At 42.6% G+C, this 72,089-nt stretch overlaps 1 protein-coding gene across 1 annotated transcript; it reads right to left on the reverse strand.

The window, feature by feature from the left end:
• Nucleotides 1-2,224: 2,224 nt before the first annotated feature.
• On the reverse strand, nucleotides 2,225-39,106 carry LOC139215138 (contactin-4). The gene is made up of 21 exons (XM_070846004.1): nucleotides 39,035-39,106; nucleotides 36,681-36,802; nucleotides 36,170-36,345; nucleotides 34,932-35,027; nucleotides 31,164-31,367; nucleotides 30,544-30,646; nucleotides 30,188-30,372; nucleotides 27,370-27,512; nucleotides 26,473-26,602; nucleotides 26,033-26,183; nucleotides 20,667-20,794; nucleotides 19,917-20,089; nucleotides 18,108-18,225; nucleotides 15,329-15,487; nucleotides 13,594-13,743; nucleotides 12,900-12,970; nucleotides 12,312-12,546; nucleotides 12,072-12,187; nucleotides 5,679-5,859; nucleotides 3,289-3,401; nucleotides 2,225-2,437 (listed from the first exon to the last, which is right to left on the reverse strand). Exons 1-21 carry the CDS (start codon nucleotides 39,104-39,106, stop codon nucleotides 2,225-2,227), a joined length of 3,039 nt encoding a protein of 1,012 aa, XP_070702105.1.
• Nucleotides 39,107-72,089: the final 32,983 nt, after the last annotated feature.

Raw genomic sequence — 72,089 nt, forward strand, 5'->3', positions numbered from 1 at the left:
TAGTACAAATAATATTCTACATTCTATATTTGATTAGCCGCCCTTTGCAAAATAACTACAATCTGTGGGCTTTTAAGACAACAGATTTGAAGACTAACAACTTGATAAGGCAAAGCAGCTTTGTTACGCCTGTGAGGAACTCTTCTTAACAGGGTTTGCACCTGTTCAAATGAGCCATTTAAGCAACACGTCCAAGTGTTTCTCAGTACTGCTGTTTAAAAGGCATCCGGCGATAAAATAAGCCAGTGTTTCCTCATTAAACGTTTCCTCAGAAAACACTTAGGGCTGTCCGACCTCCTGCTGGTGTTAAAGCGTTAATCCTCCACATTGTCTGTCTGAATGCATCCGGTGACACCTGAGGTGACTGGCGCACACGTCAGGTGACACACGTGACCTCGTCTGTGTCACACAACATGAAACGTGGACTGTGGCGTTTGGAGGCAGCAGTCTGGGAAGGGGCTGAGCTAATAGTTACCTTTGATGCAAACTGAGATGTGTTGGTGGGTTGCGTAGTGTTAGGCACTGCACACACATGCATACAAAACATCTACAAAAATAACTGCCCAAATAGTCACGAGATACAAGGGTGTACATTCAGGTATACGTTTCATTTTGTATGAAACCAAAGTATGAACCGTCGTCTGTTGTCTGAATACTGGGCGGATGCATCACTTCCTGTGGATACGTGTACATCCTGCACAGACATTTAGCAAAATGTGCGTATTTGTTTTATTGCTGAGATGTAAATGAGAAACTCATCACAATTCTCATTTCTGTACAGAAACAATGGAACTAGAGCTGAAAGTTGAACCAGGGGAAAACTTGATATCCCAAAATGAATCTGACTCCACCACCAACAATCGGACAAGGCTGCGTCTGTTTTCATACGAAGGATTAACACTTTAGGTCCAAGTCACGAGCACAATGTCAATAGATATTAAATGAACTCCAGCAGAATTTGTGTGGAAATATGAGGAATACATGAAACTGTAACATTCATGGAGGTCACATAGTCGAGAAGAAATAACTTGGAAGTCGAGGCAAAATAAGTGGAAACAGACAGTTGGCTGTGGAAACTGGGACATGAACCTGTGCTCAGGTTCATTTCAAAGTGACAGATAAGGAATCCATCTCTCCATGTTTAACAAACGCATGCATCCTGGAGGATTGTAGTGGTCCTGAAAATAGGCAGATGGAAATGTGTTGTAACTGTGCTGCAGCCGATGAGTAACAGTCCAGCCACAGACGACCCGTCACATGCTCCCATCAGCTAGTTTTGGCTTGTAAACCCATGATTCAGAAACTCTCTAGTTAGCTGCTTATTCCACAAATCTGTCATGTAGCGGAGAATCATAGCACATCTCTATTCACTGTAATGTCCACAGCTAAATATAAAGGCAATAGAAGCTACAAAAGGAACATAGAAAATACAAAAAACAGCATCATAAAACAGCAAATCTTCACTGGAACTGGACACACACATCCTTTTGAGTTGAGACCTAGGAGGAAAGGATAAAATGAAGATTAACAATGGAAAGAGAGAGAGAGAGAGAGAACACACCTCTGCAAAGTAAATGGATCATTTCAAAATGTTTTAATCTGCTAAAAGTTTTAATGTGCATCAGGAAGCATCAAAGTACACTCACTGAACACCTAAATCCTCTGAGTATTCAGGCTCCTACATGGATGCACCGTGCAACAGTCACAGAATTATGGTTATTCAATAATGACGACAGGTCGTAAAGACGTCACAGTTCACATATACATCAAAACACATCTGATTCTGATGCTTCTTTCCAAATACTTTATGTACCAAAAGAAATTTGTATCATTGGTTGTGAGAAAACATAAACCAGTGTAGGTGGAAGCGTGGCGTATTTGGACAGAACTGAGGTAAAATACACAGGGCGGTCGATGAATGACCACATGGTGGCGCTATCCAAACCAAAAGTTCTCTTCGGTTCACGGCACAACTTTTTGCCCAAAGTCACTGAAAGCTGTGGTGTATTTTTTTGAGATAACCTGCCGACACACAGACAGACAAAGAGAGAGGACTGAAAACAACCTTGCTCGTTCCTCGAGTCGTGTGCTGCAGTCTTATACCGCAATTTCTGTGTGTATTCTGAAGACCTTGTTCAAGCTACGGTGAAGCTGATAAACAGTATCAGTCACACAGGGGATTAGTTACACACAGTGCACCCATCTCACTGCAGCTCTGCTTAATTCACACTCTAATCATCTGCATGCTGCAGAGTGTTTGAAACTTACTGGACATCTTTGGTATGCGGATGGGGCCGCTGCTGGTGCCATCGCCCCCTTCGCTCAGAGCTTTGATCTCAATGAGGTAGTCCTCTCCGGGGGGGATCTGCAGCTCCACACTGGTCGTATTGGTTTCCAGTACAGCCGTCCTGCCGTGCCAGCTCTGACGATACACAACCTGGGGGAGAGCGTGGATCCTGTGGTGAACTTTTCAGTCTTCAGCCATCAGTCAAAAAACTAAACCTTCATGACCTTTTGGCGTTGGGATGTACCCACTTCATTCTACAAGTTAAACCACTGCGTGAAAACCAAATCAAACCCCGAATCAGGAGGTGTGTGTGCAGCAGGCTGTGGTTGTGCAGTCCTTCTCTAGAGCAGGTTAGGAATTTCAAAGGCTTTGTGACATGCTGCTTTGGCCCGATGACTCGAAAACAGACGTTTACACATTTAGCCATGTAATTCTCTTGTCATCAAAAGGCACGACAATGTTTTACTTAACAGTTCAAAAGAAACACAGGGAGCCAAATTGTGAATTTACTTTAAAAACATGCAAAATGTGCCAAGAAATGTTCACTTTCAATTCACAGCACTGCCCAAAGACCATCCTGTCTACAGTCACAGCACGCTCCCTCTCAGCAGAGCTCCACAAAAGACTTATCATTAAATGAGCCTTGCAGCATATCTCTGGAGATAATATACATACTGTGTATATATGTGTGTGTTTTTGGAAAGCATTATCAAAAACAATATTTTCCCCACACCAGTATGCAAAGTGGATCAAATATGATTCATTGCTGTGCTGGTGGGAAGAGGCTGAATTTCTTCTGTGGCATGACGCCTTTCATTTTATCACCTGGAACAGATCTTTTAATTTTGAAAGGCCAGACAGGGCCAATCCATAATGTAACACTGGAGTGCTGAGGTCTATCTTTCCACTGCAATGAGAAAGCCATTTATTGGGATGACAGCTGCTGAGGCTCTATTTGTTTCCCAGTTCTGGGCTTTCTGCTATTACTCTGACAAACTCACCTTGTATCCTGTCACCTCAGACTCATTTTCCATCGCCTTGACATGTTCCCAATTTAGAAGGATCTTCGAGTTGGTCAGGTTCCACTCAATATTCCCTGGAGGCTGACTTGGAGCTGTAAGATATGTAATTATATAGACACAGTGTTCACAAATGAATGCACAAACCAATGTCATCAATAGGATTCTCTTAAGTAAGTCTGCAGTCTTCCTACTCGTCTGGTGCTGCAGCAGGCTGCATTTCCTGCTAGAAACTCTTCAACCTTGAGGAACAAACTAGAGAAAAACAGAGGTCAAGAAAAACAGAAAATGCACGCTCTGTGATTACCCTTTCATTTGTGTGTGTGAAAACACAGCTAATAAGGAATAAAATTAAAAGTTCACCCTGAGGCAGCACACAAGGTTTTACTGCATCACATTGGGAGGGGTTCTGACTGAGAGAGGACACACAATGAATGAACAAACCAATGACCAAGAAAAGAGGAATGATGTGGGTTTTTAGAGAGGACTGAGGCCCTCAGGTTTAGAATTGCACTGAATATAATAATACTTGATTTCTGACAAATCTGTTTTAAAGGTGTGTTCAGACCAAATGCAAAGTGAATTCTTGCCTCACGTTACTCCAACAAACAAACATGGCATGTTTTTTGGAGTATTTTGCAAATACTGCACATATGCTCTTAATGCAACAGGAGGAGGGGCTTCTCTCCACAGGTACCACATACCTGAGGATGTTTATTTTCCACCCTCAGCCATGACCAGTATAACCACTGCTGCTGCCTCGTTCCTGTCCCAGATACCTCAGAGCTGCTGTCATGTCTGGGTTCATTGCATCATGTGGAGGCGCACACAGTCTCAGAATGTGTCTGGATGACTGCTGCGTCTAGCACTACTTGACCAGGGCCCAGTTTAATGAACCATTATCTCGGATTGGTGCCAGTAAAGACGTGACGTTGTAAACCTCCAGGTGTCCACAGACAATGAGTTTGTCCTCGTTTTCTGATTCTGGGTGGCGCCAGGAGAATCTCGTCGCTGACAGGCTTTCGCGACACAACATCGCACTAATTATTCTGCTCAAATTGAAACACCTTTAAACTGCGAATGCAGCGATCACGAACTCAGATGCTTTCGCTGGCCTCTTAGAGGACGGTTTCTGAAGCAGGTTTTTGGTTGACTAGAGATATTGTGAATCTCCTTTAATGATTTCTGTTTCTTCAAACCCAGTCCTCTTTTCTTTTCACACAACAACAATGGACACATTCAACACATGAGAAGAATCCGAGTGCAGAGTTCAGATGGGAGTCTTCTGCTCCTGATACGTTCAAAGTTGTTCCTGAAGAAGAGGAATGTATTTTATTGTGTTCTCTCATTCATTACTACTTGAAAACATGTAGCGTTTCAAGACTCCAGTATGAGAGGTCACATGTAACCTTGTGTTTGCCAAGAACAATGGACACAAAGGAACGCAGCTGTGATGTATGGCTGTGTGAATGTAAGGTGGGAACAACGGTTGGAACTGTTGACCTCAAACCGTGTGAGTGTTGGCAAACAAAAGGAAGGACGGTAATGTTATCGACTCAAAATAAAAGCTTCAGAGGGTTTTTTGCAGTGGCCATACCGAGGCAAACTAGTTTATCTCCGGTGACTGACCTGGATATAACTAATATAAGTGTGTGTGATGTAGACAGAGAGATACGTAGCAGGACACAAACCGCCTAAAACGTGGTGCTTGCTTTTATTGTATGAAAGCCACAGTTTACAGTGGGATGAAGCACTTAAAAGAGTTGAAGTGTCAGTCATAGCTGAAAATCTGAAATAGTTTGGAGTGTAAGTTGAAGCGTAAGCAGTGGAGGAAGCTGAGGTGTCATTGGAAGTGTTAGAGCTGACATCTCAGTGTAATGATGCCCAAAGGCAGCGGGACTGTCAGCGTGTGTGGAAACACTGCAGCAGCTGAAAGCAGCTGAATTAGAAATGATACAAATTTATGTTATTAGTTTCTCATTATTTACAATCACACAATTTAACATTCATTCATTCATGTAGCCATCTAAAATATATTTTATGTTCATTTCATCTCCCTGCATTAATTTATTATACTTTATGCCTTCTCTACGCCGCCATGTATTTCATTCTTGCTGTGAATTTTTAATGTACTCCACTTAAAGTATTTTTTTTTTCTCTAAAACTTCTCAAGTTTGAGGATTTTTGGTCTAAAATGTTCAGAATCAGTAGAGTAGAAACTCATTCCCATTACAGAGGACATGAGCACAGTAGTACAGTGACTGCAGTGAGTACTGTGTTAAACCGACCTGACCCTTCTGTATGGTTTAAGAAATACGAGTGAAAGGAGTAAAATAAAAGTCTGTGCCTGTGTCCTGTGTGTGTGGACTCACGTGGTTTCTTGGTGGTGATGTTAAAAGCGGGGCTGCAGGGTCCAAGTCCAGCGCTGTTCTGGGCTCGGACTGAGATCAGATAGTCCGTGCTGCCCTTCAAGCCAGAGAGCAGAGCTGTGCTGTTGATAACCCTCACTCCCACTGCTTCACTCTGCCGAGATCCTTTCTCCCAAAAGAGCACCTGCACCAAAAGACACGAGGTTTACCACACACCCCCAGCCATACTGCCGCCCCTCTCCGTCTCCATTTTAAACAGTGATGGAAACAGAATAAAAAGTACATCTATTTTTCCTGCTGAAAGTGTCAACATGTGATTATAGAGAGATGCTTTTTCATTCTAGAGTGCATCTACGTTGAAAGTGTGGAAGAGTGGAGCCTGCCGACCTACAGCATATGGCAGCAGAACACACACACACACACACACACACACACAGATTTACTGTGGACATCCGGTTTATTTTGAAAGGAAGCCACTTCATTAAGTTGTAAGAAATGTGTGGCTATCCAGGTCTATACAATCAGCTCAGCTCCTGTAGGTCCTGAGGCACTGCAACCCATATTTCTAATTTTTAAACTACCGAGTGATTCTGTATCTGACAATCAGCTATACCAAAAGCAGCACTGGGAATGAGGCTACATGGATAAGGAGCTTGTCAGAATCTGTATTCATAGGGAGATCATTTATGACCCTAACACGAGACAGGAAAACCAGACAGGAAAATGTCAAACAGATGGTTTGAGAGTAGGTACTTATTCAACTGGCTGCACACGAGTTTTCAGGGATCTTGCTTGGGAAAGGCAGATTAGCGACAGGGCCTGGAGTTGCTGATAACAGATGCATCTGGGCTGGGGTTTTTTCACCAGCAGTGTAATTATAGCAGTTTTACCGGCACTTGGGAAAATTCCTAAAATACCTGAGTAGAAGAAGTTTACAATTTTTAACACCACCTCTGCTGAGAATCTAAACACAAGCTCAAAGAAGGATGAAAGAGGGGGATCTAAGGAGACTTAAGCTGTCTTGTTGCATCTTAAAGTCTTATGGAGACGGCGGCAGGAAGGTACATCATACCACCAGCGTTTTAACAATACCAGTGTTTGTGTGTGGGAAGCACAAATATTTAAATCTTATTTGAATGTTGCCAGCTTTGGTTTCAGTGTTGAACCTGCTAGAGAGACTTGTAGCGTGGAATGCGTGATTTAGCCGTCACTTTTCAGTTAATGGCTTCATTTTTTGGTCCTGTGCACAAATGGATAAAAAACAACAACAGACAACAACCGAATAAACAGAAACGAGCACAGCACAAACAGAAATTATCAGTGTTGCTGAATCCCTTCCCCAAACAACATTTGTCCAAGTGTAGCATAGCACCTGCAACTATGGCAGGCTGTCAGGGAGGGATGTCTTTCTTATCACATTTTCATAACCAAGTGTAAGGAATGGATCAAATACTACGTTTATCAGCACTAATATACAGGGCAGAATTAACAGGTTAACATGTTCAGTCCGGTGTGTGTAGTCTGGTGTGTGTAGTCTGCTGTGTGTAGTCTGCTGTGTGTAGTCCAGTGTGTGTAGTCTGCTGTGTGTAGTCTGCTGTGTGTAGTCCAGTGTGTGTAGTCCGGTGTGTGTAGTCCGGTGTGTGTAGTCCAGTGTGTGTAGTCCGGTGTGTGTAGTCTGCTGTGTGTAGTCCAGTGTGTGTAGTCTGCTGTGTGTAGTCCGGTGTGTGTAGTCTGCTGTGTGTAGTCCGGTGTGTGTAGTCTGCTGTGTGTAGTCCAGTGTGTGTAGTCCAGTGTGTGTAGTCCAGTGTGTGTAGTCTGCTGTGTGTAGTCTGCTGTGTGTAGTCCGGTGTGTGTAGTCCGGTGTGTGTAGTCCAGTGTGTGTAGTCTGCTGTGTGTAGTCCAGTGTGTGTAGTCTGCTGTGTGTAGTCTGCTGTGTGTAGTCTGCTGTGTGTAGTCTGGTGTGTGTAGTCTGCTGTGTGTAGTCCAGTGTGTGTAGTCTGCTGTATGTAGTCCAGTGTGTGTAGTCCAGTGTGTGTAGTCCGGTGTGTGTAGTCCGGTGTGTGCAGTCCGGTGTGTGTAGTCCGGTGTGTGCAGTCCGGTGTGTGTAGTCCGGTGTGTGTAGTCCAGTATGTGCAGTCCAGTGTGTGTAGTCTGCTGTGTGTAGTCTGCTGTGTGTAGTCTGGTGTGTGTAGTCTGCTGTATGTAGTCCAGTGTGTGTAGTCTGCTGTATGTAGTCCAGTGTGTGTAGTCCAGTGTGTGCAGTCCGGTGTGTGTAGTCCGGTGTGTGTAGTCCAGTGTGTGTAGTCCGGTGTGTGTAGTCCAGTGTGTGCAGTCCAGTGTGTGTAGTCTGCTGTGTGTAGTCTGCTGTGTGTAGTCTGGTGTGTGTAGTCTGCTGTATGTAGTCCAGTGTGTGTAGTCTGCTGTATGTAGTCCAGTGTGTGTAGTCCAGTGTGTGTAGTCTGCTGTATGTAGTCCAGTGTGTGTAGTCTGCTGTATGTAGTCCGGTGTGTGTAGTCCAGTGTGTGTAGTCCAGTGTGTGTAGTCCGGTGTGTGTAGTCCAGTGTGTGCAGTCCGGTGTGTGTAGTCCAGTGTGTGTAGTCCAGTGTGTGTAGTCCAGTGTGTGTAGTCCAGTGTGTGTAGTCCAGTGTGTGCAGTCCGGTGTGTGTAGTCCGGTGTGTGTAGTCCGGCGTGTGTAGTCCGGCGTGTGTAGTCCGGTGTGTGTAGTCCAGTGTGTGTAGTCCAGTGTGTGTAGTCCAGTGTGTGGGCCGGGCAGGACAGTTTTCGCTGGCGCCCCCTAACAGGTTGATCGTGCCGCGGTCAGAGATGTTTATAGTGGCGTGTAGTTTTGATGGTGATGCCGACAGCCTCAAAGGTTTGTGGTTCACAGTGTTTAGAGGTGGAGTCTTTGGGAGTTTCCCAGTCTGCTAACACTTGGAGCTGCACAGTAGCAGCAGGTGAAGCAGTGCTACGAAGCAGGAGGCTGGATGAAGTCGGGGAAAACTGAAGGGTGTGGTGATGAGCTGTTGTCCTCTCAGCCAGTCATATTAGCTCTCTTAGATCTTCCAAACAGCTGATCAAATCAAAGTGGCCAAATACCACTGGGGAGGGGCGTCCTCCTCAAGCTGCTGCAGTTCGGTAAGACGTCACGTGACAACACAACACCTCAAACCTGCAGCCAAACCTACATGATGTGGGGATGTGAACTTTCCCAATTTGCAATTGCAATGGTTTACATGTTTGAGTTTCTATCAGGGCACCTGGGGACACACCACTCCTCATCCTCTCTTCCGCAGCAGCAGAGTTGGTGCTGATTTGAATGTGTGATGAAGATGGACGTGTATTCACTGTCTAACACATCTGACAGACACGTCAGAGGACACCTTCCTAAAATCAAAGGCACCGCTACTGACACCTAAATGATATTCGTTGGCCACCATGCATGAAGAGCCCTTTGGGACCGATCTACCCTGCTGGGACAGATTGGTGGAGAAATACAAGAGCTTTCCAGGCTCTCTGCTCCACAGCTGGCTGCCCAGCCTGTGGGTGTGAGGATTTTATCAGCTCAGATTGCAGTTTGGTTTCTGTTTATCAGCCTGATTCTTTATTTGTTCCTTTATCGACCCTTTTAGAATAAAGTACACACAGATTTATAGAGCTAACTTTATCTATGTTGGGAAAAAACTAAACTCTTTTCTAAAAGGAGCCTAAGGTGCATCCATCAAAAGGACAAAGCCTAACATGTCAAAACATCTGTTTGATAAAACGCACCAACACAATGACACACTGTCTTTTTGATTGCTCAAGTCCCACGTGAGAACAAGAGACAGCATACAGAAGCTGGCTGTTAAAGGAGATCTGCAGTGTTTCTCCCCCTGGATCCTCTGTGTCCACATCCTGGTGTCTGAGTGACTGGTAGGTGCTAAAAGTGTTGGAACTGGTCCAGTAGATCACCTCAGCCAGCAGACACCAAACGGGCTGCAATGGCTGCAACGTGATCCTTTGGGACAACTGCACCTGATCACAGTAGGTCCACTAAAAGAGCTTGTTTGATCCACTGACAGGCTCAGAGTGTTATTCTAGTGTGTGACAGCATCATGGAAAGGATCCCTACAGAGAGAGACCTGGAAGATCCTTTTGGTTTAACCACAAACAGCACACACACCAGACTACATTGAGTCTGTTGACTTCCATTGACAAACAGTCATTTTATCTCGTAGAACACAAACATTTGTGTGTGTCAGTTCGGATCCAGACTAACCCTTTAAAACACCAAATTCACACAGTGACACAAACTGACATGACCAGACATGAAGCAGCCACTCCTGTGTTCTGTGAGGAAGTCTGGTGGCTTTGAAGAGAATGATTCTCCAGAAATAAATCATTTGCTACTAGTTCCAAAGAGGAATCACTTCTGGATAACCATCACTAAATGGCCTCTGATAGAATAAAGCTTTCTCACAACGTGTATGGACAGGACATTATGAATGGGCTCACTATGGCCACACAAGAGGGAGGGGGGGCATCCTCTTCTTACACTGAGGAGAAACCAAACGTGTTTGTTTCTGTATAAGTGTCAGAACATCTGATGATCATGCCTCTGTCTCTGCAGACTAGGTCCCTTCTAGCTGTCAAAGGTATCAGGAACACCTTTAGGATGTGTGGTGATCAACGCTTATGGGAAAACAAAACTATCTATGGTGAAAGAGATGACTGTGGTAGCCTGCATAGCTGGACACAAATAGGTCAAATCAGTCGCGGCATTCAACTGTGTTCCACTACGCCTGGGTAAGGTTTAAAGTTATTCACACAGGGCCAATTGAAGTTACTGACACTGAAGCATATTGTCGGGTGGGTATTACACTAACTGCCAAACTCCCGCAGATACACTGGCAATGTAACTTGAGGACTTTCAGTGCTTTCACACTTGCAACCTTTAGTCCAACCAAGTGGAAAACTTGTCAGTGACATGTCCCTGGTCAGTTTTTAGAACCTGGTCATTGATAGCATCATCAGCCTCATCACCACTTCACCCCCCCCCCACCCCCCAGTATAACTGCAGTGGAGCTGCCCTTCATGAGACATATCCTCCAGTTGAACGGTGTTATGAGATTACAACAAAACCAACATTAGTGCCTAATCTGATCTCAGCAGGTCATTGGTAGGCTTAGAATTACAAATAGACAAAGATACACCATCCTTCACCAACATGTTACATCATCAATCGGTATCTTTTAACTCCAGACTAAAATAAAGGAGCGCAACATCATATTTCATGTGTGATTTAATGTCAACCTCTTTGTATTGGCACTTACCAGTGGTGAAATTACTGAATACCTCACAAAATATGAAATAAGTCACCTTCTAAAGGCAGATTCAGCTCACACACAATGAAATATTTGTGTTTGTAATTAATTATTGAATATTTTGCAGTTGCCGCATTGCTCAGATTAGAAACCAAAGAGAAACAAACTTCACTGATTGTCTTGGTGCTGCAGCTGCCCTGTGCCGTGTGCTTGCTGGCATTGTGCCCATCCTCTGCAACTCCATCAAGAGGCAATTTAAGCTTAAATTAGATGAATTAAAATAAATGCCATAAAACCTCAGTGGATGTATTTTGAAAAAGTTTTAGACACTCCAGTCAGATGAAGCTGGTAAACTCTTCTTAAATTTGTGTTTTTCTGAGAACAAACATACAAATAATGATACATTTAATGTTTCTTAGCATTAAAAGCTGTAATAATACATAAATATTGTTAGGGAGTTAGTATGATTCTCCGTGTTCAGCACGAGTCTTCATGTAAACATTAGTCTGAGCTTACATAACATTAGCTTAAGCGCTCTGCCTAGCTCATCATCATCATTATCGTCATCATCACCCTCATGGTGCTTCAAACCTCTGTCTTATAATAAGGTGTGCACCAAACACCAGTAACGACCTCAAAGCCTGTGAGCAGAGCTCAGGCCACCTGGGCATACCCTACTATATGAAATATCTGGGGTTCAGGAGAATATGTTATTTTTATCTTGGTTTTCCACTGCCAAATCCCAGGAGAGTGTTTGTTGTAGAGGATAGTGATGTATGATGTTCACACTTTCTTTTTTTTATTTCTTTTTTTGAATAGCAGCTCTCAGACAGCCTTGGTATTGAGGTCTTTCGGAGGCTTGGACAGCTGCCAACAGACCTCTTCATCCTCTAGATTAGCCTGTGAAAAATCTGCCGCTCCAACACATGCAGTATTTTAATGTCAGAATATTTCCCCGTTGTCACCACTGGCAGTTCTATTCAAGCGAACGCCAGCTTATTGTTCTGTCAGTCATTCAGGGATTAGTGTCTACTCCTTGTTTGAATATTGCTTGTAGCACTATTATTTCAGCCTCTTTTTTTTTCCTTCCTACCTCATATGCAATGATCTTCTCGCTGCTGGACCCGGGGGGAATCGGTTCCCAGTACACCTCGATCTCAGTGGCTGACACAGCGCGGGCCCGTACTTTGGATGGCGCCTCAGAGGGCTCTAAATTATAAGATTATGAATTATGCATGCTTGCAAAGAGTGAGAGCATAAATTTTCATGAGTTAACGTGATCAACTTATGTCTGTCTGCAGTGTTTGCAGCGTGTCCAGGTGAACACACTCACCTTCCTCTGCAGAAAGCACGGTGACGGCGTGGCTCAGCGGCCCCTCTCCCATGTTGTTGTACACTCCCACTTTCACTTCAAACTGGGACAGGGCCGCGATGCTGTCATTTCTGTAAACATATCTCGATGCATCAGGTGAAGCCAGCACTGTCTGGATCCACGTGCTGCTGCCAAGTGGGCGGAAAGCCACGACATAGCCAAAGTCCTCTCCGCTCTGCTGTTCCTCTGGAACCGGCTGAGATAGGGACAGGAAGGTTACGCCTTTGACCCAAACAACTGTGAGCAGAAATTTAATTAGGGAGTTAAAAGTAAAGTAGAACTAGTGTTTTATGTCTGACAAAGTACGGAGCAAACACAGCAGCTTTCTGTGCTTTGAATCTCACTCAAAACAGGTGAGGTCGCCTTCTAATTTCTAGATTCACACATATGACATCTGCACTGGCTCTGCATCTCCACTTCGACTTACACGACGAGGGGAGGCAAATCAGAAAAGCTCTGCCTGTAAAAGTCATTGCAGCAAAGCCAGGCCACTGCAGACACAGTAACTCACTGAATACGTCAGCTCAGAAATGCCCGTCACCTTCTTACCTCCCACATGATGACAAGTTCTCCTCGAGCTCCTCCGCCACCACTCACATTGACTGGTGCAACCTTGGGAACTAAACGGGCGCAAAGGAAACAAAATCACGCACTGGTTTGGACGAGTGTGTCTCAGGCAGGTGCAAAGGATTCTGTTAAACAACACAGTCTCAAATGAGGTGATCAGAGCCACTCTGCAGAGCTTCATATTTACACAAAGCCGATTCATCACACAGCAGACAGACTGTTGACAGTGGCATTACCACTCGTGCACAGTGCCGTTATTAGCTGAGCACCGTATGTCAGCCCCATGTGTGAGGCACAACGAGAAACCTGTTCCCTTGTGATTCGAGCAGCGGGATGGAATTATTCAGCTAACCAGCTCAAAATAGACACTTTCATGTCGCTGCCTCATGGCATGTGTGGATAGGTCACATTTTCTGTTGATGCAGCCATTAATTAATCATGGCACAAGCTCCAGAGCACTGACACACGCATTTGCTGATACTCAAATGCTTAAAAGTGTTATTCAGTTTCCACTTATTTTGCATTCGACCGCGTAATCAAAGTGTTGGCATGAAAAGGAACAACAGATCTGAAATGAGTAACATCACAGGGAGCATTGAAGGAAACAGTTAAATTACATTTTCCAAGTGGGACTGATTAATTTGTTATGAAGAGAAACAACAAATTGAGAGGATACCTGCTGCTTTGGTTCGAATCTGTTTTGATGGCGTGCTGGGTTCTCCAACACCAACACTGTTGATTGCCACCACCCTGAATTCATAATCCACCCAGGGGTTCAAATCTTTCACTGTTGCATGCATCATCTGTCCAGGCACAGAATCAGGAACTAGGATTAAAGAATTTAGAATTGAGATGTGTTTTGTGGTTTTTTTATGCGCTGCTAAGGCACATTTCACATTTTGTCTCCAACAAATATAAAAACATTTCACAAACCACTGAAGTGCATCACAATGAAATGGTGACATTTGTAAATTGACATTTGTTTAATACAATTACAGCACGTTCAGCGTGTAAGCGGTCTGCCAGCTCTACATGTTGTTTAGTTACTGTGGATTCTGCACAGCCATGTCTGCATCTCACACTGTAATTTTACACATAAACACAATTAATAAAAAATTAATAAGCTGTCAGATGAGTTAACGTGTGTAACGTATGCTCTAAATCTGCATCTTTCACATAAAACGGTAATCTTAAATACACCAGCTCACAGACGGAGGAAATCACTTTAGGTATGTGGGAAAAGAGGCATTTCATGTAAGCAGCCTTTAATAATTATTCTGGTAAGCACTATAGTATTACATCTGAATGTGCTGTCATACTGACTTTATAAGTCAAAGCAAGTAAAAAATAATGAGGTGTCTGTCACAGAAAAAGAAAACACAAAAGCTCATAAAGGTGCTTTTAACGCTAATGTCATTCATTCTGCCTTTATCAGCCAAGTATAGAGATACATGTGTACTGTCACTCACCTGCTACATACATGAGGAGAAGCATGATATTACACAATAAACACAAGAGCGCCTCTAATCACAGTCTCACAGTTACAATGCCTCTTTGTGTCTAAAAACTGTTCAATTATACATTTCACAGAGGCAGGATTCCTCGTAGGACTTACGCAGTGGATTGCACTCATAAGTTTTAATTACTGGATCAGGTCTGTCATTCAGTCTCTACGCATGACCGTCAGGTATTTATTCAGCTGTAGTTTCTGTGTGAACCCAGAACTGCTGGTACAAACTACTGCTTATGTAGCCAATGGGAAGCCTGATAAACATAAACACCATTACATTACATTAGCTTGTTTTCAACATTTTCATTTGTCATGTCAAAGGTTTGGTCGTGGCAGGCACAAATCTCCTGACTGACTGGTCACAATTCTTTTAAAAAACGTCACCCCACTGATTTTACACATGCAGATCAGTTTAGTTGACACACAGATGACCACTGTCTGTGAAAACAACGACATTCTGCCGTCTCAAATTGGACTCAAAAGTGTAGCCGGCAAAGGACCTAACAAAAGAGACAATTTTAGGATCCAGTATCTTCAGAATATCTTGGCCTCAAGTGCTTTGATTAATAAACTGCAGATGAACTGGTTTCTGTTCTTTGACTGTGTAAAATAATTAATACCAACTGATGCATTTATTGGATTTATCAAACTCTCAAATATTGGGATTGGCCTCAGAAGTGCAGTGAGGGTTAGTTTGAGCGTGCTGCATATTACCTTCCTGTTTCCAGTTCAGTCAAATTCAGAACAAGTGAACAAATTTAACAATGGAATCTTTTTGCATATACTGTAGTTCATTTGTTTCTGTCAGACTAAACAGCTTAGAAAGTCTCCACAGACTCACTTGTTACAGTGGGACTCCTCAGTACATTCACAGAGAGTTAAACGTGTTTGCAGCTCTTACCTGTTCTCACAGTCTGCCAGCCTATGGAGAAGGGGGTCCTGGCCTGCACCATGAACATGGTAACAGGACTGTGGTTGTCCGGTCCAGATCCCCAGGACAGCTGCACAGTGGTGTCAGAAATATCAGTCACCACCAGGCCCTCCGGGGCACCGGGAGGTCCTGCAACACCCAGAAACAAAGACAGATCCCTGCGTCAGCCCCCACTGCACAACAGCAGACGGCACAGATGAAAAAACACTTGAGTTAGCATGGCTGAGTCAGACCCCACCACAGGCGGCAGGTGATTCATAACTCAGCTAACAACCTCAATTCAGGGCTAGTGGAGATGTAATTGGTTCTATTGGGAGCGCCGGTCTGATCAATACACTGAATAGTGCAGCTCACTAGGAACTCTAGGAGTATCTACTGTGTCAGTGTACTGATGTATTAGACCAGAGAGCTTTTACTTGTGACACGGTATCACTTCCCTGGTCATGAAAAGAGAAGTTCTACAAACTACAAACTATGAAAAGAAATCCTGGTCTGGAGAATGACGAGGTCTTATTGAGTGAGAGGAACATTTAGAAATCTGCCCTCACTCCTGCAGAAAGTGAAAGGTCCAGAGCCTGGTTTCCCAGACTAACTAACCAAGAGGAGAGAAATCCCTGTTTAACAGTAACATGAAAGATCATTAGAGATCTGGGATTTGGAAAAAACAGCTCTGGATTTTCAATTTAGCTCTCATTGAATTTAGGGAAAGCAGCAACATGAGATCAAACAAACAGGCTGGGGCTTGGATAGCAGACATGGGATTTCCTGCTAAGCCCACAAATCTGCAAAAGTAGCACTGAGCCCTCAGTGGGACTACCTGCTGCTGGAAGAAGATCACTGGGTATCAACAGTGCTTGGTTTCACATTATGCATATGGCAGCATACATGCTGTAGTGCACCGTGTCTTTATGAAGGAAAACAGCAGGTGTCTTTGTATGTATTTAAGTTTTTCCCACTTCCAGAACTTGTCCTTGTCATTACAACAGAAGTCACAATATTGTATCAGACGTTCAAATGTAACATTAAACTGTAGCTGTAAAGATCTCTAAGCTGTTACGAGCCTCTCTCTCTCTCTCTCTCTCTCTCTCTCTCTCTCTCTCTCTCTCGCTTTTCGTTTGCAGGTCCCTGGCTGGGCGGAGCGCGCAATCACCTAACCTAGCAGTGTTTCAGGTTATATACGACGGCCTGTGGAACCAGAGCCCTCTCTGTTTACCCATGCTCTTCTTTTTTTGTAATAAATGGTCTTTATTTACAGTAAAGCCTCTTGTGCACCTCCTCCTCTGTTGTGGCCTCAGAGCCAGCCGTGACAAAGATGACATCCTCAGTGGGAGCTACAGCTTTTTAGGGTTTGTAACAATGGATGGCTTTTCTTTAGAAATTCTCACTACTATTTGAATGGGAGACAAAATTAAACATTCAATTGAAATTCATCAATTTCGATCTCAAAAGTGGGCGAATAAGTACAATTTTTAATACATCGCTTGAGTCCTGATGCTCCTTCAAAATAATATTCAATACACCAAACCAGTGTTTGAATGCAAATTGTATGAATATCTGTAAATAAAAGAAAGAGAATGAACTGTTACGCAGACATTAGGAGGAGGGGGCACCAAGACAAACGTTTGGTGGTGCCAATAAACCGTTGCAGAAGAAGACATCACAACCAAATGATGTCATTCAAAGAGCTCCACATGGAAAACACCATGGACATCAGACATGTCTGTCAAGAGTAATAATAATAACTCAGACTTATGGAGCGCCTTTCAAGATGTTTTGCATAGAGAGCGTGTTATTCTCATGTGTGAATGTGAGGAAGGTTACAGGCTCCTCATCATCATCATCGCTCCACACAGATCTGATGTTTCATCTGGTTCACCTCTCCAGTGGATCTTTAAGTCACATATACATCATTTGTAATTCACTAAGTCTGTTTCCATCACACTTTGTCACATTTTGACTTCATCACTACACCAGGTTTTAAATTCTTTCTGATATTTCAAACTTTTTTTTCAATTTCCAGCCTTACCACTCGTCTCTTTCTCTGCTTGAATTAAAGATGTGAGTAAAAAATAGCAGATGAAAATGTATTATATATAAAATGCGGCTGTCTTGCAATAACATGGGCTTTTCACCCACATTGGAAGAAACCACTACTGAACAGCAGTGACAGACGTACTACCGAAGGTCAACTAATAGGTCTAATTAGAACCTCTTTGAGCCAGGATCACCGAATACTCATTAGTAACGACCGATCTGGAAAGAACGCTTTTAGTCCAAAATGATCAAAAGTGACATGGGACCCTTGAATTGAATTTCTCGCTGATGTTTAGTTTCAGCATCAAATACGCCCTTCATAGAATATGTTGTGTTGAATTTGTTGAAAACTTCCTCCACAAACTGTTTTTATCCATGCATGAAGCTGGTCTCCGATGTTTTTGGGCAGCCTTGAAGCTTTAACTTACCTGTATGTACTTTAGTGTAACAATCGTAGAGCCCAGCGGTCGAAAACAGAATAATTCTTTAATTTCAAAATGTTCATGATTGTCAGTCGAGCATCAATTATGAGCTGTGAATCTCTGAAAACTGACTTCTTGGTGATAAGATGATGACACACATATCTCACTGCTGTCAGATATGTGTGTCATCATCTTAAGAAGCACATACACTCCAAAATAAAAAAAAGAAGAGAAATCATCCATAGAGAGTTCTTCGAAATGACAAGCCTGTAAGAAAGGAGGAAGAGGCATACCTCTGACAATTAAGTCTGCTGCTGCTGAAACAGTGTCAACTTCAGTGTGTACCATACACACGTACTTCCCAGAATGCTTTAGCTGAATGTTCCTCACCATCAGGTCACCTGCAAATCCCTAATGACAAAGACACATTGGTAAAAAAAAAAAAGTCTTGGAAAAGAAGTAAAACAACAAAAGTAGGAGCAAAGTCGGAAAAAGAAATACGGAGAATCCTCAGAACTCGTGAAATTTGTTTCTCAGTCGTATGCAGTAAATCCTCTATGAAAGAATTCAGCAGAGAACCACTAGAAAAAAAACATGACATGACAGGCTAGCAAAACAAATTAATTCAGTTTTACATTGTACACAAAAACCTGTTCTTTTTCTTTGTGTCGCTGTTTGTTGTGCTTCTACTTCACCCTTAAGACGAATGGCTCTAATAAGAATATTCAGGAGTCAGAGCTGCTGTCGTCCACACACACACACACACACACACACACACACACACACACTATGACAAGATGATATTCAAATGTTTTTCTAAGTTAAACACAGAGATTCAGAAATCAGCTCCTTTGAGTAAAAAGCGAGGGCAAGTTAAAACAGCTGTTGAGATTATGTTCACTGTAGGAATGTCAGAGCTGTACAGCGACTTCAGTGGGCCGGGTGTGATCCACCAGACGGAGAATAAATGTTGTAATTACAAAAATGTAAGCTCCTTTGTTCAGGGAGAAACTGACTGATTTGCTTGTACAGTGATATCGTCCCTGTGCTGGAGAAATGTCTTCCCTGTTTACAGGTCTTGCTGGTTTCCTGGTCGCTGACACATGGGCTTAGAGGAAAACACACCCTAAAACAAGAATCCCTCGGGTGCTCTTAGGTTTTAATGCAACCAGTCTGACCTCTGCTGTAAGGAGTAGTTTGACTCTGTGGGAAATTCACTGATCATAAAGACTGGAATCTCACTAGCACCTCCAAACCTAATTAAAGAAATAGTTCAACATTTACACCTGTGCATTAAAGATGAAGCTACAGCCAGCAGCAGCTTACCTTAGAAGGAACACAGTAAACAGGGGGGCAGCTAGCCTGGCTCTATCCAACCTCTAAAGCTCACTAATTAACTTGATGTGTCTGGTTTGTTAAATCTGTGCAGAAACCAAAGTGTTTGATAACTCACTGCTGTATGTGGGGGCTCCTGGTGGAGGGGGGACCAAGTAACATGCTGGTAAATAACCCCTCCCCTGGCAAAGGGTTGTTTTTGTGAGAGTGGTATCGATGTTCTCATCTCTCCACCAGAAAGCAAATAAGCATATTTGCCAGAAGCTCAGACTGTTCCTTCAACAGGTCTTTAACATACCTTGTGTGTTAAAACATGTTAAACTGTGATGTAAAAGCAACATTTTATGGATTCGGGGGGGGGTTATGTACCTTTTGACAAATTTAACTCCCCCTAAAACTGCAGATTATTTGTAGTGATAAAACAAAAAAGGGATAGAATAATTGGTGAGTTTACGAGGTGTTGGTAGACATGAGTTTGGCCGTTTTCCCCTGCTGTCAGTCTTTATGCTAAGCTAGGCTAATTGCTAGAATTAGCTGGTTAAGCAGCGTTCTGGAAAATTTCATGCACTGAAACTTGAAGTATATTTTTCCATGTGAAGATCATAAGCAATCACAGGCTCAAAGTGGTAGAAAATCACAGATATTTAGGCTATGGGGGGATTCAATATCAGCTCCGGCTTGTGAGAAATGATAGAGGTCAAATCCTTGGCACTGATTTTCTTTGACTAAAATCCCCATGTACAAGTGTTCCTCCACTTTATACATACCCCTCCAATCATCTCAAAGTGCTCCTGCCTGTTGAAATCAATGGCTTTTCCATTAAAAAACCACTTGAAGATGGGGCTCACGGACGAATCACTGGACACCTCGCATGGCAACACGAGGCTCTGTCCCACGCTGGCGTCTAAACTTAAGGGTGGGACTAGAATCTTGGTCGGCTCTGATGGGGGTAAAGGAGAAAGAAAACCACGTCTTAGTGTGTGCAGGCCTGTATCTGTATAAAATCCAGTCAAATGAAGAAGGTAATAAAGCTTAATTTGCTCAGAATAGTGAGACTGATTCTGCTCTATCAGTGTAATTAAGTGACCTTAAATAACTTCACTTAGAGAGAGAAGGACTTCCATAACTCAGTAATGAATAATTAAACACAGTGCAATCACAATGTCAACCAGGAAGAAAAAAAAAGAACTCTCTCTCTGTATAACCATCATTATTTAAAAACCAAATCTGAAAATGCCACAGCAGCTCTTTTTGAATTAAATGTTGGTGACAAAATATTCCTCACTCACAGCTATAGACGGCGGTGGCTTGCCCCACTCCGCTACATGAACAATAACTCACAGCTGACAAAACCATGGATGACTTATACGTCTGTCAAACCGGCGGGAACATAAAACGGCTATATATTTCATTATCAATTTCATGCTTGAGCTAGTAGTTTTTTCCCTTAACAAAAGTTTAAACCCCTGGCTGAAAAGGAGGAGGAGTGGAAACCTGTGGAAAAGAAGGAAATACACCTTTCACCATCAGTGCTCCTGTGCTGCTGGATGCTCCAAAATGGTTTCTGGCCACACACGTGTACCTGCCTCCATCAGATTTAGAGATGTTGGTGATGCGTAGAGTCCCATCCTCCGTGATAGTCAGTCTGCAGGGAGGAACAGAACATTCATTTCTTTTAAATTCTTTAGTTGTTAATTGAATGAAAAGTGATGATACGGATCAAATGAACTACTTCCTGGCTGAGATCATTTCTCAAGCCATTTGAATTTATTTATTTCATTTTGAATGAAGGCTTCAGAATCTATTCCAAAAGTCTATTTACAAGCCTCAGAAGATAACAATTATCTTAGCTGAGGCAGAACAGATTTGCAGGGGGGTCAGCGTAGTATTGACAGCACAGCAGCTTAAATGCACATATTAATTGGATACACAACAGGCCACCAGGGCCGGGCAGGGTGGTGATAGGAGGAGGACGGCAGCACTGGAGAGAGGCAATTTGAACGGGATCTTTAACTGCAGCCTTATCGCTCTGCAACACGTGCAGATAGTGTCGACATGCTATAAGCCATTTCTGAGAAGTTATAACATGGAGACAAGCATACAGAAGCACCTCACTTGAAAAAATGTCAGACTGGTCTCACAGGAGAAATAACGGGGGGGGGGGGGGGGGGGGGGTCTGATGAGAGCGCTTGAAAGAAACGTGACTGAAACTGCAATTAGCTGGAGGAATACTGAGTCCACTGTTGACCGGACGTGACAGCTTGTGACTTACCTTCATGATTCACAACTTTTCTACTGCACTTGGTAGTTTACCAAAGAAATATGCAAACCTCTAAACCTCTTTATTGGTAATGCACAAACCTGTCATTCTAATACTCTGTGATACAGAGAGATCTGTCCTTTACCGTCTTGGACTGATTTTCAAATCTCCACCACGAGTAAAAAAATACCCACCCACACACTTTTTTTGCTCTGAGTGGTATTTACAGCTGTTCCTCTCAGGCTGCTCCACTCACTGCTGCACATTAAGCTCACTGTTTGGAGCACAAAGTAATAGCTGAAGTAATAACCGGAGGCATCTCAGATGAGTCTTCGAGGATGGAGAAAAAATAGAAATCATGTTCAGGTTCGGTCACGTTGGCTCGGCTTCTATCTCTGTTGGGTTATTTCCTGTTCACTGGTAGGGTTTGTTATTTACATGGCAACACATGGATGCTACACATAACGGTCATGTAGTCTAGTTTAGGGTGGAGGACATTCAACAAAGTTTGTCATCGGGCAAGTTTAAAATGATCAAAAACCCCACAAGAAAACCAACAGAATAGTTTAGTCGTGAGGGCAGATGATAACGAGAAGCAGTTGGTTACGTAAAATATAAAACATGGGGGGCCTGTGGGCTTGGTTACTACGGACAGGAATATGCAGTCCAATCATTATTTCTATCAACTGAGTTCAGTGAGACCTGTTCAGAAATCATAAAAGTGAGCAGACCAGAACAGGACTTCATGAAGTGAGCAGGACTCGTTGGAGCCTGGAACAGGCTCGGTTCTACACATACAAGCTGGATGTAAACATATTTGCTGCATGTAAACATATGCATAAATGAGGTAGACGATGCTCTCCTGTTGTGACCTTTGGATTCAGTAAATCAAACAGAAATGCTGTGAGCAGCCAGCTCAAAAATCAAACAATTTTGCATTGGCTTCCAAGAATAAATATGTATCCACTCGAGCCGAGCTGAGACCCAGAGAGCATGTCTGACACAGGGTGCTTTGCGCTGATTTATTGACAAAAATATCAAACGCTGAGTGATGGAGGCGCGCTGAGAACATGACCTGAGGGGCAATGAGCTGCAAAACAAATAGAAACGTAAAGAAGTATCTGCTTTGTAGACAAACTCCATTCCACGCTGTGAATTTCTATTCTTTTCCAGATGTGCTGCCTGGATAATGCCTCGGTAATTTTTCTCCCTTTCCTCATGACCAACCCGTGGAAAACACTATAACTAATCAATCCCATTGGTCACATGTTGAGCCAGGCCCAGTGAGTTACGGAAAGTCTATGGAAATATGGCTGAAAGTATTGATCTGAGCCAGAGCCTGAAAGAAAATGAGAACAAGAGAAAAAAACAACAGGACAGCAGCTATAGACTCCACATTTCATCTGCCACGCAGCCAACATGTAACTCAAAACTGCAAATTAGAGTCAGCATAGGCCAAAGTGTTGAATAAGCACATTAAACAGCACTCTGGTCAGATTGTCACGACTCTTTGTCATGAAGGAAGAAGAAATTTGATTCAAATATTCCCCCTAAATATATTGTTTGCTGTGATCATTTGATTATTCAAATGAAGCCATATAAATGCACACATGACTTTCTTTTTTACAATTATTGCTGCATGTTTCTGCCCATATCTAAGCATGGAAATAAATGGGATGAGCATGATGAGCATGAACTGTATTAACCAAAAAGATCATTATTGTACACTTTGCTCAGGGCTCCTGCCAGCAAATTTAACTGAGGTTTATCTTCCTGTACTCACACAGGGGTCTCATGTTAATGAATTCCTACCAAGATTCATCAAAAGTATTTGAACAAAAAGAAATTCTGTGAAATACCCTGTACCCTGGAAAGAGCTGTACAGGAAAGGATATTTCCATTTGTAACTCCCTCGAGTGAAACTAATCTCAGAAATCCAGAAGAAACTTTCCAAAGCGTGTGAAATTCTGAGGAGTAAAAAAAGATACAGGATATGAAATGGATGATGGAAATGACTTTGCTAATGCTGCACTTTGGAATTGTACTTTTTTTTTTAAAAAAAAGCACCTATTTTCAACAAAAACAATTGGTAATGTTTGTGGGTGGGAAGCCAGAGAGGGATCATGAACCTTGCTGATAAGTCAGGGTTCCTGCAGCAGGCAGGTGGCTCATTGGGACTCGGTATGAGGTGTGTCACGCTCCACTAATGCCACGAGTGTAGTTCCTAAAGATAACTGTGGCAGACTTACCGGGATGGGCAAAAGCAGCTTCTCATTTCAAGCTGGCGAGCGTTGATTTCACCAGCTGAAAGAACAACTGCTGTAGTTAGCTAATGAAGGTGAAGTTAACTTAACTAAGTCACTGACTTTTTAATATTTTAATATTCCCAAGTGAGAACTTAAAGGCTCCACAGTATTGGATTAAAAGGTTGATGCTAAAGCTGCACGTTCCAGGCAAAGATTCATCCCCAGCTGATGATCCAGGTAGAAGACATGGAGATGAAGAAAGAGGATTGTTCTTGTGTTGCTGCACAGAGCTAGTGTAGCTAGTCCCACTAAGTTTGGTACGGAAAAACATAAGCATTACCGTGTTTGGCTGCTCAGGCTACAAACTTCAGTTTGTTCCTCTTAATGTTACAGGGGAAAACATGGGAGAACCCCCACACACACACATCTAAACCCTTTTTAATAACTACAGGTTTACACACCTTTCATAAAAGAGGACAACTGTGCTTCGAATAAGGAGGCGGGATGAGATCCTTGGCTCTTTGACTAAATGTTCACAGCTGTCTGAAGCACCCCCCTTGAGAATTAAGGCTAATGACTTTACACATGCACATTTCACACAGTGTCAGTGGTTCTGCTGTGAGCTACCATTTACAGCCTTGTCATAATTGTCTAATAATAAACAAGCCAGCCGCTGATGCTCAACATATGCATTCTAGAAATCATGTTTCATTTAGTCGCTAACAAACATTACGATGTCTTTTAGAAGCAGTGCTTAATTAAGACACTATAACAAACAAAGAATATAACTTCCTGTTAAACTTAGTATTGTGGAGAAAGAAATAACTGCATTTTATTTTTTCCCATTTTGAAACAGCTCCAGAGTCTCAGATGGACTGAGACCAGATTGTCCTTCTTGCCCTCTTTACTTCTGTGTGGGAGGTTGTTGTAAACCACTAACGTTCCTGCTTAAACAGAACAAGACGGCAAGGCTGTTGAGAACTGATGCTATTAAGTAAATTATATACGATGGCATCTTACACAAAAGACATGCTTTCAATTCCCTTCAGTTCTGAAATAACCTGAACCCTCCAATATTATGACAGACATATCTATCTATCTATCTATCTATCTATCTATCTATCTATATATGTATGTGTATGTATATATGTGTCAGAGTGCAGCAACACAATCGGGACGACTGAGCAACAATTCAGCTGAACTTTCTGCTTCTAAACATCAAAATAAATAACAACGATAAAAATAATGTTGAACTTGAACGAGGAATCAGGCCTGCAGGAGATGATCAGTGGGGTCATGGAGAAAAGTGAGACTTAGCAGCTGGTGTCTTGTCTGCATGTCGCCGTCTGCACGTCTCTTAGTTTTCAGGTTCTATCTGGTGAAATCCTTCAGATGGACTTTAGACTCGTGACTCAAGAGACACTTAAAAGAAAGCTCAGTGACCTCACTCAGACACGAGCGGCATCATTTACAGTTTAAACAAACATAATGTTACGCTAATCATGTTGTTATATTACTATTACTAATGCAGTACAAGGTAGACTTCTCATCGCTGGCACACGTTGTTGTTGTAGGCTTCTTTTTAATTTGCCAGTCTCATAATAGAACGTAATAATAGAACGTCTCATAATGACAAATGTCAGTTCAGCTTTGTACACTGGACCCTTATACACACATCTATTATATCCACCTGCATACAGTTTGTGTGTGTGTGTGCTGTTAAAGGTGGGACCAGCAGAGTTCAGCTCGGAGCACATCTGCCTTCAGCCCCACAGTGCTGCTCTAGTGGATTCATGCTGGAAGGTGATTCTCACTGATTGTTGACGCCTGATAAACTGTGGGAAACAGTTTGAGTCTCTTTACTTGTTGGACCTCTCTAGCAGTAATGCGGCTCATCCCCTGTTTTTCTGATCTTTCTTGAATATTTTCCTCCACAACTTTTCCACCAAGCATCTAATGAAAGCGGCTCTCACACTGTGCTTGAACTTTTTTATTGAGTGTTCTAGTCTAGAGTGCAAAAACTCATACATGTTGCTTCAGAGAGCTTAAATCATGACTTGGATCTCTGTTAAACTCTTTGACTGCCTTGAAGAGCTGTTTGAAGTTTGCTGAATCATATAGCACTATTTATCTTTAATAGTATAATATCTTAAAACAAGTGATGAGTGGGGGTCAGTGCCACATGTTACTATACAGAGAGGTAACATCTCTGTCTATGTGAACCAGAGAGAGTCACGTTGTGCAACAATGACTCCCAAAGTCACCTCGAGCAGAAGCTTCAATAAAAATGAGCCGGACAAATAAAAAATGACCACATGAAAACACCCAGTAGCAGATGTCATCAGCAGCACGAGCAGCGGCGCATACAGAACCTTACCTCTCACTGTCCTTCAAGAGTTCCCCCCCTCTCCACCAGGAGATTGTGGCCCTGGGGGAAGCATGGGGGCGACACTCCAAGACCACCTCGCCCCCCCTCTGGATCACTGTGGACTTTTTCACGGGCCGGCGGGTGAAGTCAGGTGGGGAGGCTGAGGAAGAGACCCTTGTTAAGGCCATTTGTGTCGCTTTGCGGAGGGGCAACAGCTGTGCATCACCAGCAGTTACAGCGATTATATTTCTGCAGCTCATTGTGTGAGAAACGGTGGAAATGAACGAGCACGGCCGTGAGGAGACGGCTCAGCCTTGCTTTATGTATTTATTTACACTCAGATAGGAAGTACTTTCGTTCAGCTGACAACACAATGTACATACGCTTTATCTCCACCCTCAGTTCACCTCAGTTCACTGTAAATGATACAGAGCAAACAAGCTGCTTACCTACAACCTTGAGCTCAGCGCTGGCATAAACAGCTCCATGTTCATTCTCTGCCACGCACTGATACATCCCAGAGTCCAGCAGACTAATCCTGGCTATGGTCAGTCTACCAGCTTCCACATGGATCCTCCCCTGCAAATCAGGCCATGTTAGATAACATCTTTCACTCTTTAATTAACATTCTTTCTATTTGAATCTTATTTGATAGGAACGATGCAATTTAACAAAGTTCCAATAGAGAGCATGAACCTGAAGTGCTGCACAGAGAGTTTACAGCTAATTTTCAGCTCTTGTCCATAGTTGGGCTTTTACACGCACAGTGTAATTAAAATATATAACTTTCAATGTCATAAAACCACAGCAGACATGGAAATACAATAAAATACACCCACCACCACACACCAGCTGTCCTTTAGAGAACAATTACTTTAAAAAATTAGACAGCTCTGGTTTGATTTTAGCCAGCACTTAACCTTTGTTGTAAATGATTTTATACCTGGAATTAATCTGATTTCAGGTGGTAATGTGCTCCCCAGCTGACAGTCCTTTATGAAGAAAGCTGATTGAACAAAATGTGATTTTTGTGAGATGAAGGCAGCTTTTGGATTTTCAGTTCAGCCTTAAGTAAACCCAAGTAAGCTTTGTTACTGAATAACTTCTGATGCTGCTCATGTGGGGATTCTTGAATCCTTAATGCTGAATTCCTGAATCGTTGGATCTCTCTCTCTCTCGCTCTTTATGGAAAGTATCTTCAGATAACGCTGTTATGAATTGGTGCTATATAAATAAAGATTGATTGATTGATCAATAACTTCTGAAGTTAAGAAGAATTTGTGGTATTGCTGTTTCTGTGTGTAAAATCAGTGTGTGAGGTTTGATATTGTATCGCGGTGTCTTACCTCTGCTTTCAGCAGCTGACCATTCTTCATCCATTTGTATGTAGGTCTCGGTTTACCCATGGCTTTACATTCCCACTGCAGATTAGCATCAATTGCCATATGAGCATCTTTCAGAGTCTGGACCCAGTGCAGATGTTCAACATCTGGAAATACCAATGAATATGAATATTTATTGAAGAAAATGTCAAAGTTATATTGCACATATATGTAGTTTTACCAACATCTGATTTCATGGTGATGTGCAGGGACAGAAGGGTTTAATAGTGTTTTCTTAAGCCTGTGTTTTTGTAACAACATACATTATGGAGCAAAACAGTGAGCTGCAATATCAAGTCAGTTTTATTAGTTATTTCCCGAAAAGGCTGTGTGAACAGTGTGGAGCAGCTTTGGGCTCTTAATGTGAGGTCATTTTGGACTTGAGTGGTTTGGCAGTCCAAGGGTCAGATTTACATACATGGAAGGCCGTGGCAAATTTGCACTACTAGTTTCATTCAATTTGCGTTCGCAATCTGTGTGTAATTAGCTTCTGATTTACAAAGGCAGCAGCTCATTCAGCTGTCAGAGCCTGAGACTGACCCACAGGCACGCTGTACAGACAGTGTAGCTCAAGGATTAGGCACTACAAAGTTCAGAGCAGAAAAGAAAATGTACTATGCTACAAGTACTAAATTAAATAACAACACTTTTTACAGTCTAATCTTGTTAGACATTAATGCATTGATCTGTCGGCCAAAAGGCAAACGAAAATATACCTCATAGAAAATACAGTTTACATTCGACCTGCGATCAGAGGTGACACAGAGGAGAGAAAGAAGAGCGAGGCAGGCGGGAGGAGGAAGGAGAACATGTCTCACTTCATTACTCAGGTAAACACAGGGAAATATGAACGTAAATCTAAATGTTAAACTTAAATTAGAGTTGGATTAATGAGTACAAAACCATAAATCCATGTCCGTCCTTATTCAATGATCTAAAATATAGTTAAGATAATTTTTATTCAGTCGCTGTTCATTTAGTCATTGCTCTGTTTTTCTTTTGTAGAATCTATTTTAGTTATGTGCCTTCTGTTCATTTAAGTAATTCATCTCAGCGTTCTGCATGTGTGCCCGCTTTTTGTCTGCTTGTTCAAGTTTCTCCTTCCCACCTCATTTTCAATACAACAGCTTTATTTACTTCAATTTATTACCCTTTGAAATTCTGGATCTCCAATGCAAATCCTGAATGCCCAATCAACCACAAGTAACTCCTTCTGCTCTTTGCATGATCTGACCTTGAGTGCGTAGACTAGACATTAAGCAGAGATGTGTTTTTTACTGCTGACAAACAGAGCAGGATGGCAAACAGGCTGATGTGCACACGTGGAAACAGGTGGGCTTAAGACATAAAGAATTCACTGCCACACGTCGTCAGTAAGTGTGACATGGGCTGATAGCAATCAAGACTGACCACACTAGCTCCTCTACACCCCTTTAAAAGCAGTGCTCATAATTTGAATACATGAACAGCACCTCTGTAGGATTAGCCACTACATCATACATTGACATCGTTCTCAGCCAGGTCGTTGTTGCCTTAGGACAAGTTATGAAAAACAACAACAGGGCTATGCAGATGACATCCAAATTAAACGCATCAATATTTGGATGTGTCTGAAGCCAGACTGATATCTCAGAAATACATGAAATGCCCATGACCTCTTACGTGGTAGTTTTTGGTATAAAATGCCTGTGTGCTTACTGTTGTTACCATGACGATGGCGGTCTGGTACGCCTGCTGTTGGCTCTCTAACAGTCATATCATGTGTGCTGGTTCCCGTGGTGGTGGCATGCAACATGTTAAAATGACACACATGTAGCTCTGTGAGATCAGGGTGTAAAAAGCTGTCTTTGGCACGGAGGAAGTGCTCATCTCATCTTCAGGTATTTGAAAACCAAAAACAATCTTGTGTATTCGTCTTGATGAAAAAATATCTTAGTTCAGTCATATAGACAGACCTCTATCTGCTGTTTAAAGGTGTCACTCATGTCATGGCTCACATCTCAAAGCACAATTTAAATTGAAATATCTCAACACAACTAATATTACAGGTGGTTTCTCCAAATTCAACATAAAATGCCACTTTTAATGACGACTGCAGCCTCAAAATTGTTCAGCCCCTTCTTCATGAGTATCTCCAGTACTTAGTAGAGCACCCTTTTGCTGTTATGACCTGCTGCTTGCTCTTTAATTCATATCTCAGCTTTTATATTGTCAATATTCTTTAAGGGTTTTGTGACTTCTCTCTTTCTGAAGTCATTATGTAATGCACCTTGAATTGCATTTGTGTACAAAATGTGCTACATAAATATATTTGCCTTAACATTTGGCATGACTGACGTCCAACTAGAAGCCTTAGAATCAAAACAGCAGGTATAAAAGCTTTACGCATCTAACGTGACCTAATTTCTAGACTGATATCCATCTTTTCAAGTTCCTTGCATCGATACAGCAGTCAGGAACAGTGGAGACTCTCACTCATGTTGTGAATCTTTACTGATGTTCAGACATACAGATGACATGTTTCAAGGCTTGCAGTTCGACAGCCACTTCTTTAGATTCTATGGAGGCGGTAGACTTATCCTGACAGGCATTATAATGCTGTTTCATACCGAGAAAATCTTAATGATTTTAGACAGAGCAAATAATAAAGCACTTGAGGTAATTTTCCTATAAATGCAAAATCATATTACAAAGTGCTGGATATAAAAGAGTAGTGATAAAAGAGTGAACAATTAGCTGCTATCTCCATGAAACAGGAAGCGAAAGTATACATGCTTCTTACTGTGGAATATAAGTTGCCCTCGGGCAACATTTCGTCCTCTGCTGTTTTCGGCTACACACTCGTACACACCAGCATCCTCCGGGCGAAAGTATGGAATTTCCAGAACCCCACTGGAGTGGTTGATTTTAATCTTGCCAGGGAGTGGATTTCCATCAGCTCTTCTCCATGAGATGGAAGGCACAGGGCTGCAGAGGTCACACACACAAGAGTCACGTTGGCACACAGCGACCGAAGGGGCCGCTGCCATGTTTGTCTGTCAGTCTGTTTGATGTAATAAAGGATGTCTGGCAACCTCACAGTTTGACAATGCAGTGTGAGGGGTAGAGCTGCACCACGCCAATGTTTCTGACACTTACTTTCCTAAGGCAAAGCACTCCAGCTTCACTGATGATCCTTTAGAGACGTGAATGGTGTCAGGAAACTGAACCTCAATCTTTGGCTCGTATTCACCCATCACTACTGCGTGACAGATAAAAGCAAACCACATCAGTCAAAACACAAAACATGGACATGCAGTTAACTGTAATTCATATTGGATGTAAGAGCTGTGGCGTGGATGACACAGGCAGAGAGCGAGCGTGCATGTAGACGCCGTATACAACAGCCTTTGGCTTAGCGGATGGATGAGTTTAGATTACATATCTGCCTCGGCTCAAATCTGAAGTGGTACACATAAACGGTCCTGATGGGGTTCAGGGTGTGTGGCTGTGTGTGTGCCTGTTTGTCAGCACAGACTACATTTCTGGTTATGTAAATGTGTGCTTTCGTGCAGATAGAGAGGTTTTCCTGCGTACATAACCCTGTATAGTTCAGAGGCTTTGGGATGGTGCAAAAACCTCGCCCGTGAGCAAAAGCAAAAACAGTGTCATGCTCAAGACAAGCGATTTATCTCCTCGGCTTGCCCCGCTTCCGACAGCGCGTCAGCTCAGTGCGCAAGATAACCAGGAAGCAGCAGAGGCGAACTGAGGGTGCTTACCGTCCCTCCGCACCACCACAGGGGTTGGAGAGCTCAGCACTGTGGCGTTGGTCATCATGTTTCTCACAGCACACGTGTAGTTCCCCACGTCTGACGCTTCAACTTTGGCTATGTACAAGTTGCCCGTCCTCTGAGAGATAAAACGACGGGCGTCCTGTTGCAGGAAGCTCCTCTGTCCGTTGAAGATCCATGAATATTTGATCTCTGTGAAAGAACAAGAACAGATAGACCTTTCAGTGACATTCCCAAAATGATAGGACAGTAAGACCTGTAGTACATTTATGGGAAGACATATTATTACAAAGACACTATGAGATATTCTGTTTCTCTGATAAAAACATGGGTATAAGATGACCCCGAAGGATAAGACCAGTGATCAACAAATCCCACAAAAAGACCAAAACCATCAATAAATTGATTGTACAGAGTTCTGTCTGCATTGTGAGACGCAAAAGTGGGTGTGGCTTCGCAAATTGTGCACGATGTGGCGCTGCAGAGAGATAAGAGGTATAGATGAACTCCCTCAACAACACAGAGAACAGAAAGAAATGAATAAATCATGCACTTTTGCAAACTGACATCCAAACACACATTTCTGTACCATGACATCGCTCTTCTACTACAACCTGCGAGCTGTGCTGGTGTCGGCAAATCACATTTGATTGGATGCATTTATGCATCAGGAGAAGTAATCCAAAATGTTGAAATATCTCTGTTATTGTTTTTCTGTCATACATTTGGCAGATAGTTTATTGTTCTGCTATTGCTCGATAATCTAAGGGATGAAGGATACAACTTCAAAAACATGGTATTTACTTCAGTGGGTCTTTGAACTCAGTGTTACGGGCACTGTCCCTGTTCTGTACTGTGACGAGATAACCAGGTGGTCCACATCTTCAGTATCACCATCAGAGCTCTGCAGTCCTTCGTCTCCAGAGTCGCTCCGTCTCGCTGGGGTTTCCCTGCATTTCTAGAGCGTCCTCCTCCCCTCGGTCAGCGACATCATCAGCCCAGTCAACCACTCCCCGACGGTCACATCAACTCAGATGTTATAAATGACGTGTGGAACTGACAGCCAGTGTCACTTCCAGTCCACTGCTGTCTTGGTAGTTAACTGGTGCTTTGTGAACAGCTGACTCTGACTGATACTGCTAGCTTTGGTTTGTAAGAAGACACTGTTCGGTAACTTATAGAGGAACTCGCCAAGCAGTGTGGGACTGGGTAAGGTTCAGTTTTATTCTTTTGTTCACACACAGCTGTGCACATAGTGCTTGGTTTGTATGGAACAATAGGCAACAGGGACGCTGCTGCCATTGTGTTCTGATATAACAGTAGCTCACAATTAGTGTAGGTCAGGTAGTGTTTTGTTTCATCTTCTTTGGGTCTGCCGGCTAGGCAGCTATGAATTTAAGTTAATTGATGGTAGAGATTTTTGGCGCCACTTGTAGCCTTTCTCCTTCACTCGCTTGTTTCTTCTGATGCAGCCTGCTTCTTTTGTGTTTGACTGCAGTTTGTGCTGTTCATTTAACTGGCTGTTACCAATAATCCTGACTCCTGACAACACTGGCATTATGTTTCTTCCCGTGACGTAACAATCAGCCACACGTTTGTGCTGAGTGACATGTTCCTTTATTACACTGAACATTAGCACCATGCTTTCTTTAGAGTCGACACTACAAACAGTACAGCGACCTGCTACAGTAGATCCCCATGAGCAGACGCCGTCATCTGTAAACAGGCCACAACAAATACTGTAATATGTGAGTTGCATCTTCAGTAGGGATGAATTGGTTCCAGGCTGAGTGCTGCAGATCGGTAGGGAAGCAGTAGGGAAGAGTATTGAGAGGTGGACTGAGGTCAGACATACAGCAGCAGTGTGTGACACAAAGCAGCCCTCTCTTTCTCTTGAAATGGGCCGCTGTGTTGCTCAGCAGGGGAGTTGACACAGAAGGCTCCGACAAAAGAATGCAGCGTTGTCCTGTGCACCATCCTTGGACATTACTTTGCGATGTGCATGAGGTAATTCAGCCGTTTACCTCACAATGCAGATTCTGTCCTGTAGTAATACAAACCGTTGTGCAGTGTTTTCTCATCTTTTCAACCTTTAAAGCTGCTTTCCTGGATCATAGCTAATTGCCTCATTGGTGCCCGTAACAACATGCTCCCAGTCGACTCCTCACACTGTCCAGTTTGACAGCATTGATTTTGGTCTTTTCCTATGATTTGTTAACAATAAGAAAACCACAGAATAACTGCTGCTGAGTACGGACCAACGCTGGTATCATAGTAAAATCAACCAAAGATGGAATTCACCATCAGCAGATGTTAACACAAGGAGCTGCATACATGCTGACTTTATTGTTGTTAGTATCATAATCTTTGGACAGGGGATATCTATTTTGTCACACAGGTTAACAAGATGGATTCATGTCAAAATAAAGAATGTAGAGAAACGATGAGAATGTTAATGTACCAGTGTAAAACACATGCCCAGAAAGAGAGAGGTGGAGGGAATGTCTGCAGGGACTGAGGAGTGAACTTGGCTATTAGTGCAGCCCTCCTGTATCAGACACATGACATTCTGCAGTCAGCCCTTTTGACTGGGCAGACGGTTAAAAAGTCCCACTCACTTCCTTGAGGGAAAACAGTGAATTAAAATCATTACAGGGAAAGTCAGGGCAGAAACTGACAGACCTTTCATGATCAGGGACTATCAGAGAGTGGGTCTGTTTAAGAGCTGCGGTCTCACAGCAACAGAGGACTTGCAGGCACATAATCTCATGTCCTCTGACAGAGTTTGACTCTCAGCACAGCTCCTTTTAGACCACTTACCTATTGATTGCTCAAAGAAGCTTCAGATGAGTCCTCTTTTAATAAGGGGCATCACTGGAGTCCTCAAGTGGTGCATCAACAAGCATCACAAGATGCTTTGTCACTATTTAAACCTCGTAGCGATAAAAACACGCCGTTCTGGCCCATTTTTCAATTTTAAAACACCTCCAGCTAGCTTTATCGTGTTGTGCAAATCCCATCAAATGTGTGACGCAGTTCTGTTTAAGAGGAAAAATAGAGAGATGGAAGCTTTCAAAGGGGGAGGGAGGGAAGGCTGGAGGGTAAATTGCTAAAGTGTGGAATCCCACGTGGCCGCAGGATTCAGCTGGCAACAGAGAGCAGAGAAAGGCTGGTACACTGGCGTGAAATTGTGCTAGTGGGCACCGGATGGCTGCAGGAGTGCAGACCACTTTGAGGGTCTGTTAATCAGCAGCACACAGACACATGAGCCGACTCACAGCTGTGCCACAGGATAAACACTCCCGCGGCACAGCAGCCACCAGCAGCCTTTATTACCCAAAGATAACCTGCCCACATCACGAAAAAAATGACAGTTGGGGAAGTGGAGCGCTGGAGACTTTATAGATGACAGCGCGGTCACAGATCATATGGGTGAGAAAAGTGAGCTCAAGGTTAAGAAGTGTGAGGCTATGAACTATAGATGTGAAGGCATGGGTCTGGGCACGTAGAGCGGTGGCTGCTCATAAAGAGCTCCCTGTGTGACAGATAAGGAGGAGTGAGTGGAAAACAGTGTTTCAGAGTTCAAAAAGAAGAGCAGCAGAAAAAGAAGGTGGGAAGGCATAAAAACAAAAGAGACACAGCAGTGTTACAGGGAGATAATAAGCAGCAGAGTGAGGAACAATAAAGATTGCTGAGGCAAGCAGGAGTGTGAGACTACAGCAGACAATGCAGGAGAGTTGGGGCAGAGCGCTGTACCTCCGTAATGGGGTGGAGGGCCGCAGAGCAGAACCACAGCTTGACCCTCTCTCACCGACACCGCGGTCCTCGGCTTCCTGCTGAAGTTCTGCAGAACTGGAAAAAAAAAAAAGAGATTTCAAGAATTCTGCACAATATTTCCCCGTGTGTTCACATGCTTACAGTCAAACCCGAGAGTCCCGGTAATATCACAGCACACACAGGAGATCGGCTCCAGGGTGCACCAAAGAGCTCCTCACCCATCGAGCTGGAGAGATTACTCTCACCTTTAATTAAACGCTGCTGTGCTGAGCGAGAGAGTAAACACTAGGAAGACATATCAGTCCCAGACTCTTAGAAAGAGGGTCAAGCAAGTATCACTGATTATAAATCCCCAAACATACACACCCCATTCCTTCAGATAACGCAGCAGTGCTACAGACTAGTATGAAAAGGTGACAGTTAGCGTTAGAGGACACTGGGCTCTATATTCGTACTCATGTCGGGGGCGGGCCAAGTGCACTTTTGGTATTTGGTGATGGGATCAGACAGAATACATTATCATACGTCATAGGTGGGTGCGATAAAGGTTGTGACAATCATGGCCAATCACACGGAGGCAACATGAAAATAGAGCCCTCAGTCTGTTACCAGCCGCTGACATCTGCTGTTTATCTACCGCACCTAGGTGCAAACAAGACCTTCTATAACTAAGTGTGATTCTATAGCTTACAGCCATAGAATCTTAGCATGATGTTAACATGTTAATATGCAGCGGAAACTCAAAATACTACATTGGCGGAGATTTAAAGGAATTCTGTGATAGAATATTTGATGTGCTGAGTGACAGCTGAATATTTCACACTGGATCAAAGTGGTGAACTGTGTGGAGACTGGCCAACCAGAACCATACCTCCTAGCATGGTTACACAAGTAACCGTAACAGTTAGAGCTGCACAGATTAGTCAATAATCAATTCATCTTTCAAGTCATTTTCTAAGCAAAAGTTGTAGAAACTCTCTGGTCTTGCAAGATGTATTCCACTGAGCATCTTGGGCTTTTACATTGTTGGTGATGATGAACATGTTTCAGTATTTCCTGACTGTCACAGACCAGTTAAACCAAATGATGAATTAACCAAGTGATAATAGAAAATCATCCTTAGCTGTGGAACCATCCTGTGTCATCTGTATTGTCTTTAGTTTCACACGGTAAAGGCACCCAGTGACAGGATGTACAGTTAATACAAAAAGACTCACATGCAAACTGGACTCTTGCCTCTCTGCTGACGACCGTCCCAAAAGTGTTGGCGGCGATGCACTGATACACTCCTCTGTGATTGATGACATGAGGATTATTGATCAACAGGTTCCCCTCCACAAAGCTGTAGTTTGGATCTGAATCTGTGTTTATTTCTCTGCCATCCACTTTCCACCTGCGGATGAATTGCACAATAATCATCATCAAACAACACTTCCTGCTTTGCCTTCACAACTACGGCCAGTTTCCAATTCTGCAAATATTGTGAAGGAAACTTCACTTTCATCTTTCCATTGAATATTTGGAAAACATCCAGAGAACATTCCACAAGGACGCGCATAGTTGAAAATGTAATTACCCTCCTTCTAATGAATGACTACACTAAAATGCAAATGTGGGCAGTACAGCAACACAGCCGGATATCATTTACTGCACTTTGTAGCGCACTCGCTGAAGCTACACATAGTTGTCTCCCCTTATAGACAGTCAAAGGGCAGTCAGCACACTTACTTGTAATGCGGAGTTGGGTTTCCTTTTGCTTTGCAATTGATAAACACCTGCTTATCATCAGTGCTCAGTGGGAAAATGCTGTCACTGGGCTCCTGGGTGAAGACAGGACCGTGGCGTGTATTCTCTGTTGGAAAAAACATTAGCTGTACAATGGGTCTGTGTCAGTGACACTGAATTAATGCAAAAATAAATCACTCGGCGCTCAGAAAGCTGTACATAAACTCTACACCCATATAATTAGCTGCCAATGTGGCTCTTTGAGTGGATTCTGCGTTTAATAAACCCTCATGTGCACATGTCACGAGGCAGATAATGCACTGTGATGAGAGAGCAATTAACTAAAGATGACCCTGTAGCCTGTGGGCTAACTGGCACATTCTATGCAGCCATCAACACATGAAGTCATGAAGTTTATTTTTCCGTACTCGTCAACTGTCAGGATGCTTAGATTTTATTAGTGTAAATAATATACAGCTCAGTTAAAGCAAAATAGGGTTTACATTAACAGGTTTCTCTGAGAGGCAGATCTGCCACTCCTTATTTAAACTCATGCTTTGCATCTGAAGTACAATGCATATGCACGGAAAACACAGACAGAAGCCGGTTCGGGCTTTATGACATGTCAGGAGCTATTAGAAAAACTGACAAGTATCCCAGCTGGCTAATTGTGTTATGCTTCATTTCATCATGAGCTTAATGCAAGAACTTGGTTAAGGTGTTAACATGAGAGTGTTGCCGTACTCTGGTTATAATCTGATTATCAGAGCGCCCCCCCAAAGCTCTTGTCCACTGTACATGCATGTTGTGTGGACATGTGTGTCTGCACAGTCCAGCTCGTTGTTTTGCTTAGCGCCAGCCAAACGATCAATACACAGGAGTAATTAACCGATGTTGCACAAATTATTTCCATGGAATCTAACATTTCTTCAATAGACACACACACACACACACACCTACGCTCTCACACACGGTGGTTCTCACACCCTGTGTGTGTCATACGCCAGGCTGCCCGCTGTTGCTTTTGAAAAAATAGTTCATTTTTCCTTTGGTGCATTTGAGAGGATGAGACGTTTTTTTAAAGCATCTCTAACCTTGACTAGGACAAAGAGTGCTCCCTCCCGCATCATCATCATCCTAATGAGAGTGGGAGTCTTTGCCTGAGGTAAGGGCCTTGTTTCCCGGCCTCTGAGGGAGGCGCTTCATTTTTACCCTGGTTGCGATGTCCTTTAAATTAAACAAATTAATGAACCTTTAATAGCCAGGCTATTTCACCTGGGAAATGATCCGGGGGTTTGTGTGTATGCTGGAGAACAGGCCTGCCGAGTAAACACACCAACTGGCCTGACCACTAGCATACACCAACCCACACACACACACGCACACACACACGCACGCACACACCTAATTAGTTTTCATGGGAATGCATGTAAATGTGAGCTCAGCAGCAGGTATATGTCGGTACAGCACAGCCTGTGTTTGCAGTAGATATTGTCTGGGGTAGATATATCCCGGTGAAACCAGTGACTTGAGATGAGACGCTAAATCAGTGGAAATGGAAGCATACATAGCACTACAATAGACCCCTCTCCATATGCTGTATAAATTTAAATGTCTTTCTTTGATGACTTGTAAATGGCTGGCTTAAGTTCAGCATTCAGGGAGAGCTATAATGAGCGCTCTTAGAGAGATTTTAACTCCCCGATGTTGCTCACACAGGTATTAAAGAAGTGAGGGCTAATGTTACTCTGCTCCTCTCCCAGCAGCACACAGTGGGTCTATGTTGCTGAAAACAGAGCACAGAATAAATGAATGTTAAGAAAACAGAGTGGATTTATCACATTTCAAGTTAAATGGCAGTTTTTGGACACAAAGCAAGGCAGTTTCACATTAAAACTCCTATATGTCTCTATTCAAATCCAGCAGTGAGTCACGCCTGTCACAGGTGATCTGCACAGGGAAACTCCGGGTGCAGCCAACAATTGAGAATTTCAGCGTCATAGTCAATCTTTAAAATGACACGAGGCGGTTTAACTTCACGTTGTGGCAAATTCATCCTGAAGAATGACACAAAATACACCAGTCAATTCAAATGTCAGGCTCTGTGCTTCTAACATGCTGCAAATAAGCCTTTTTATACTAAAGGCAAATTTACACATTTGCCCATGTTTTGCACATGTTTTCACAGACTGGTAGAAGATTTTACCAGATAAGGAAGCTTTAAATTACAATCCTGTCTCAGACTGCAATCGCTCTCTTCCTAATGAAATGATAAACCTAGACATGTGTGAGAAAGAGGCAAATGCTCCCTGTGAGAGATGTACTGTATGCATATCAGGTGTGTCGTGAAAGGAGACTTGTCTTGGCATCTCACCAGCCAGGCACTCTTTGAGTGACAGAAGGATTAACAGTTCCCATGGCAACGACATCTTCATTTTCCAAGGTCAAAGATTCTCCTTCTTCCCATCCAGTTGCCAGAGAGTCGAGGAAATTTCTTGGGCAAACGCTCCTCCGTTTCTGGAAGAAAAGGAGGGCAAACAAGCAGTGTGGAGATGAGGAGGTGCAGTCTACTGTCAGCCTTCTGGAAAAACAGAAACAACAGGGTGGAACTCGTGGAACATCGGTGAGCCATTAATAATTCATTCAACCAAATAAGCAGATCCAAGATGCTATGCCGAAGGGCCAGCTATCAGCTGATACTGGGGAGCGGATATTTAGTGTATACATACTGCTGCTGCACTCCCAGGAGCAAAACAAGCAAAAAAAAGATGCTTGCAGCAGCAGCAACAGATGAGCAGAGCATCCTGCCAAAGGTAATGCTGAGCTTTCTAAAAACTGTTGGTTCAACATATTTACTCTAGCAATATGTGTGATGTATTAAGTGCACGGTGTACATCACAGGGAATACTAGTGGACAGAGACAGACAGACTGAACTGAAGCTCAGAATAATGATATATATATAATCCCTCTGTGGGAAAAATCTGTCAAAAGACACCACAACAGGCGGCGAGGCAGCACATCTGCCATCCAAACCACTGCCAGTGATTCAGAACTAGACAAATGAAGCTTTTATAATTTGGTCAACCTTGTCCTATAACATTACAAATAACACAACAGAGCAGTCTGTATGTTACTTACTTTACTTCTGAGCCCGTTGTTGCTTCTAGAATCAATATGTGTCTCACTCTCTAAGGAGCTCACAATCAGCAGGTGAATAAAAACCTTACTTAATTGTATGATAATGTCGAAGAAAGTCACCGGATTAACTTCTACGTTACTGAAATGTCAGTGCTGTGTTTACAGCTTGTTTTGCCCCCAACTGGCCAAAAAAAAACTCACCTAATGCAGGTTTAATGTGGCGTGTAACAGCACAGCCTGACATCCCTGTGACATCGGCTCATGTGTTGTAATAGTGTGTGTCTGCATCCCAAAGCAGTCACACAGGAGCTCTCTGTGTCGGGATCTGCTTTGGTTACCTTCCTGTTTAGCTGTGTCCCAGAAAGAGACCATTTCTAGGCATTCAAAGGGCATTTAGGAAAGTGGTCACTTTGGTTCTCTTGCCCCTGTTGTGTTTGTATTTTGTAGTCTTGTTATACTTGCATTATGTCCACATTTGGCCAAAATGTAGTATGTCATGTGCAGTATGCAAACAAAAGACGAATCTGCACCGCACCAGAGTTACCCTGGTGATTTGGGAAAAATCCCCACTGAGCCTGTGTACCTCGCCTATTGTGTCCCACAAGGCAAAGTGCTTACCTGCATGAACAGAGACGGTTCAGAAAGCTTCAGAAAGTTTCACTCATCATCACCTCAGCGTTGACCAGAATCTGTTTTCACTCCTCAGACACCTCCTTTGACTCAGTCAGTCACTTCCTCTCTGATCCTTGGTTCCTTGTTAGCATGTCTCAGTTTGTCATTGGTTTCAGTCTCTGTGGTTCCCTCTCTGTACCTGTACTCTGGAGGTACACCTGCAGCTGCCTGCCAATGTTTGGAAGATATTTTTTTTATATAAAATCTGTGAAGCTTTGCCTGCATCTGGCTACAAACCTTGACAACATGATTATTGGTTTAGCGGTGCATTAACCCGGTACGTTCCCCTGAGGTTGACACTGTAACACACGCAGAACACACTCCACTGACGGTCATGAGGCAGCTGCTGTCCGTCAGCTACGGCAGGACGTCTCGAGGTCTCACACAGTGGACCCCCCTCAGACAAAACCCAGACATAACCATGCTCCAAGTTCTCTAAGTACAGATGCTTTGGGGGATGTAAACTTTGAATATAATATCGTAGCTATGGATTCAGTAAGTTAGGCTGTGTGGTTAGTATAGTGAATGAAAATAAAGTCCAAATTATTATCACTGTTCCTATTTATACTGTCAGAAATGATTCTCATCATGAACTTCTTCCAGTATTTCTATTCTAATACCTTCCGTCCTGCGGCACTGCTATGGGCAGTGATTTTGCCCCATCCTATGCTTATCTCAGTGGGTCTATGGGAAGAGAAATGTATCTATAACCCACTCCAAATCACATTTTTGTCCATGATAGCTTTGTGGAAAAGACACATGGATGATGTTGTGCTCGACAGAGGAGATCTGAGATGCATGAATTCTCCTATGAACTGTGGAACAGCATGACCAAGACCAAACACTTTGCAAGGGAAACAATGGTGTTACTAAGACTGCAATCTCAAGCCCTTAAACAGAAACACACATTTAAAAGCTGGGAGTAACCATTCAAAACATCAAAACATCTCATCCCTATCGGCTGATTCTTGAGATTGCACAGAAACTGTAGTACTGTTATAGATTTCCAGTCTAAAGCTGTTGAAATGAAAGAGTGTTTCCAGCATCGGGGATACCCTACACCGTGCATTTCTTTGGCCTATCAGAGGGTGATACATACACACAGAGGGGAAACAAACAAAAAATAAAAGACAAAGGCAGGTGAAAATATTATTCTTAAATATTAGAATGTCCTCTATCAGCGCTGTGACTCCTGTGGTCACGTTTAGACCTCGCTGCAATCAGAGACACACTACTTCATTCTGACACTGGAAAACCACCTGACGCAGTCGTCTGGCTGTCTGATCGTCCCACAGGACTTTTCCATGGTGGCCAGTGTGCACAGTGTTGTACCTCGTCAGATGCCAAGTACTTTACACATCTACATGCTGGTAGAAAACTCCCCACAGAATCCTTCGTTAGCTGCAGAAGCACACATGCTGTCTATGTGCTGAAAAGTCCCTGCGGCCTGGTCTACGTCGAACAAACGTCAAAAGACTCACACGTGAACATAAGACCACCACACCACATATACCAAGCATTATGCTGTTGGTGGATATTATGCACAGATGATCCGAGGCTGTGCAGCATCATAAAAGCTCTGGGGAAAAACAAAACCTTCAGCCTGTCCCAGAGGTGCAGACATCATCAGCTCACTGCAGAGGCCTGTGGGAGTCACACTCTTAACACCGTGGAGCCCTTTGACCTGGACGAACGACTGAATTTGTACTTTTTTGTCACATTTGATGGATGTTTATACCTTTTGTACTTTTATCTGTGTGACTTTGAGTGAGGTCTGTGTTCTTTTGCTCTCACTGTTCCTGACGTGGTGCTCGGGCTGTGCCACTAGAGCATTTTAACCCTTCGTTATCCAATAGGTTTGAAGCTCCATTCAACCAATTATCCAGTGGTGACTGTACACTTGGTCTACAGGTGGACTATATATGCTGTTTGCCTCACGTCTTTGTCCATTCTAACTCTCATGAAGACACAGTAGCGTTGAAACGTGTGGTTTGAATGGATCATTGTGCTCAGGTCTCTTGTCCTGGAAGCTTGCTGTTGTCAAGCTGAGAAACACTTGATTCAGCTGCATTTCACTGGAAGATGTGCGGAGAACCCTGTTTCATGTATACAAGTTTTACATTTTAAAAAATGATACACGGTGAGTTTTTTTTTTTTTAACATGAAAACTTTACTCTGAACTAGGTGCACACAGAGACATGACTATCCTGTGTAGCCAAAAGATGTGTGTGTGTAACCTGTTTCTGAAAAGACCCAGCATGATGTTTTTCCTGCAGCTTTTCTCAGTCCTGTTCTATCTCGGTTCTGTAGTAAATAGTTGCAGGCAGATGGATGTGAGAAAACAGGATGAGTGGCTGGTCATGAAGGGAAGAGGGGAGAAAAGGCATTAGCTGTGTAGGGAGTGAAGTAGATTCATTCTGCTCTCCATTATTTATTCTAAGAGGGCACAATACTGATCATCCAAGCTTCACCTTGTCAGTCATCATTATCGATTTGGTTTCCACTGTTTTTAACCTTCTGCCTTCTTGTTTGTCATCCTGCCCACAGTCTTGTCACGAGTCTCCATCAAATATGGAGGGATGGATCAATGACGGGAGATTTGGTTGATGTGTTTCCTTATGAGACTCGCTGGGTTGATATATTCGCCTGTTCTGGAGAAAACTTTGTCCATCTAACCATAGAAACCACATTCTTTTCACTGACTTGGTCTACAAAATGTTCTGCGTCAGCCTTGTGCTGTTCTCAGTCCACTTTATGGTGAGAGGCAATCGTATGTTGATTAAAGTGCTGGATGAACAGGTGACAAAGAGTGACACAAAGCTGCATATGGCAATTACAGTTAGACCCAAGGCTTTTATTTTGGCATCTGAGAAACTTTAAATCGATGTGAAATGTTTTCCAGACATTTTGTCAAAACGCCTATCTGCAATCAATACTGTTATAGGCCAGCACCTGTAAGTAATTCCAAATCAATACTATTTAAAATTCAGATGCACTTGCTCAGCTCCAAACGTGTGGAGGAGCTCAAAACAAGTCAAATTAGACTCATGAAAACACCATGAAACCTGCATCTCGAAAGTGGTCTCATGATTTTGACTGACAGTTACAACCAGCCAGCTTATAAACTAAACATGTATGAGATTCTTCATATTGATCAAACTGATTTAATCACGTCCTTGCCATTTTGAGCCTGAATTTGACTTAAAATGATTTGGAAGCTTGTAATGAGAAGCATTTGCTGCTCGCTTCAGCATGAGGTGGATCTAATCGCACTATTTGACGTATAACTTCTGGGTAACACTGTAATATCTACATTAAGACCCACATCATTCATTCATGCAGGTGAAACAAAGACAGATCGTTTGCCAAAGTGAGGAATCACAGCCGTGGGTATTTAGTGGATTGTGAGGATATGGGAAGCATTACAGTCCATTGCAGAGGTTGTCTAACAAGCCCCTGCAGCCTTGAGTCATTAGCGTACGTGCTCTGCCCAGTGATCGATGTTAATTTATGTCCGCTGTAGTCAGCTGTCCACTTTCACTTTCAAGCTGATCAACTTTATTCCATCTACTCGCAAACACGTGTTCATTTAGCATTCAAAGTCTCAAGGACCCCGATTGCATTTAGCCACAGACTGTGGCTATTATGCATATTGTGGAAATGCAGAAGCCTCAATCCCGTACGGTATATAAGCGAGGGAGCTGGCACTGTTCCTCTGTCGAATAGCACAACTCTGTTTTAATGATGCATAGGTCCTTGGCATCCTTGGGGAGGGTGTGTTTCTTGGTCACAGTCCAGAAATTTAAAGTAGTTGCTTGTGATCCCCATGATTAATTTATATACCCTAGAAAAAATACAATGGTAATAATTCTTGTGCCCAGCGGATGGTGGTCGCAGGTGTTGGAAATACCAAATGGGATGAGGCCAAGCTAATGGTGCCTGGAAGGGAAACTATCTGTCAGGGATAATCCCTAATACTGTATCACCCTGGCATAGATAATGTGCTTCCCCCTGCCTTCCTCACTAGCCCGTGATATTGAGATAGCTGTGGAGAAATGATGAAGGAGGAACGGATATTGACACGGATAAATGTATGTATCTAGAGTGAAGTATTGCCTGGTTTAATGTTTAGTGATGATTAGCTTCCCACTCTGGAATAGCCAAACTAGGCTGAGAAAAAGGGGGGTGGAGGGTGTGCTGTGAACTCCATGTTCCGCTTCATTACACGCTGAGTAATTGGTTAAACACGTGACTACAGAAATTAACTTCAGCAGCCTTGTAAGAGGTAATTAAGGCTTTTTTTTTTTAATTCTCCCCCCTCCCCCTCCCCCCTTTTTTGGGGCATATCATGATAAACACAGCATTCAGCATTGCACAGGGCTCCCAGAAGACATCAACCTGACGCCACACTAACGCGGCTCAGAGCCCCAACAGCTTGAAGCCATATAGCCTCTCTCGTCATAGTAACTGTTCAATAAACTAATGCTAATATTAAAATGTGTCTTATCTGTACAGGCTTCAGTCTACAGCTTTGTTTCATCGCACAGTAGAAGATGGCAGGCGGTAAATGTCCAGAGAAGCCTCCTGTTCTCAGATTTGAGTCCACCTTAAATCCAGCACTGCGGTTCAGGTGGCAAACTGTCATTCATTCTGCAAGTACATATCACACATTGACGAGAGGGAGGAGAATATTGAATGCCAACGTCCTGTCAATTCAATACAGACTCTGCAAACAGAACTGCACATGAAGTTTGGGCGTGAAAAGTGTGGATGTGAGATGAATGCTCATGAATGCTCAAAGGGAGAAGATAAAGCTTCATATTGGGAGAGATTTACGTCTGTAGCCAAGCTGCAAGCAGCCTCTGAGGTGTATCCTGTGCATACTCACAGTTCACATGTTATAATGTGCATAACTGTCAAATGTCTTTTCTTTTCTCAGATGGACATAGATGCACATGCTCAGGGACTTGTTAAAAATGACCATATATATAAGAATGATTATCTCCCAGTGTGATGTTATCAGATATTTAAGATTAATTTGGAGCCTTTTATCTCATTACACACAGGGTGAACTCAGAGTGTTACAGTGGCATGTATTTGTATTTATGTGTGCATGTCAAAGTGTACATATTAATGTCCTTAAGATGGACCCCAGGAGGAGCAGCTGCTGCTTTATTAACAGCTAATGGGAAGAAATAATAGTAAAGTGTGTTCTAAGTGTGGCTACAGCTTTGACAAGTATCTGTAATAACTTTTACTATCAGTAAGACCCTTTTTTCATGTTAAAAAAACATCTTTAATCTCACAGCATCATATAAGTCAGGGGTGTGCAGAGGTCTATATTTGTGTCTTACTGTCTATTACTGTCAACTATTAATCAATCGGCTGTCTATCCAACCTATCTGTGTCAAGAATGGGACAGAACTGCATTGATTAGTCATGTTTCTGTGTTCATACTTCTTTGTTTGGACTGACCACAGACCTGTATGGAGCCTCAATAATGACTACAGAAGTCATTCTGAGATAAATAATCACAGTAATAAACAATGCAATGAAATCAGCAATCATTTGTGAAACACCTGGAAAAATCATTAAAAATGAACTCATTAATATGAAATGTTATTTTTTCATTCAGATCTTCATCTATACTTAAAAAATGTCATTTTAAATTCCCTTTTCAAAGGTTTGTTTTTTCATGTCATAATGGAAGTAAGTTCAACATATCACTCTGCGTGCAATCACTGATCTCAATAACCATTAATCAGCTGCTGAATAATAGAACAGAACACACACACACACACACAGAGTATACCTGGCCACACACACATTTCAAGAAGCTGTGTGCTACCAGAGCTCCTCTACCTGTAAAAACAGCTACAGTCGAAGTCATTCATAGCATGTAATCAATCATGAATCCCAACAGACAAGCACACTTCCCACTGACTGACTACTCACAGAGTAAGTGGAGTCTGCTCGTTCTGTCCTCCACAGCCAAGACACAATCAGCCCGTTGGCCAGCTAAAGGAGACAGAGCAGAGACAGAGGAAGCACTGAGAGTCTTTGCACCAATAACCTTTAGACATGAGAATTGAAATGATCAGAGTTTAGTTTGTCCGTAGCAGGGGCGACACAACAGCAGGCTGTAGGCTCCTCCTTCAGCACAGCCGTATGACACGGGATGGACATTAACACGTATGGCTCTCACTGATGAAAATGCAGATTGAGCTTTGGTTGCAAATATTTAAATGTGCAGAAATAATCTTCAGGTAAACAGGGCTGTGGAAGCCTGTGGATAAATGTTTGGTCTTTGAACAGCATAGGATTGGTTTATGATTACAGTCCATTAAAATGGTGATTTTACTGCTGGCAACAGTGCTGTTAAACCAATAATTCATCCTTCAACCAAATGCAGTATTTGTTCATGGGCTCATTCAATCAGCATTAAGAGATGAAGCAGACTGTTTGAACACACACCACTGTGACAGAAAGCCTTCATACGTCACAGTAACTCTCAGTGTTTTGATCAATCTGAACTTTTCTGATTAAAGCCTCCAGAGGCTCAGAGGTGGAGCAGCTCGTTCATCAGTCAGATGGTCTGTGGTTTGACTCCCAGCTCGTCACTGTGTCAGGTTGTGTGAAAGGGTGAATGTGAATGGAGTGGTTGAAAAGACTAGAAAGGCGCTATACAAGTACAGTACCATTTAATCCTGCAATATTCATGTATGCATTACATAGCTTCTAAATGTATATTCTTATTCAGGGTTGTAATTGTCACGCATGCACAGACTCCAAGGACAGACGTGTCTGAATAGGCAGAATATCAAATAGTGCAGAAATGCAGATGCCACAATGAAATGCTGTTTCTCAAAGACATTGACCCAGTGTGTCCCCTGGCATTACTGCTAATGTGAACATGTAAATAGGTCTTTTGTTTTTGTCGGGTAGAGCTCTTGGGTGAACTGAGGCTTTACGGATCTGAAATTAAACAATGGTAAGTTTGACAGTATCAGTCACATCCGTATGTATCATTAGTTTAAGCTGTAACTACCTCTTTGTGTTAGTTAGTTAGTGCATGTTTCTTCTTTTCGATCCCAGCTGTAACACTGAACAACGCTGCCAATCAAACCACTGCAGCAGTCCATCTTTGGTTTGTGCAGCAGTGTGACTGTGGTACAGACAGTAGTAGCAGACTAAACTTAGTACTTCTCCTAACACTGTAGTTTGATAAACCTAACAGGTGGGTCATGCCTAAACCTAACCTGTCAGACGCCAATAGCTGACGTCACGGTGACCACATCCATTTCTCTTATACAGTCTATACTTTAAACTTGAGAAATAAGCCACGTTCAATAAGCAGGGGCCCTATGAGCTTCATAATGATTTCTAGCTCCTCATTTAACACCCTACCTTTTCACGAAGCTTCAGTGCAGCTGTGACCCATTTCATGGACTGCCTCCTTCGAAGAATGAGGACTACAAAGGTGCAGCCTTCACATGACAGAAGGGTGGAGTGCTGAACAGCTGCACCAGTGAGGCAGTCCATACAAAGGATTCACCATGACATTATATAGGACATGTAGGGACAAAAATTAGTCCCACTTTTTGCAGTATGAAAGGGCTCTTCCAAAGGAGATCACATTCATTAGAAGAAAAAAGTCAGATATCACAAACACAGAGTTCCAGACACACACACACACACGAAAACTAATCATAATGACCTGAATGTCTGCACTGGCACCATAGAGGCCATTTACTCAGTGTAATTTGGTTTCCAGCAAGACAGACTCCAGCAGAGCTATCACAAAAAGACTGATTGATTCTGCAGGTGGATACAGCCCTGAGTGTGCTGGCCATAATAAAAAACACTCTATATTCACTAGATTGCACTGTAAACATCAGAGAGGAGGGCGTCATTTCCTTGAGAAAGGCAAATGGCAAACATTTTTACACCAAGGAGTACTTTTTGGAAACAGGTCTTAGGCATTATACAAGAGCTGAGCTTGAGGAAAAACATCAAACATCTTCTTTTGTGATCTCGTTTGGGAGACTGGAAACTTTTCAGGGAATGAAATGTACTGAAATGTAAAAATAATGTTCTGCACAACCCGATTTTACACTGTTATACATATATATATACACACACACACACACACACATACTTGTGAATATGTACATTCATATTCAGAGACTGCATGTTGACTAGATTGTTGATGTTTCATTAGCGGGATTCATTTTTCTATAATTAATGATTAAGTGTAGCACAAGATCATTAAGTAAAATAGTTTTTGGTTAGCAATCAAAAACATCAGACATCACAAATGACCAGCTTGATGTACTTTTTTGCCTCATTTAAGTGTAGAGGTGGTTCCTCTGGATAGATTTCTGTCTGTGTACATGTTACAGTCCCGGTAAAGAGACTGTAGACTGGTAGCAGCTGGAACGCCCTGTTGTTGGAGACTTTTTCAGTGCCATCAGGGCACGGTGTTTGACTGAAACTAAAACCTTTGACCGTGCGTTTCTTTCAGTGAATGTTACACCAGAGACTCTTTTCACATGTTCAGGAAGGTGCTGTACTTCCTGTTGTGATGCGTTGGTGTTGGGAGGAGCTGTCTGAATCACATCCTCCAAAAATGGACTCAAGTGTTAGGACATCTCAAGTACTCTCCTACAGGTTTCAGTACGTTCGGAATCTGCATTCATGCATTGAAACAAGACCAACATTGACCAGCGTCAATATATTTGACTGGATTCAGGAAGCTAAGACTCTTCAGTTCGACTAATTCATTTCTGTGATAAGCAGTGGATGCAAGCTGGTCGCTACAATGAGGGAAAAAGCACACCCACACTTTTCATCTCTGCACCTACAATGTTCTCTTCCTCCTAGCTGCCACCTCCCAGTGAAAATCATTGAGAAGCAAGTCAGCACTGACCATCAACATCTTTCAAATGTTCAGCCTTGAATCCACATCCAGTCACTCTGAACTTTCCTGCCACATTTTAAGACTCAACTTTATGTCTCCACAAAGCAGACTGAATAAAAGAAAATGAAATACTTTCCTTTACACAGGGACACTGAGCATGTGCGCACACACACACACACACACACACACACACACACACACACACACACACACACACACACACACACACACACACACACACACACACACACACACACACACACACACACACACACACACACACACGTATTCTGCTCATCCTGGTACTGATCACATTTGGGATATGATGCTTCTTGCAAATAAGTAACCTGGCTAGTCAGTTTCCTCCTTCAAAGAAAGGTATTCAGGTTTCCTATTCTACATTTAAACTTGTCCTGTGCCTGTATAAGAGCCACATGAGGTTTACTGCACTGTAGTTTAGACTTAGACACATGCAGCGGATGCTTTTCTGTCACATGACTGAAACCTAAAACATTAACTATCCTGCAAAATGCATCAAAACAGACCAACTGAGCCTTGTTTTAGTCTAGATTTCAGAAACATTGTGTTCTGGTATTGCATACATTTACTTTGACACAACAGTTTGTCATCTAAAGTAAGAATGCAATTAAATAATCAAGGAAATCTTCCAATCAATCACAACCACAGAAGCAATCCTCAGCTCTTTGAATGCAGCAATATGGGGATTCAACCTATAGTTGAATCAGAAAAATTTGCATCCGCTGCTGTAAACACTGTGTGCCTCTGAGGAAGTAATGCATTTCATGACTCTGGCAGCAACAACAGGGGTGTGTTCTGAATAAGTAGAAGACCAGAGTAGTTAACATGGACAACAAGCCACCACGGCTGTCCAGACAAGAAATACAGAGACTCTGACTTCATCAGCGGCAAACCCAAGGAACACGCACATATAAATAAATTCATAAATAAGTCAGTGATAAATCAAGGGCAATTCATTTTCTATTACCTTTTCAGTGTCTCCACTGAAAATATATTTAATATTTTAGTGTTTGTGTCTGAAAGCAGGGGGTTACCATCCTTTAAGGAAATGTCATTGCATTGACTGTGATATGAATATGAACCATGATGCATTACTCTGCCATCATTTGTCTATGTCCTACCTTGTGTCCAGCAGATAATTATTAATACACATGAAGCCATGCATTACCTTTCAACCATATATACATATATATGACTTTCCCTGTCCCAGAGCTCCCAGACAATCAGTCGGATATTGATTCTCTACTGATATATCACTCATTGTTTGGAGAGTAAGATGAAAATCTCAATTACTGCATGATTTTATTGCCCTCAGTGTCATTTTTGGGAAATCATCCTGAAAAAGTATCAATAGTATATTTTGCAAAAGTCTCTGGACATACTGAACATTCATTTCAACCCCTTCTCCACATCCTCCGATATCACATGGCCTGTTGGAAACCCCACTAAGTGCCCACAGCAAGAGAGTCACATTACAGCAGCTGTACACATAATGAATGATAGGAAACTCTTTTCACATTCATTAGAGTGCCACAGATGAATAATTCATGGTTTCAAATTTCAGGCCTCCAAATATTCAACTGTGTTGCCTTTCCTCTCCAGCTGATTGCCTCCAGTATGAGTGATGCATTTGCTGGTCAGGGATCTGTAGCCCCTTCAATGAACAGACACACAAAAAGCCACATGTGTCTCCGAAAATGACGATGATTGAAATAAAAAAGCAAATAAAGTGAGCCAAATTCATCATCACGCTACTTGCTGAAGCTGGGTCTTAAAGCAGCAACACAGTATCTACGTTTTACGTCGAAGCTGTCAATCAGAAGTTTGGAGTTAGAATTGTACATCTTTTATATAAGTATTCTCCTCAAAGTGAAGATTGTCTCAGGGAATAAATCACCCTCAAGAAACAGCCAGATGTCAGTTAGTTTCTGCCTGGAGCTGCTTCTAAGAGACAGTTACATTGTTATCCGCACAGTTCACCCTCTGGCCTGCAGAGATGTGACATATGAACCCTGCTTACATAATCTGCATAAACACCCACCTCCCTGAGGGGCGCATGTATTCACATTCAGATTTTATTATTTGTTGTTGAGATAAATCGCCAGCGAGGGAATGCATGAAATACACAACTCATACAGTTTTCATTTATGTGAAGTGTAATTAATAAGAATTTAAAATCAAATTCACATTTTTTCTTGTGTACCTTACACAAGAAACACCTGTATACCATAAGACAGCTCTTTCCTGTGTTCCTCAGAGCTGCTTCTGAGATCAGGATAGTAGGTGTGAGCTTTTTGCATGCAGGACATTGGGACTGTCTTTCCCTGGTTATATGGGAGTTCATCCAGTTTAGTGGCTCCAAAACCTTTTTAATGATTCTGCAGGTGCACTCAAAATTATTCAACCCCCATTGCAAATTACGAATATAGGCAAACTTTACAAATTTTCAGCTGTGTTCAATGACCAACTCAAACAAGAACAATTGAAATAGCTCAACACAACTAATATTACAAGTGGTTTCTCCAAATTCAACATAAAATGCCACTTTTAATGACGACTGCAGCCTCAAAATTGTTCAGCCCCTTCTTCATGAGTATCTTCAGTACTCCAAGGATTTCCTGACACTGCAGGTTTCCAGTGCCAGGAGAAGCAAAGCAGCCCCAGAGCATCACTGAGCCCCATCCTCCAGACACACCGCTGATCCAGAGACCCGAAAAGTTCCAGTTTTGTTTCATCGCTCCACAGAACAGAATCCCAAAACTTCTGTGGCTTATCTATATGGTTTCAAACATATTGGAGCAGACTTGTCTTGTACTTTTGGGTCAGTAGTGGTGTATCTCCCGGAACATTCAGCACCTTTGGTCTCTTTTTTGTATCATTTTCCTTGTTTGTGCAAGGTAATGATCTCCTCTCTTGACTTTTTGGACGATTTACCAAAATTTTACTTACCCATATTTCTAACATGCAACCAAACGTCACTGTGAACAAACACCTCTCCGGTCCGGGTATTTGATGTGTTCTATCTCATGTACAGCTGATCAACTAATGAGGCTTGATTAGTTGCATCAGGTGTACTTGGGACAATGCCTGATTAGCACATTACTGCTGTTATTGAAGATTCTGTCCAGGGAGTTGAATAATTTTGAGGCTGCATTCATCATTAAAAGTGGCATTTTATGTTGAATGTGAAAGAAACCACCTGTAATATTAGTTGTGTTGAGCTATTTCAATTGTTCCTGTTTGAGTTGTTCATTGAACAAAGCTGAAAGTTTGTAAATTTTGCCAACACACCTAATTTGCAATGTGGGTTGAATCACTGAGTGCACCTGTATTTGGTTGAACGCAAATTTAGCCAGTTCTTACACCCGCTAAAGTAATTAAAATCACACTAAACAAGTAGAATATTTGTAATTATCGTATCATATCTGTACAGATATATTGAATTTAAAGCTGCACTAATGAATATTTTTATGTTAACAGTGAATCAAATGACTGTGAAAAGTGAAAAGAGTCGCTGAGTTGCAAAGATGAGCTTATGAACGCCATGGAGCATCTCACGGCTAAAAAGCCAGATATTTCCTGCCAGGAGATGGTGGAGACCAAAACAGAGCTAAAAGGACAGTGATTATTGGCCCCTTATTCACAACTTATGTGTTCAAGGATAACATCAGTATTTTATAAATCTAGGTCCTCTCTGTCCACATCCTGGTGTCTGAGTGACTGGTAGGTAGTAAAAGTGTTGGAACTGATCCAGTAGATCACCTCAGCCAGCAGACACCAAACGGGCTGCAATGGCTGCAACGTGATCCTTTGGGACAACTGCACCTGATCACAGTAGGTCCACTAAAAGAGCTTGTTTGATCCACTGACAGGCTCAGAGTGTTATTCCAAGTGTGTGACAGCATCATGGAAAGGATCCCTACAGAGAGAGACCAAAGGATGTGTGACATCATGATTGACAGCTAATCAACCCAACTCAGTCAAGAGGGTGTATGGTTGGGATGAGATTGGGATATTTTGGCTTCAATTTTCTACAGTCAAATGAAGTGGAGATGTTACCTTTATAAACAGTCTGTGGGCATTACCCACACCAACAGCAATGTTTAAGGTACTCATATTTCATCGCTTTCATTTAAAGATAACAACAACTCTTAGAAAGTTTTATGAAAGTCATGTTGGCTCATTTTAGTATAGCAGCACCAAGAGAATTACTACCATGATGAGTAAATAAATCAGATGGACTCATCATACATGGCAATAATCATATCTTGGCAGCAAACTCAGCAGTAAGATCTGTGCAATTCATTTTGGACAACACATTCTGTTCAATGGACGGAAAAGCCCACACAGTCTGTCCCAAGAAATTAATGTACGCGCATTGTTGATTTGTTTAAACTTTGAAAAGCTGTGCTCTCCTGATGCCACCTGGAGTCACCTGGATGATCAGAGGACTTTTGAGTGCAGGCTCACAGTTGGGAAATGTTTGTCCAATGCTTCGGACGACACAGCGTGTCAGTGCTGTAGCTGTTTCCTTTGGAATTATATCCCTGCATATATATCCTCGGCTCTTTATGTCCTGAGAGTCTGACATTAGTCTGTTAGGGTGCCTTTGCAGATCAATATCGTCCATTTCACGGTTTAGCTTGATCAACAGTAGATCCAAACATGTTGTCAGACTCCTGCATTTATGTAAAACGGGTGAAGAGAGCAGACAGACGCTAAAATTGTCCCTTCCTGTACGTACTCTTGCTCTGGATTTGGAGCCCATTAATCTGGGACCTCGGGTTGTGACCCAGGAAGGAATAATCACAGTTAATTTGTTACCAGACAGACAGGAAGTTCATGAAGGAAGTTCAAGTACGTTTAGTAAAAAAAAAAAACCCACACACACAAAAAACAGTTAAAAAAAACAAAAGAACTACCTGCGTTTAGAGGCTGCAGTACTCCTACAGGCCTCACCGCAACTATGGTTGAGCTGTACTTTCAGGAAACTGACAGTCACAATGTCACAAGGCTGACTGACTGATGTGGACATTCTAAAAATTAAAGATAGTGTAAATAGCCCTTTTGGTGTGAGTGCTACTTTGTCAGACTAAATTACTGATTAAATTCATTGACTTTAAGTCAAGCAATCGAAGGAAAACTGGACTAACTGGAAGGAAGCATTTAGGTATGTGCCTGGGCAGATTATACCCATGAAGGAAAAAAAAGCTGAGGAAAGAAAAACCATCAACTGAATAAGACGGTTTTCTGCAGAGTGCAGTGACAGCTCCGTGTGCAACATAAAAACACCCAAACAAATTTTACTGGAAAAAAAAAAAGGCTCCATCATAAATTGCTGATGCTGTAACTTCATCACACCAGACAGTATCATCACAGCTACTCAGGCTGCTGTCGACGCTGCCTGCTCGTCTTGCTGGCTGGGCAATTGTAGCTGTCAGTCACCTGAATAATGTGGGAGACAGCATGGTATTTCAGACAAGAAAGACGGATTTTATCATCCTTCCTCCTGTAGGTCACTCAGCAAATGACTAATTCTAGTAAAGGTGGGGTATAAACAGTGACTGCTTTTCTTGACAGGGCTTTGACTGAGCATCGCTGGAGAAGAAATCAGGTTCATGGCAGTCTGATTATCCGGCTGACGCCTTGAAAGTGAGCCTGTTTGCTCAGGGCTGGGAGGCTCACAGCCAGAGACTTCAATAGGAAATGCAGCAGAACATAAGGAGAAGCCCCACAATACAGTTACTACATAAAAAATTCATGCCATTGTGTTGCTTCCATGGTTGAATTTCTTCAGAGGCTTTTTGGTGGTGGCTTCTTGGAAGAAGCCTGATGAAGAGAGAAAACTACTCCCGATTCTCTGGAGATTGTAAATGTCAGTCTCAGCGGGAGCCTACAGAAGGGATCTGTACACACCAGCTTTGAGCTAACGTATGGATCATATTAGTGTCTGATGTTGTGGAATCTTTAACAAAGGCTCTTTCATGTGCATTTCGTGTTTTTTTTGCTGCAGTGCAGGGATCAAATGCCCACACGTCTATCAACTTGTTAAGAGAGATACTCAAAAAGAAAGATTAGCCCTCAACCTGTGCAAAACACTTGAGTCTAAATTTAATTTGTAAGGATGAAGAAGCCTCAAAGCTTCTTAACACAACAAAGGCCTATGGATTTGGGGGTCTAAGAGACGGTCAACATCAATTGCGAGCAGTCCGTTTGCTTAACACCCTCTCTCCACCCACACACACACACACACACACACACACACACTGCAGTGTGAAGACATTAGTCTCATCTGCTGCACGAGGAGACATGCTAACATTATGAAAGCTTCCTAAAATGGATAATGGTCCAGATAAGTTAAGTTACTTAAAGAAGGAGTGTCTTACTCTGTCTGTCTCGTTTCTCATAAAACAGATACATGGGTGTAGAATCCCATCATGGCCAACGTGTTGCTGCTGAGGCTAAATGAGCCACAGAGAGTCATTCATTTGATATCAATTAAAAAGAAAAACTAAGAAATGTCTGTCTAAACGACAGCTTTAACCCATTTCAAATACATTTCTCAATTGTATTTCAAGAAAATATATAATTCTGAAAAATATCTTGAAAAGAAAATGGCTTTTTTGACGTGGCTAAAAGGGATATTCCCAAAAAACATACCCAAAAACATCCATCCGTCCATTATCTATACCGCTTATCCTTCAGGGTCGCGGGGGAGCTGGAGCCAATCCCAGCTGACTTCGAGTCATCTCCAAGTGCAAGCCAAGTTAACCCTGATGACGTCATCATGGTTATTTTCGCCACAGAGGACATTATCAAACTGTTTTCACAGGCTGAGTAGCACTCCTCATGGCACGGACACTGAACCTGATGTTTAAAACTTTTGGGGTCGTTCACGTTTTAAAGCCAAACTGCCTGACAGCCGGCAGGGTCAGAGTTTGGGTTAGGGCAGCAGTAACACCACAAACTAACACCTCCCAAGCTCACATAAGGTTTGGTGGGTGGAGCATGCAGAGCAACATGGTAGTTTTTGCATTCATACCACACAGTATTTGGCAAAAAAGTGGAAAGTAACATACAGGCAAGCAGAAAAGTACGAAGCAGCGAGACTCCGTGCAATGTCATCAACATTCATCAACACCCTGTAGACATTCAAACAGTTCTTAGGAGCTAGCAGGGTAAAGTCCAGCTAATGTCCAGTCCACCTGCTTCAGACTTCCGTGTCCTCACATACGGACACACACAAACTAATGGTAATGTCTAGAGAAGTTCAGGGTGGCAGTGCATGTGTGAAAGGGACTTCAGTTGACTCCCCAAATCCTCAATGAGAAGTTCAGATGGATTAGAGCAAACTCTGATATTGATCTCTATGGGGAATTGGGTAATGAATTTAGGCAATGGAGTACATTATTCTCTGTTTTCATTACTGTGGTGCAGACTTCTGTTCGTCCATGCTGGGGAGCAATCGTCTCTGCTGCTTCTTCATCATTGCCAGGACATGGGAAGCCTCGGATTAATTTATACTGATACAGGAAGTCTTGTTGGCGGTGTGATGGCCCGTCATTAAAGCTCATTACAAGCTTTGAATGCAGAGGCTGTCAGCACTGGGATGAGCGAGCTACCAGGTGTCAAATCTCAGCTGGCAACTACTTTGGCCAAACCCAGGCTGACAGAAGTGCATGTATTGAAAACATTGGTACAAACAGTTATTGAGGACATCACTGCATCTGCTTTAAACACTGACAGTTTCAGAATGCAAATAGCTTGGTTATTGTACTGTTAAGGGTCATGCAGTGCAAAAACCAAGAATCACCTCCCGAAGAGCAGAACGCTCTCTGCAGTTTCACGATTTCAAAGGCTCCATATCATAATCTTAGCTGAGCTTTGACTCATAGCAATAGAAATGTCAAGCTTCAGAGAACAACAGATTCGGTGTCTCAGTTCAAGGGAAACGGATATGTCATACTTGAGATGGTGATTCTGGCTGTTAACTTCTGTACGTCGGAGCTGAACAATGTCAAGAAAATATGTGATTGCGATCTAATGTACAGTGCAATTCCTCTCTGAACCAAACTACAGGCCTGTATTTGTGGATGTAGACCAAAACAAGATGTGAATGTACCAAACATAAAATGTGTATCTTGTTTCAGGATTAATAGATAAATAAGTCAGAGAAACGAATGCTGCTGCTGATCGTTCAGTCAGGTTCAAGTCAACTGCTCCATCTTCGACAGCCTGCATTAGTGGTTTGACTTTTTTTTTTAAATAAAATATTCAAACATATGCATGGCATTCAGTGATGGTAACAATCATGACAAGACATTGTCACATGACAATGACTGACAATGTTCTAAATATGATGGAAGCTAATGTAGCTGCTAGTGCTAATGTTAGCTTCACAAGACGAGTTTCTTCTGGGACATTCTATCAACTTTGTGTACCAGCCGCGTCTCCGTCATTTACACTTGACAACTGCCGAGCAAACTGCATGCTATCTGTCTGACTGTGGTGAGATCCAATTACTGAAACTGTTCCAGTGGGAAGGACTTGCCACTCTGTTGGTCTGCAGCGAAGAGCAAAACCATCCATCCTGCTCCGTCTTTTGGTATTTGGTCTTCAACAAAACCACCATTGACACTGCACGCACAGAGGATGCTACCCAGGCCACAGCCAAGATGTTGTTTAATCCACTCACACCATGAATGTTCATGAAGTACAGCTGAGTAATGACAACTATTATAACAGACTAAAACCGCAACTCCTTCGCTTTGAGAATGACTCTGTTTCAAATCGTGATATCAGTACAAAAACAATTCAGGTGTGCTGTCAGTAACAATGCTGTAATCACCAATAGCTGACATCCAGGCACGCGGCAGCTGCTAAGAAGTGCGACAGGGTTTAGCCAGAGGCCAACATTTTAGGTGCTCACCTCCAGATAAAGTGGTCTGGATTATCTGCCCAGGCTGTTGGCTTGTTAACAACGTGTCTGGCAGATTTAGGACCATGTTTTTTCTGGCAGAAAAGCACAGGCAGTGGTGGGATGGAGCGCTTCTGTGTTGAGAGAAAAAACACTGGGTGGGTTTCGTTTCTGTGACAACATATCACAACTCTGACTCTTTACTTTTTAGAATAAATTTATATCTATTTGTGTGACATTGCTGTTTCACTGTGTGCACCAACTGGAGGACGCTGCCCTCACATGAGCTTGATCACCGCTCAGTCTCACCGCCGTACAGCGATGTGGGTGTGTGACAGCAACTCGCTGAATATCATCACCTAATCAGTTCAGTGTTTGGTTAATCTGCTCAGTGCTCCCACAGGCGGGCTTTTCTGTCTCTGTTGTGATCATTTTTGACTGATATGTCAAAATTAAAGCTCTGGACAGACAGACACAGCCAGAACAAGCTTTGTCTCCATTTTCCTGATTACCAGGGTGACCCTGGACATCTTGTATGTGATTGGTTGCCTGAAAAGGCATCGGTAATGACACAAGCGCCTTTCAGAAAGGTTTTCAACAGGAAGCACTCGCAGAGGTCACATAAAGTAGTTGGACTGCTGTGAAATGGACACTGGGTGCAGAGGTTTTTTTCGAGGGGGCTGGGTGTGGTCACTTATGGTCTCTCCTCGTTGGAAACAACTGAAAACCGATGCTCAGACAAAAACGCTATATGGACACAGGGCCCTAACTGCTCTGTAAAACTGTGTCAGCAATTAACTGGGTGAGTGCAACGGTCTCATAATCCAAACGATGGCCAAAGACATACCAATGAGACCCAGGTTTTACACTGAAGCGTTCTTTTAAATCATGTACCAAAAACATAATAATAATTAAGAGTAACAACAATAGCTCCAAAAGCCAAAACATTCATAAAAGGTTGGGTTCTTGCATCTTAAAATGACTGGTCCAAACAGTACAATCCCCCACTGTCTCCTCTCCCCTTGCCCTCTCATGCACCCCATACTTACTTCCCACCGCCTCCGTGGTTTCAATTAATTTGACTCTGACTGAGTTTCAGCCTGAGAGCACCAGCCCAGGAGACAAGACACACATTACCGCCAGGTCTCCAGCTCAATTTCAACTGTACAGCTGAGGAGGGACTGCTCTGACACTTGGGGGATAATAACACTATCCTCTACATCCTCAATGAGAGTTGTATACACACGTCTGCTCTCATAATTGAGGTTCTACAGCGACATATTTGTCATTTGTTGGAAAATATGAGCCAGTGAATACAGCATTAGAAAATAAAAAGTGGTCAGAGAAACAGAGTCTTTCTCGCTCAGGTGCTGAGTAACCCTGAGCAGAGAGGTGCGCTGAAGGTTGCACAAGTGTGTCCTTGCCCTTCTGGGCGATTGGTCTATATTTGGTTAGCGAGCCACCTGATTCCTTCGTCAGCAGCAAAGACAATGGTGAGAGTGGAATTGGCAAAGGTGTCGTGAAAATATCCTATATCATGCAGCTAATTGGATAAAGTGATGGAACACTTGTGTGGGTAAACATTTCTCTGTAATAATATTATTCCACATTATTTGTTGCAGAAAACATTTATTCTGCCCCTGCTACTATTGCATTTACTGTTTACTAAAGCAAACAATGCCACATTATTTTTACCAGCAACGCATGACAGGGGTTTCCACAGAGGGGGGCCATGTAACAAACCCCAGTCTTGCACTGCTGAGGGGAGTGCACACATTCAGCACTTGACAAGTAGCTTACCAACGCTGCAACTACACATAGCCTGTAAGCACAAGTTGTCAATCTACAGTAACACACAACTCGGAGAAACATAACACAGTGGAAACTGTGTCTTTGCATTTGTTCTAGAAGAACAACAACATGTAGTGGGCCAGTTTGAACTAGTCGGGTTTGCCATCATTGTAGGACGTCACATCACTGCATGCTGCAGACAAACTACAGCTCATACTGGGACAATAACACTGGGTGAAAGACCTTGACATTTCTTTCTTGGACATTAACAATGAATTGCGTGTTGGTCTGGTAGAAAGCTGCAATTTCAAACAGTCTCTATGATACAGCGTTAAGCATACAGCAGTTTGGCTCGTCAACATAATACAGTATGTTCAGGAGCCACAGGGGCCATACAAGTGCTGAAATCTCAAACAAAATTATCCCTGTTTGAGATTAATTCTCAGGCAACTCAGATTTTCTTTCATGGCAGCGTATCCAATGGTTGTTAGATACATTTACTCAAAACTGTAAATGTCAACCTCATGGTGACACAAGAGGAAAGGTCAGGGAACAGCTTCATGCTGTGGGTACCTGGAGAATTTGTAAATGTAATCTCAATCCATCCAGCAGTTGTTGAGATCACTTAGTTTGTTCCAAAGTCATGGATTGACTGACCAGACAGACAGACCAACACGGCTGCACTAAAAAAAAAAAGGCACTAAACTGTAAGTTTAGAACTAAAGTGAAATGTGAGCACAAATGAGATAAAATCATCATGTGCCTTCTAATGCTATTTCTTAATACAGAGAAGTCAAGCCAAGTTAACTTACACTAATATCACACATAGTGTCCCAGCAGGCTTTACAAACCCACAACATCACTGGTTCCTGACCCACCGTAAACTCCAAGAGAAACACTCAAGGAGGAAGTGTGGTTCAAACACAGGAACATACAGCTGATTTTCATGCAGTAATCATAAGAGCAAAGGTCGCTGAAGTCATGAAACACATTTCATCATCCATTATACATGAGGCTGTGGCTAAGTAACGGTGCAGCTCACAGGTCTGTGCTGCTGTTGCGCATGGGGATTACGAGTCGGTGTGAAAATGGATGTTTCTGTGTCTAACAGCCACATTCCCTGAAAGCCCAGAATTACTCCCCCTGAACGCTTGTGCTCTTTATCCACGCTAAAGTCCTGCGACTTTGATCTGCTAGCCATCATTTAAGACAAGGTTTACTCTGAGTCTGTTTGAAGCCCAGAGCCTTTTCAGCTCAGACTGCAGAGCCTTTCACACTGGTGGGCTCCACATATTCTTCATGTTGCTGCCCCATTAGCCAAGCTCGGCTCTTAATTGCAGCGGCACTATCTGGCACGTACAGAGGAACTGTGTTGCTGCAGTCAGCAGTCCACGAGGCTCATTTTCACTTCCCCGTCGGTGTTTTTACACCGTAGAAGAGAGACTTCCTGTGGAGACACCTTTAACATCCTCTTGTCACTTTAATTGATGGCAAAATTGCCACCGGTGATCATTAACAACTTAAAGCACTTCTAACTGCAGGTGGCTCCATGTTGAGGGGTTTCAAGTCGTTTATCATCCACTGAGCTGACTTTCCTCTTACCTCAATTAATGGTAATGAATGCCAGATTTTCTCCAAATGTGTCATTAACTGTAATATCAGTTGATGGCACAAAAATAATAGTGAAAAATAACAGTAGTTATACAAGTAGTTATAATAAAGAGGAGCAGGAGAGCAAAAATCTGTGTCGAATTGATCTCTTCGCTCAGTACTGGTTGAATCTGCAAAACCCCAGATTACATAACATCTCACAACAAGCACTGACAACAAGTACTTTCTTTTTACAATATGGCAACTACAGCGTGATTACATTTAGGGAAAGGTCCTGGCTATGATAAAATAATGAAAATCAATTGCAGGATTGTGGGTGTAAACTGTGATTTCTGGATTAAATGTCAGATGTCAGTACCCACCACCCCAACATCTGGCTAATAGGGCTCACTATTTTCTACTTATGTCACAAGGTGCAGAATTGTCGGTTATCGATATACAGTTTACAATTGTCCATATTGACTGACCTTCATGTCTTGAACTAATGATGGACTGTCATTTCTCTTAACCTAGTTGAGTGGTTCTGGTCACAATATGGATTAGAGCAGTAGGTGAATAGAGCAACTCACTGTAGAGAACTGTGTACCAACCTCTGCACAACATCTTAGCCAGTGCATATCTTGAAACCTGTTTTCCATACAGTATATCCCAAACTGCCTCTGTCATTCTTTCAGAGCCAAATTGTGTGACAGAGGAGACCTGGAACACACTCCACATGACCATGGACCACAATGTTTAAAGTTTCATGAGGCACATGTTGTGGCCGTTTACTGAAATTGTGTAATTATGGAGGTTCGTGGCTGAACACTCACAAGCACATAGATCAGTGGGAGATTGGTACAGGCACCTTTGGGCTTTTGCATGCTGTATGGGTAGGAGGAGAGTTGTTCACTGTACACAACAGCATTGGGGCCTCCAACCCTCATGATCACTTTATTTATTGAGGATATTTTCAGGGGAAACAGAGGATCACCTCATCCTGCATCCATGAGCAGTGAAATGGTTGCAAAATGGATTGGGAGATTCAGACAGGTGGGCGGGACATTTCTGTGAAAGAAACTGCAGAAATAATCACTGAACTGACAAAAGAAAAAGGGAAAAAAAGCTCTCTGCAGAACCAAAAAGGAGCAGGAACCCTCTGAAGGGACAGCTTCATAATGCAGGTGGTAGCATTTTCCCAAGGGGACGATGATAAGGTGCTGGACGACCAGCAGCTAAAATTTGAACATGTAAACTATGCCTGGTTACTGTTTTGAGAGCTTCTCCCTGCTCTACAGGCCTGATAGACATGGAGCACAGTTGGACTGGAGCTGAGCGGGGGGGCGGGGAGGAGGCTGTTTTGGCAGACACAGTAAAACATATTAGTTCCACGACTTCAGGATTGTTGTCTGCTTTCACAGCCAGGTGGACAGGCAGGGTGATGTCGGGTCACACAGGCCATACACCTCTCCAAGGCATCGAGTGGCTTCAAAGCAACACTGAATGAGGCAGCTGCATATCAGCAGGCCAAGTCCAAGTCCTCTCTGTGACGGACTAAAGAGTAAGTGGAAGCAGGGACACCCATTTGGTCAGAAAACACTGCTTTTCTCATTCAGACAAACAGTTCAGTGTTGAAGAGTCATGATGTTCATCCTATCTTCTGTCATTAATGCACATTTTCACTTTAGATCATCGACTGGCAGTTTGCACAGTCGTATCCATAATGTGGGCTAGAAACACCCATTAGTTCTTAAAGTCTTGATAAAAATCTAAATCATGGGAAAAATGAGATTATTTAGGTTACTGTACATAGAGGGAGAAGTTTCAGAGTCAAATTCCTTCTTTGCTTGCAAACTTGGCCAATAAAGGTGATTCTGAACATGTTGACATAATCTACAGTGACGGCACGCTGCAAACATGATTTTCGATTATTTTCTTGTCAAGCACCTAAAAGAAAATTAAAAGTGTTGATTAGCTCCCACATGGGATTAAGTGTAGACTGATTGTATTGTATAATTGTACCGTGTTATGTTACATTTTGAAGTTCTAGTGAGGTTTTATCATAGACACACCTGCACATCCACTTTGTGGGTATTCACCATATTCAAAATGTTTTATATGTGCGCGAATCAAATCAAATCAAGTCGAGTCAAATCAAAATGCATAACTTAGTGGGTGTTCACATCGAAAATAAGTGCTATGATGGTTCTAAAGTACTGTATTGCACTTCAATGTTATTTAACCATTCCATTATATTTTAATCGTGTAGTTTAACTAGTGCTGTCAATCAATTGTAAAATTTGCTCTCTTTGCTGTGTTTAATTGCATTTGATAATGTTTTTTTCTGAACGGGGCAAAAGGCTTATGGTCCTGCCCACTGGAAGCTTCAGTCCACCTGGCTGTCCTCCATTGTTGTGACCTGTCTAATGCTCAGAATAACAATCTGCTGCTCTGCTCCAACCTTCCACATCTTTTCAGCAGAGCAGCAGATTGTTCTCCCCCATCTGAGGAGGTGAAGACCAGAGGAGTCACTTTAATTTGGATGGATGTGTGACAGAAATGCTGTTTTGTTGTTTATTTGGCAGGTTATTCTGTTGAACTTGGTGTTAGGATGTTCGGTGCTCCTCTTTGGAGCTGATGCGGAGGTTGGTGGGTGGTGCCTACTCAGTCTTGTGGGAGCTGACCAATTAGAGCAGACTGTTCTTTTCAGGAGGAGGAACTTGCAGAGACTGGGGCTAAAACTGAACTTTTAGGAAGAGGGTGAAAAGCTCTGTATGCAGAGTGTACAGCATGAGAAAACACTGGTTTTCTTAACGTTGCAGCATGTAAACATTTTCCTGTAGGACCCCAAATCCAAGAATGAAGCTGCAAAGGAGCAGAATTCTTGAAGCTTGTAATAATGGATGGCCTATTAAACGTCATTCTTGTAGAATCAACACAAAGGAAATATCTTCAAACACAAATACTAATGTTTAACATCTTAACGCTGAACACAGATTCTCTCCTGTGAACTACAGATTTCACTTTAAACCATCAAGGCTTCAACACTGACTGTGGGCCTGAAAGACAGATCTCTGATCAGCACTGACAGACAATAATAACCAATCCAGACCTGCGTGTCAGAGTGCCAGGTTAGCTTCTAAACCATTAAGGCCATTAACATTAGACATCATGGCCTCTACAGACTGAAACAGACCACTGGACATCTGTAGGGCTGCAGGTCTGTCTGCTGCCTCTGACCCTGACAACAGGTGTCATTTGTTTCAGAACTAACGCAGAAAAATAACAGATTAAAACAAAAAGGCTGAATATCTTAAATGAATGACAAAATGAATGCGTTAATTGTGACAGCACTAATTTTAACAGAACAGTTTTGATCACTGCTAATGCTCTGTTAACATGAATTATTCTGACAATATCCAAGCGTGGCAACTACAGTATGGTTGAGCTACAGTTACTGTTGGGCATCTTAAACTATGTAGGAGCGGTTAAAGGGAAGACTGACACATACATGAACATAAAGTATTGGACATGAGGACGAGGTTGGGTGGTGAAGGGAGCTGAAGAATCAGAAGATGTGAAGAACAGTGAGAAATGTCCTGCTTGAATATGATTGGACATGATTGTTAGTCACCTGACTACACAACAGGTGAATAAGCAGAGAGGCATGATTGAAGCGGCTGATGCCAGCCAGCTAAAGTATGAACATCAGTGATTTTCAGACACAAAGTTTACAAAAAGCATCACAATACCAAAAAAAGATTGGCAAAGATCCCAAAAAGGTGATTGAAAGTGCACTACAAACTTCTCCAAAATACCACAGAAGCTATTGTTTTGCATTCCAGAGACAAATGTTCATAGAGGCAGAGGGCTGCTCGGCTCACAAGCCAAAGCGTGATTGCAGACAAGGTTTCCAACAGCGCAGCAGGAACTCCAGCTGTAGGAACAAAAAATGCAACTTGCAAGCAGACCTGAGCAGGCACAACCTGAACCAGAGCAAAGCCGATTGTGTAAAGCAGTTAAATCTATTTTTAGTGGATATATTTTAGTACACTTTAGGCAGTTTCTCCTTGAATTATTTCCCCTCTCTGCTCAGAGCTGTGGGCCAGTGCCATAAGCATTTTGTTGCTAGGGTGAGATCCTTCATCCACAGTGCAGTTTGCTTTGTTCCAGCTTTGAATTTGGCTTGTTTATTTTCCAAGTGCCCAGTTAGAGGACAGCCAGGGAAACAAAAGGCACATGGACTGAGGAATAATGTGTTTATTGGACAGAATTCCACTATTTGTTTTCTATGACCCATGAAGAGTGTTACAAAAGATTACTGGGTCATCTGTCTAAGAAAAGATATCAAAAGATGGTTTGAGTTGCAAAAGTTATTGAGGTGCTTTTATTTACAAAAAACAGAAAGTTGGACGGCCACAGCAAAACAGAAAGACCAAAACAAAATATCTGTCCCCTGTCTGGTGTACATCCACCCCCACACTGACTCCTCGCGAGCTTTGGTGGCCAGAGGCTTATAAATGTTAAGCCCCTCCCCCTGGACCAACCAACCGCTGATCAATCAATTATCTTCCCTTTAAACAATCAGCTTCACTGCCAGTTCTTACATGAATCAAAAATATCACACAAATATCATTACTTATAGGCTTCACCACCTCCCAGTGCAAGGCCTTAAATAAACCCCAAAGCTTTGACACAGCTTCATCAGTTAGGTAACATCACCTATAACCCAGTTAGAGATGGTACCTTCCACCATCAGCACACCTGCGCGGGACCTCTGGAGCCTCTATATAAGCCAGCACTATGTAGCAGCTCTGTTTCACACCCTGACACATGTGCCGTCCACAATCAGTGACAGAGTCTTCGTCACAAAGAGATTTTAGCAAAAGCTTCTCCCAAACAAATTTCCCTGCAAACTGAAGTTTTAACTTGACAGATTGTTGGCAAAGAAGAACAAACTAAGTAACTGTGGTTCCCTGCAGCCAGAGGACTTAATTGTCCTGATTATGTCTTTATTCTTAATGAAGCTCACAGCAGATCACCTGCAGGATGGCATCTGAGATTTAGTGCCATGTAAAGTCAAATGGTGCTGTTCTCCCCCCAGCCAAATAAATCAGACGGTATCGGTAAACACTTGAGTGTTGCAGCCTCCAACATGTTCAGTGTGTACACTGCCCAAACCTGCTGCAGTCGTTTGTCTCCTATTCGACATCAGACTGTACATTCTTCACACACCAGGATGGTTTTGGCTACAATAAGAAAACATACACTTGAGAATTTCTTTCTAGGTCATGGTTGTCCTAACATTGTCATAAAGACTGCTCCGCTGACCATGAATCAATGCAGACGGCTGGTTTTCCTTTTACTTCTTAGCTGGTTATGAAACCAGTTTAATACTGATGCCTCTGTTGGGGGATGCTGTCGGCGGTGATCAGCATCTCAAGGTCCACTGCTCTTAATCCAAACCCCATGCCTTATTTTTCATTGTGTACTTCCTGCATACACTCTGAACGTTGTGGCTTCACGCTAACTGTAAGGTGTGGTTTCTTCCAATATGGACTTAATTCATGGACATAAGACACTGGGCTGCACTGACACAGTATAGCATCACAACTAGTAGAATCAAGGGCCAAAGGGCCCCCACCCCCCTCATCGTGTGCTTTAATACAAGCTGTCCTGGTCAATCAGAGCAGCCAATTAAATGCTGTTCTTCACCTCTGTGGGACAAAAAACGTTTAGCATTTGATAATGTGAAGCAGCAGTAAGTGCAGAAGTGATGTAGAACACTCTTCAGGACATGACCACACCCAGCTGCTGCTACCAGAAAATGCAGAGAAGCTGAAATTAGTATGCAAAGCTTTTGTCCACTGAACATGGAGGTTGCAGCCTGTGACAAACCTGAGCGGGGCTTTATCAACAGCACAGAAACTGGGAACGATCACAGCTCACACAGCAGTCTGCTGTGACGGGATGTGGAGTGAAATTATTGCAAAGGGGAAAGAAGCTTAGAGCAGCGAAGGCATTGATTTTTTTGTTTGTGTAATCTGAACAGTCACGTATGTGCACACACTCTCCACCTGTCAGTCTTTTCTCAGTTTATTGCTACAGTTAAAGCACTTTATTCCTGCAGAAATACTTATTCAAATGCACTTGGTATACACCAAACTCAGCTCTTTAAACATCTCTCAAAAGTACTCAGGTTTGCAGGCGCCTTGAAACAATCAGTCACTCTGGCTTCCTGCTGAATTGAACGGCTCTTTTTAGTAAGAGGCTGTAACACCAGGGAACGTGACATATATAGGATGTACACCTCTGATACATACCTTCAATAAAAGACAATTGAAATGACGATAAGATTTACTCTGTTCCTTCTAATAGGTACAGAGATTGATGTGAGCCTCAAAGAGAGAAGCAATCTTTTGCAATCCAATTATGTAAAGCTAGCAGCTTTCCCTTTCACACTCAGATCAATTGCACAGTGGAGAGAACGGGACATGATTCACAATATGAAGGTCTGCGGTGGCATGGACAAGACACGTTACATAAACGTAAAGTCGCCACAGCTGACTCAGTGCATTACATTAAAGCTGACTGTGGAAACAGGCTGGCGGGGGGGGCTTTTGTATTAACCCGAGTGCTGCGATGTCAGGAGGGGAAGACATCAAACAGATGTTCTATCAAATAAGCACAAAAATTCAGTGTATAATCATTCCAGTATATCTGCCTGGTTGTAAGCGGCTGGCATACAAACCCTGGTCCACACCATCCAGTAACGATGTGACATGGCACCTTTTGTCACTTCTGTTTGTTCTTGTTGCTTTTTTAATTAACAGCACAATTCATCCAGTGACCTTGTTGATGTACATTAAAACAAATAAATTGCTTCTTAAAGTAATCTATTAAATTAGTGTTTAAAAATTCCAACACTCGTCCGAGCAGCTCCTGCTTGTCAAAAACAGTTTTTTTTTCCAGTACCTGTGACAGTCTGTGCTGCTAAACTCCACACAGGCTTTTATTAAACCACATGCGACTGTAGCGATCACTGTTTTCTCTTGCCTGTCAGAGCCTGTTGAGTAATTCAAGGTTTTGTACCAAGCCCAATTAGTTTGGTGGCAGGACTTATTGGAATGGAACCGCCGCGAAGCAGAACACGAACCAAAGCATTTCCTGGTAAAAAGGGATGTCAATCAAACACGTCGCACGGCGTCAAGGAAGAAATGAAACCAGCTTGATTCACACCGCTGCCTGACTATGGTACAACTCCCAACACTTCATTGCTAAATGCTCTCCCTGTCTGCAGTGTGCTGCTGATGTGGAGTAGAACTCTGACAAAGGCTTATTTCACTGTGCCATTTTCTTTAAATCCTCTGTAAAGTCTGCAGCATCTCTTAGCTAATTAAAGAACATAGTCACACTGATGCAGGTACCTTCTTACTCTTCTGTTTAGAATTTAGCATTTTTCATGCTAAGTAACTCGCAGGTAAAGCTGAATAAAATCTTCCCAATGTCGACAAATGTAATGAAATGAAAGGCATCCAAGCGGAGGCACATTTACTTCATCGCTCTGCATTATGGCCTAAATTACAAGAATATTTTTAAGTTTTTAATAAGAATCGTTTTGTTCTGGAAAACAAAAGCTTTGCTGAATTTAAATCCTGGATACCAACATTGACAGATACCCCGCACCTGCAGAGATACATCCTTAATGACAGACGGGAGGAATTTAACACGATTTGGAGACCGCTGGTCTTATTTTACTTCCTTGTGTTGTTTGTCTTTTGTTGTTAACCATCTATAATGAGGCATGACATCCACTCCACAGATGTCTGCATTACTCCTGCACACATGCTTCACAATAAGACCATTTCTTATCACTACTGCAGTGGCTTGCTGTACTGATCAGGTCCAGCTGTCAACGCACAGATACATGGTACTATTTATAGGTGTGTCAGCACCTGGGGGGCAGGGACAGAATAGGAACCACAACCAGGTGTGTTTCTCTGGATGCTGGTCAGGCAACGAAAACAGGCACCACAACTGTTTCATAACAACAATGAATTAGCTGCTGTTCTTTATGGTGCGTTGTTTCCACTCTTCAATATAACGCTCAGTGCGGAATGGCAATGTCACCGCAGGACTGCAAGACCATCTTACCCTGATCAGGGTGTCAGGGAGCTGGAGCTCTTTCTCAGCATGCGATGGGTGTCTATTAATCTACATGCTGCCAACGAAGCCTGAGCTAAGATCTCAAATAACTCCCTGATTTCTTTAAGCTAACACCTGAGGAATAGACCCCTCCGCTCCCCAAATCAAGCTACATGTAAACTATTCATGATAGTAATTCGGACTTTATATAAAAATAGGTGTGGGGCAATTTGGAGGGAAAAAACTCGTCTTCTATTTCAGCATACAACATCTCAGGGTAATGAGCCTATTCTTTCTGAGCAGTACACTTTGTTTTCATGCATTGGCTTGGAAAGCACGTGCTGGTTGCTTTAATTTCCAGTGCTCACGGAGTCCTGCAGTTGGACTTGGTGGCACTGAGGTGTCTGTGACCTTTTCTGTGAGCCAGCCTGTTTAAACTGGAAATCCTGTGACCGCTGCCACCTTTAAGTCCTCAGATAGTCTGACAGGTGGGATGACAACTCACCTAAGAGGTCAGTTCAGCCTTTTGAGAACCAAAAGGTCCTACCCTTGAGAATGATGGCTGACAAATTGACTGCAAGAACCTCCAACACTTTAAAACCAACAGTGCTAACGCAAAACTAATCGAGGCTCAAGATATTCAGTGTTTACTATTCTGTGGACTTCAGTGTCACGTCAGAGTTGATTATGCGAGGTTAGAAATGTAAGTCAGTTAGATTGATACTCTCTCTGATGTAATCTGAACATGTAGTCAGGGATTTCTAGGGCTAGACTGAACATTAATTATTAAAGTCTGTCCAGTGGCTGCAAATACTAGCAGGAAACCTCTTGCAGCTCAAGAGGATTTAACATGCATCACGGTTAATGGCCACAGCATGAATCTTTAAATGTTTCCAAAGGTTACGTACCCTGTAGCCTTTTCAAAAGGTTATCCACCCTGCAGTGTTAGAGCCATCACCTAGTGGAGGTCTGGAGAAGCACAGCTGCTCTCCTCTGTGTGTCTGACAGCAAACTTTACTACTTTTTTCACCACTTCAGCTCTCAGGACTGGATTAGGAACAAAACCACCCATGATGTAACACTTGTTAATTATCCAGCTGGATACCTGATGGATAAAACTACTCCTCAGTCCTCAACAATCCCTCCAACAGCACACCATCAAAGTCACATCCTAAACATCAGAGGTGTAAAACACAACTAATTTCCTTAATATTATTTTATAAAGAAATACTCATACATTTATGGTTAGTTACTAGTTACTGTGATGATTAAAATTTTACTTAAAAAACATCAGCTTATAAAATGAAAGGTATTATTAATAGATGAACCGATCAAACAGTATGTAAGGTATAGTTATATAGTGTATGGCAGGGGTGCCCACACTTGCGAGCTACTTTTAAAATCACCAGGTCAAAATGATCTACCTACATTAAAAATGCTAAACATATATTTATTTATATATATACTTTATATATACAATATACGTATGTTGGCGTACACTGCATAACTGCAACTAATGTAACCCTTGGTATTGCACACAAGTGAGAACAGTAATAGGAACTTTCAATACATTTACAGTCACTACCTTACTCTGATGACTTGCACTGAATGGAGTCGGCCAGGGTTGCATAGTCCGGACAGTAGCTGCTGGTAGCTAGTCTTCCAAATGATCATCAGTCATGGTGGAACGGTATTTGGACTTAATAATCTTCATGTGGGAAAATCGTGACTCACATAAATAAGTAGAGCCAAATAATGCAGTGAAGGAGGTAGCACATTTCCACGTTTGGATACTTTTCCTCTGTGAGTAAGTTCCAAAACTGTCCATGAGCCCTGGACATAAATATAGCCACCGGCTCGAGTAAAGGAATGTCTTGAAGCTGTTTGTCAAAGTCTGACAGACAATTTTCAATCTGCTCTGTGTAGCGCACACGCTTTCCGTTGCGTCTCCAGCTCTGATGCGAAGTTTCTCAAATCATGGCGCTGCAGCTTTGAGGACAGATATTTCCTTTTTCGTTTGAAAGCATTAACTGAGCTGATCATATTGACCACGGTTTTGTCTTTTCCTTGCAGCTCTAAATTAAGATCATTCAACACGTTGGTCAGATCGGTAAAAAATGCTAAGTCTAGCAGCCACTGATCGTCATTAAGTTGCTTGTATTCTGCATGTTTACTGACAAGGAGAAACTCCTTTACCTG

Source organism: Pempheris klunzingeri, chromosome 2 (assembly GCF_042242105.1).
Source record: "Pempheris klunzingeri isolate RE-2024b chromosome 2, fPemKlu1.hap1, whole genome shotgun sequence".
Taxonomy (NCBI): Eukaryota; Metazoa; Chordata; class Actinopteri; order Acropomatiformes; family Pempheridae; genus Pempheris; species Pempheris klunzingeri.

Bases quoted from the DNA above. Each gene is read 5' to 3' on its own strand.
- LOC139215138 (XM_070846004.1), bottom strand. From the start codon at position 39,106: ATGTCGTTGCCATGGGAACTGTTAATCCTTCTGTCACTCAAAGAGTGC. The intron at 15,488-18,107 runs GTATGCCTCTTC...TGGGTGTTGCAG, and splicing joins AGCAGACTTAATTGTCAGAG to GACCTCCCGGTGCCCCGGAG. The intron at 12,188-12,311 runs GTGAGTGTGTTC...CTTATAATTTAG, and splicing joins CGTGCTTTCTGCAGAGGAAG to AGCCCTCTGAGGCGCCATCC.